The following is a 68,034-nucleotide window of genomic DNA, read 5'->3' on the forward strand; positions in this document are numbered from 1 at the left end:
GAGGAAAGAAAGGAAGTAAGGCGGTTGTAGACAATACGCTCAAGGAGTTTGGAGGCAAAAGGGAGAAGAGAGATGGGTCGGTAGTTGGAGAGAGTGTTTGAACCAAGGGTAGTTTTTTTTAAGAATAGGAGAGATGAGAGCGTGCTTGAAGGCAGAGGGGACAGTGCCTGATGAGAGGGAGAGATTGAGAAGGTGGGAAAGATGGGAACAAGCAGAAGAAGAGATGTGGCAGAGGAGGCGGGAGGGGATAGGGTCAAGTGGGGAGGTGGTGAGGGGACAGGAACGAATGAGGGCCATGACTTCCTCTCCAGATGCATGGGAGAAAGATGACAGAGTTGGTGCGAGGGATGGGGAGGGTTGGTAAGGGATGGGAGAAGGCTGGTTACTGATAGTCTGGTGTGATGTGATGTCCTGACGTATGGAGTCAATTTTGGATGTGAAGTAAGTGGCAAAGTCAAGAGCAGAGAGTGAGGAAGGGAGACGAGGTGGAGGTGGGCAGAGGAGTGAGTTGAGAGTGGCAAAGAGGCGCCGGGGGTTGGAAGACTGGGAGGAGATGAGGTTCTTGAAGTATGACTGTTTAGCAAGAGAAAGGGCAGCACTGAAGGATGAGAGCATAAGTTTGAAATGGAGGAAGTCTGCCTTAGAGCGTGATTTCCTCCAGTGTCGCTCAGCAGTACGTGAGCATTTTTGCAGATATCTGGTGCATTTGGTGTGCCAGGGTTGAGGTGTTAATTTGCGAGGGTGAACAGTGGTTGGTGGAGCAACAGAGTCAAGAGCAGAAGTAAGGGAAGCATTGTATGTGGAAGTGGCTTGTTCAGGGCATGAGAGAGAGAGAGAGAATAGGAGAGAGAAGTGAGTCAAACAGGGAGGAAAGGAATGTGGTGTCAATAGCTTCAATGTTACGCTTAGTGATGGTAGCCTTAGGAGGTTGAGATGGGGAAGTCGAGAGAGATAGGTTGAAGGAGAGCAGGTGGTGGTCAGAGAGGGGAAATGGGGAGTTGGAAAAATCAGAAATATCACAGCGGTGAGTGAAGACCAGATCCAGTGAGCTCCCATTCACATGGGAGGGTGAGGAGGTCCACTGGGAGAGACCAAGTGAAGAGGTGAGGTTAAGGAGTTTAGAGGCAGGGGATTGTGTGGGGATGTCAATAGGGATGTTGAAATCGCCTAGGATAATGGTGGGAATGTCAGAAGAGAGGAAGTGAGGAAGCCAGGAAGCAAAGTTGTCGATGAATTTGGAAGCAGTGCCAGGGGGGCGGTAAATGACAGCTACTCTAAGATGGACTGGTTGGAAGAGACATATGGAGTGGACCTCAAATGTAGATAATATAAGGGATGGTTCTGGTGGTATGAGTTGGTAGGAGTAACTAGAAGGTAAAAGGACCCCAACACCACCCCCATGGCGACCCCCAGGTCGGGGGGTGTGTGTGAATGTAAGGCCCCCAGCAGAGAGAGCAGCAGCAGAAGTAGTGTCAGAGGGCGTAATCCAAGTTTCAGTAATGGCTAGTAGGTGTAGGGAGTTGGAAATGAAAAGGTCATGAGTGGGGACCAGTTTGTTACAAACGGATCTGGCATTCCAGAGGGCACAGGATAGGGGGTATGAGTTTGTGGGAGAGATGTGAATTAGATTTTCAGGGTTGCTGTAGCGATGAGGTGGGATTAACTTTGAGGGCAGGGATGAGAGAGTAGTGATGGTACGGGTGCCTGAGATAGGAGGGGAAACTGCAGGAGGTGGGCAGGGAGGGAGGTCAGTGTGATGTGGATGGGGGTGTGGGGAGGTGACAGGGAAGGGAGAGAGGGAGCAGGGCTGAGTTGTGGGGTAGCAGGACCATGGGGCAGAGGTGAATGAAAGTGGGGTAACAGGAAAGGTGGGGGAAGGAAACAGAGGGATGGAGGGGAGACAGAGGAGGAGGTGGAGGAGACTAGGGGGGGAAGGATAAAGATACATTATTAGGTAGACACTGAGTGATGTGGGGAGTATAAGAAAGCATTCACATAGTGTTAAGAAGGTAAATAGGTTGAGGGAAAGTGGAAGTAGGAGAGGAGACTGTAAGGGAATCCGAGCAGAAGAATTGTAGAAATGCAGGTGAGAAAAGCAGTGTAGGCTCAATTTAGTATGAAATGAGTCAAAAGCGTAGATAAAGTGGGTGCAGAAATGTATTTGGAGTGTAAGAAATGAAAGGATTGTGAGAGGTTTAAGAAGCAATGGTAATTATGTTAGATGTTTTAAGTGTTTGCAGGTAAAATTGCATTGGTGCAGCTGTGCTTAAAAAACAAAATTACAATAATACAGATACAGGCATTTGTAGGTGAAATGGATGGTTTATGAAATGTCCAAGTAAGGTAGTTCTGTGCTATGTAATCAGATGCAACAATCAGGAGGTGAGTGATCTGAGGAGTAAGTGACTCACATTTGTTATTAGTTCTTCAGTTTTCTTTGTTTTGTTAGATTGGTGTGCTTCTGTTTTCCTTCTTTTTCACTTCGATTGAACGCTAATTGAACACTGCTGTTATGTGTCAATTTTATCACGCTTTTATAAAAATGCACGCTTAGATCAATAAATGCACAGCCAAATGGCTTTGCACAGCCTACACCATTGGACTTTAGTAGAAGACTATTACAAGTGAAACCAATAATTGAAATCTGTAACCACACCCCACCCCCTCAAATGCCAGGCAATAAATTACCTTAAAAACAACAACCAGGCATTCCACAAAGATTAAACTGGGTCTATATCATTCAAAACTTTAAAAAAGTACTTCAAAATCACATACTATGCAATAATGTTTCAATTTGCATTACCCAGCAGAATTAGCTTTGCATATATAGATATAGTGCAGCAGAATAGATTGGTGGTTGTAGTCAATTGTAATTACCCAGCAGAATTAGCTTTGCATATATAGATATAGTGCAGCAGAATAGATTGGTGGTTGTAGTCAATTGTAATTACCTGTAGGTGACAAGAAGAGAAGAAACGTCAATTCACAATCGATATCAGCTGAAGATAAATTAACGCTGATTGAACGCTGCGTTATGTGTCAATTTTATCACGCTTTGATAAAAATGCATGCTTAGATCAATAAATGCACAGCCAAACAGCTTTGCACATCCTACACCATTGGACTTAAGTAGAAGTCTGGTGGTCAGCAAAATTTTGCACTGTCCTCCTACTATATATACTGCGCACAACTACTAAAATACACCACAGGTATGGATGGATAGTATACTTGACGACACAGAGGTAGGTAGAGCAGTGGCCTACTGTACCGTATTGCTATATATTATATACTGGTGGTCAGCAAAATTCTGCCCTGTCCTCCTACTATATATACTGCGCACAACTACTAAAATACACCACAGGTATGGATGGATAGTATACTTGACGACACAGAGGTAGGTAGAGCAGTGGCCTACTGTACCGTACTGCTATATATTATATACTGGTGGTCAGCAAAATTCTGCCCTGTCCTCCTACTATATATACTGCGCACAACTACTAAAATACACCACAGGTATGGATGGATAGTATACTTGACGACACAGAGGTAGGTAGAGCAGTGGCCTACTGTACCGTACTGCTATATATTATATACTGGTGGTCAGCAAAATTCTGCCCTGTCCTCATACTATATAATACAATGCAGCACAGATATGGAGCATTTTTCAGGCAGAGAACGTAGATATTTTCAGCACACTGAGCACAGATATTTGCAAGCACACTGAGCACAGATATTTGCAGCACACTGAACACAGAAACTGAGAAAACGCTGCACGTCCTCTCCCTATCATCTCCAATGCACAAGTGAAAATGGCGGCGACTCGTGGCTCCTTATATAGAATAGAATAGCTGCTGACGGGCACGATTGAGGGAGGAAAGGGACATTTGAATCCAGCCCATAGATGCAATGTGAATATGTAATTTGTACCTTCCTATCTTAAAATGTATATACAGTGTATATGTCACAACTGAGGGCCTGAGCTGACTGGAGGCAGCCTCAGTTGTAGGGGCTGAGGTGTAGTGGAACCTGGGAGGTTGTATCAGACCCCTGGACATGTAAGTTAAATGTAGAAGAATTGCCCGAAGGCGTGCCCACGACAACCAGGATAAAAGTCAATGATGTTTATTTTGACAAACTCCATGCATCACAGCAGTAATAAAAGAGAAACATAAAATCAGCAGAGAAATAATACAGTTCCTGGGTACTACAGGAGGACAAGGACCACAGGGCTCTGGTAGTATGAGACAGTTCTTATTATCTTCTAGTTGGAAAGTCCTTACCAGGCCCGACTGTAGCAATGGAGATAGCCCAGGATCATACTAGCTGGTGTTCCAGGAAAAGCTGGGCTGCTGTGGATAAAATGGCTGCTGTGGGTACTGGCTGAAACCAGACTGATGTAAGCACGGAGTGGATTGCTGGATGGAACCAGCCAAATAATAAATGAAGCTTGAGAGCGATGAAATATGATTGATATATGGAGTTTGAGAGCGGTGAAATAATAGTGCCGGTGGTGAGTGGTAATCTGCGGAAATGATACCGGCACTTTAAGAAGAGCTGATCTCTGCTGGAAGCTAGGCTGGAAGCAGGTAAATCTGTAACTGGAAACAGATGAGTCCCAGAGGACTGGAGAGTCAGGCTGCACCGCAGGTGGTAGACTAGAGCGGGTCTCTTTAGTGGAGGTTTGGAGATGGTAACTGGAACCTGGAAAACAACCACGGGAGAGAGACAAATTGGAACTAGGTTTGACAACCAAATCACTGACGCCTTCCTTGCTCAGGCACAGAATACTTATACCTGCAGCAAGGAAGGGATTGGCTAGGCAATTATGCAGATTACAATGGAAACAGCGGATTGGTGGAAATGAACAGGTGACAGAATCCAACATGGCTGCGCCCATACAGACACTTGGAGGGAAGATTGGTTTGATAATCCATGTGGGAACTTTAACAGCAATGGCGGCGCCGGCCACAGTAAACAGGAGACGCCAGACTGATGAGTGCACATTTGAACCACGCGGGCAACAGCGGAGGCCGCGGCTGACATAAGCGCCACTCTGACATCCTGCATGCAGAAACTCAGGGACGGCGGCGGAGGCCGTGGGAGATGCCATTCAAGATGTAACATGGCGCCGCTGTGACAGCGTCTCAGAGTGACAGGAGAGGAGGCAGGAATGGGGACATCAGAATAACAGATGGGATCCGGTCCTGTAGCGCTGAGCCAGCCTTAGGAGGCATCTGAAAGGTAAGTTATGGAGTCCAGATACCCGGATCGTGACAGTATACACTAGAGGTCTTTCCGAACCCCCTAATCCTAAGATTGTAATTTGCTTTAGGGCGCACCTCCAATTAGTCTAGTGTTTCTTGCTGCCTTTCCAATGAAGCAAGTTTAATTTAGTAATAGGTGAAAAACCATCCCTACAAAGGTGTTAATCAGAGACTTGGCTTTGTGGACACTTTTCAGAGAACAACTTTGTTAGCATAAAAGTAAAGCCAGAAAATGAAGAGCTGTTTAATCACTCAATTGGATTTTTTTGCCAGCATATTTCTTTTTCTCTGCAACCCACTGCTAAATTGTGCTTCCTAGCTGTTTTTATAAAATCACTGAATCAAATCTAACTCTGATTACATCAGAGAAGGCCAGGTACCCTACACCATAACAGGGGGTTTGAAATTTTGACTTGTCTACTTAAAGATCACCAAAATCTGATCACAAGGTCAATTACGTCCCTGGGTGGGATTGAACCACCAACCTTTTGGTTAATAGCCGAACACACTAACCGATTGCGCCACAGAGACACTTTGCAAAACGTACATACTGACAAAGGCTAATAAGCATTTATCTAGAACGTTTCCTAGAAAAACTTTAAAAAGTCAATAATCTGGAGAGTTTTTGTAAGATGTTTCTTCCATCAACCAACGAAGAAACACATTGGTACTTTTCCATGATGAGTGAGTGCTTCAGGTTCTCTTGCACTTACATGTGCAGCAGAGTACTGCAATGGAAGCATGCTGGGCCCATAACCCAGAGGTAGGCAGATTGAAACTATCCTCTGCTATATGCATTTTTTTTTTGTTAATTAAAGTAATCCAAAACTGGGATTGATATTTTGGTTCTTTTATTTTTACTTAAAGTACAATAACTTTTACCATTTTAATTTGTTTTAATAGTATATTGACAGTATTGTTTTCTTTCAAAAATCCACTTAATTTTCTTTACCCTATTATTAAAATGGTAATTGACAAAAACAAACTACATTGTCACCAGAAGAGCAATACAAAATGTACAAGTGATATATTAAAATCATCTTTCCAGCTTGAATTTCAATGATGCATTGGGGCAACGATTTTGTTAGCAACATCTTCACCCTTAAATAAAGATTTTCTTAATTCCTTACCTGTGTGCTAATTAGATATCACCTTGTTTTCACATTAAACAGACTTCCACATGAGAAAGCAGCAAGGATGCAGTGGCGTTAATGTTTCCTGGTGTTAACCCGTATTATTTCAGTAGACATTGAAATGAGGATGCATCTTGCTGCCTTTCCAATGAAGCAAATTTAATTTAGTAATAGGTGAAAAACCATCCCTACAAAGGTGTTAATCAGAGACTTGGCTTTGTGGACACTTTTCAGAGAACAAATTTGTTAGCATAAAAATAAAGCCAGAAAATTAAGAGCTGTTTAATCACTCAATTGGATTTTTTTGCCAGCATATTTCTTTTTCTCTGCAACCCACTGCTAAATTGTGCTTCCTAGCTGTTTTTATAAAATCACTGAATCAAATCTAACTCTGATTACATCAGAGAAGGCCAGGTACCCTACACCATAAGAGGGGGTTTGAAATTTTGACTTGTCTACTTAAAGATCACCAAAATCTGATAACAAGGTCAATTACGTCCCTGGGTGGGATTGAACCACCAACCTTTTGGTTTATAGCCGTACACACTAACCGATTGCGCCACAGAGACACTTTGCAAAAGTCGATACTGACAAAGGCTAATAAGCATTCATCTAAAACGTTTCCTAGAAAAACTTTAAAAAGTCAATAATCTGGAGAGTTTTTGTAAGATGTTTCTTCCATCAACCAACGAAGAAACACATTGGTACTTTCCCATGATGAGTGAGTGCTTCAGGATCTATTGCACTTACATGTGCAGCATAGTACAGCAATGGAAGCATGCTGGGCCCATAACCCAGCGGTAGGCAGATTGAAACTATCCTCTGCTATATGCATTTTTTTTTTGTTAATTAAAGTAATCCAAAACTGGGATTGATATTTTGGCTCTTTTATTTTTACTTAAAGTTCAAATACTTTTACCATTTTAATTTGTTTTAATAGTATATTGACAGTATTGTTTTCTTTCAAAAATCCACTTAATTTTCTTTACCCTATTATTAAAATGGTAATTGACAAAAACAAACTACATTGTCACCAGAAGAGCAATACAAAATGTACAAGTGATATATTAAAATCATCTTTCCAGCTTGAATTTCAATGATGCATTGGGGCAACGATTTTGTGAGAAACATCTTCACCCTTAAATAAAGATTTTCTTAATTCCTTACCTGTGTGCTAATTAGATATCACCTTTTTTTCACATTAAACAGACTTCCACATGAGAAAGCAGCAAGGATACAGTGGCGTTAATGTTTCCTGGTGTCAACCTGTATTATTTCAGTAGACATTGAAATGAGGATGCATCTTGCTGCCTTTCCAATGAAGCAAGTTTAATTTAGTAATAGGTGAAAAACCATCCCTACAAAGGTGTTAATCAGAGACTTGGCTTTGTGGACACTTTTCAAAGAACAAATTTGTTAGCATAAAAATAAAGCCAGAAAATGAAGAGCTGTTTAAATCACTCAATTGGATTTTTTTTGCCAGCATATTTCTTTTTCTCTGCAACCCACTGCTAAATTGTGCTTCCTAGCTGTTTTTATAAAATCACTGAATCAAATCTAACTCTGATTACATCAGAGAAGGCAAGGTACCCTACACCATAACAGGGGGTTTGAAATTTTGACTTGTCTACTTAAAGATCACCAAAAACTGATAACAAGGTCAATTACGTCCCTGGTTGGGATTGAACCACCAACCTTTTGGTTAGTAGCCGGACACACTAACCGATTGCGCCACAGAGACACTTTGCAAAAAGTACATACTGACAAAGTCTAATAAGCATACATCTAGAACGTTTCCTAGAAAAACTTTAAAAAGTCAATAATCTGGAGAGTTTTTGTAAGATGTTTCTTCCATCAACCAATGAAGAAACACATTGGTACTTTCCCATGATGAGTGAGTGCTTCAGGATCTCTTGCACTTACATGTGCAGCAGAGTACTGCAATGGAAGCATGCTGAGCCCATAACCCAGAGGTAGGCAGATTGAAACTATCCTTTGCTATATGCATTTTTTTTGTTAATTTAAGTAATCAAAACTGGGATTGATATTTTTGCTCTTTTATTTTTACTTAAAGTACAATAACTTTTACCATTTTAATTTGTTTTAATAGTATATTGACAGTATAGTTTTCTTTAAAAAATCCACTTAATTTTCTTTACCCTATTATTAAAAGGGTAATTGACAAAAACAAACTACATTGTCACCAGAAGAGCAATACAAAATGTACAAGTGATATATTAAAATCATCTTTCCAGCTTGAATTTCAATGATGCATTGGGGCAACGATTTTGTGAGAAACATCTTCACCCTTAAATAAAGATTTTCTTAATTCCTTACCTGTGTGCTAATTAGATATCACCTTGTTTTCACATTAAACAGACTTCCACATGAGAAAGCAGCAAGGATGCAGTGGCGTTAATGTTTCCTGGTGTCAACCTGTATTATTTCAGTAGAAATTGAAATGAGGATGCATCTTGCTGCCTTTCCAATGAAGCAAGTTTAATTTAATAATAGGTGAAAAACCATCCCTACAAAGGTGTTAATCAGAGACTTGGCTTTGTGGACACTTTTCAGAGAACAAATTTGTTAGCATAAAAATAAAGCCAGAAAATGAAGAGCTGTTTAATCACTCAATTGGATTTTTTTTGCCAGCATATTTCTTTTTCTCTGCAACCCACTGCTAAATTGTGCTTCCTATCTGTTTTTATAAAATCACTGAATCAAATCTAACTCTGATTACATCAGAGAAGGCCAGGTACCCTACACCATAACAGGGGGTTTGAAATTTTGACTTGTCTACTTAAAGATCACCAAAATCTGATAACAAGGTCAATTACGTCCCTGGGTGGAATTGAACCACCAACCTTTCGGTTAGTAGCCAGACACACTAACCGATTGCGCCACAGAGACACTTTGTAAAAAGTACATACTGACAAAGGCTAATAAGCATACATCTAGAACGTTTCCTAGAAAAACTTTAAAAAGTCAATAATCTGGAGAGTTTTTGTAAGATGTTTCTTCCATCAACCAACGAAGAAACATATTGGTACTTTCCCATGATGAGTGAGTGCTTCAGGATCTCTTGCACTTACATGTGCAGCAGAGTACTGCAATGGAAGCATGCTGGGCCCATAACCCAGAGGTAGGCAGATTGAAACTATCCTTTGCTATATGCATTTTTTTTTGTTGATTTAAGTAATCAAAACTTGGATTGATATTTTGGCTCTTTTATTTTTACTTAAAGTACAATAACTTTTACCATTTTAATTTGTTTTAATAGTATATTGAAAGTATTGTTTTCTTCTAAAAATCCACTTAATTTTCTTTACCCTATTATTAAAATGGTAATTGACAAAAACAAACTACATTGTCACCAGAAGAGCAATACAAAATGTACAAGTGATATATTAAAATCATCTTTCCAGCTTGAATTTCAATGATGCATTGGGGCAACGATTTTGTGAGAAACATTTTCACCCTTAAATAAAGATTTTCTTAATTCCTTACCTGTGTGCTAATTAGATATCACCTTGTTTTCACATTAAACAGACTTCCACATGAGAAAGCAGCAAGGATGCAGTGGCGTTAATGTTTCCTGGTGTCAACCTGTATTATTTCAGTAGACATTGAAATGAGGATGCATCTTGCTGCCTTTCCAATGAAGCAAGTTTAATTTAGTAATAGGTGAAAAACCATCCTTACAAAGGTGTTAATCAGAGACTTGGCTTTGTGGACACTTTTCAGAGAACAAATTTGTTAGCATAAAAATAAAGCCAGAAAATGAAGAGCTGTTTAATCACTCAATTGGATTTTTTTGCCAGCATATTTCTTTTTCTCTGCAACCCACTGCTAAATTGTGCTTCCTAGCTGTTTTTATAAAATCACTGAATCAAATCTAACTCTGATTACATCAGAGAAGGCCAGGTACCCTACACCATAAGAGGGGGTTTGAAATTTTGACTTGTCTACTTAAAGATCACCAAAATCTGATAACAAGGTCAATTACATCCCTGGGTGGGATTGAACCACCAACCTTTTGGTTAATAGCCATACACACTAACTGATTGCGCCACAGAGACACTTTGCAAAAGTACATACTGACAAAGGCTAATAAGCATTCATCTAAAACGTTTCCTAGAAAAACTTTAAAAAGTCAATAATCTGGAGAGTTTTTGTAAGATGTTTCTTCCATCAACCAACGAAGAAACACATTGGTACTTTCCCATGATGAGTGAGTGCTTCAGGATCTATTGCACTTACATGTGCAGCAGAGTACAGCAATGGAAGCATGCTGGGCACATAACCCAGAGGTAGGCAGATTGAAACTATCCTCTGCTATATGCATTTTTTTTGTTAATTAAAGTAATCCAAAACTGGGATTGATATGTTGGCTCTTTTATTTTTACTTACAGTACAATAACTTTTACCATTTTAATTTGTTTTAATAGTATATTGACAGTATTGTTTTCTTTCAAAAATCCACTTAATTTTCTTTACCCTATTATTAAAATGGTAATTGACAAAAACAAACTACATTGTCACCAGAAGAGCAATACAAAATGTACAAGTGATATATTAAAATCATCTTTCCAGCTTGAATTTCAATGATGCATTGGGGCAACGATTGTGTGAGAAACATTTTCACCCTTAAATAAAGATTTTCTTAATTCCTTACCTGTGTGCTAATTAGATATCACCTTGTTTTCACATTAAACAGACTTCCACATGAGAAAGCAGCAAGGATGCAGTGGCGTTAATGTTTCCTGGTGTCAACCTGTATTATTTCAGTAGACATTGAAATGAGGATGCATCTTGCTGCCTTTCCAATGAAGCAAGTTTAATTTAGTAATAGGTTAAAAACCATCCTTACAAAGGTGTTAATCAGAGACTTGGCTTTGTGGACACTTTTCAGAGAACAAATTTGTTAGCATAAAAATAAAGCCAGAAAATTAAGAGCTGTTTAATCACTCAATTGGATTTTTTTTGCCAGCATATTTCTTTTTCTCTGCAACCCACTGCTAAATTGTGCTTCCTAGCTGTTTTTATAAAATCACTGAATCAAATCTAACTCTGATTACATCAGAGAAGGCCAGGTACCCTACACCAGAACAGGGGGTTTGAAATTTTGACTTGTCTACTTAAAGATCACCAAAATCTGATAACAAGGTCAATTACGTCCCTGGTTTGAATTGAACCACCAACCTTTTGGTTAGTAGCCGGACACACTAACCGATTGCGCCACAGAGACACTTTGCAAAAAGTACATACTGACAAAGTCTAATAAGCATACATCTAGAACGTTTCCTAGAAAAACTTTAAAAAGTCAATAATCTGGAGAGTTTTTGTAAGATGTTTCTTCCATCAACCAATGAAGAAACACATTGGTACTTTCCCATGATGAGTGAGTGCTTCATGATCTCTTACACTTACATGTGCAGCAGAGTACTGCAATGGAAGCATGCTGGGCCCATTACCCAGAGGTAGGCAGATTGAAACTATCCTCTGCTATATGCATTTTTTTTGTTAATTAAAGTAATCAAAACTGGGATTGATATTTTTGCTCTTTTATTTTTACTTAAAGTACAATAACTTTTACCATTTTAATTTGTTTTAATAGTATATTGACAGTATTGTTTTCTTTAAAAAATCCACTTAATTTTCTTTACCCTATTATTAAAATTGTAATTGACAAAAACAAACTACATTGTCACCAGAAGAGCAATACAAAATGTACAAGTGATATATTAAAATCATCTTTCCAGCTTGAATTTCAATGATGCATTGGGGCAACGATTTTGTGAGAAACATCTTCACCCTTAAATAAAGATTTTCTTAATTCCTTACCAGTGTGCTAATTAGATATCACCTTGTTTTCACATTAAACAGACTTCTACATGAGAAAGCAGCAAGGATGCAGTGGCGTTAATGTTTCCTGGTGTCAACCTGTATTATTTCAGTAGACATTGAAATGAGGATGCATCTTGCTGCCTTTCCAATGAAGCAAGTTTAATTTAGTAATAGGTGAAAAACCATCCCTACAAAGGTGTTAATCAGAGACTTGGCTTTGTGGACACTTTTTAGAGAACAAATTTGTTAGCATAAAAATAAAGCCAGAAAATGAAGAGCTGTTTAATCACTCAATTGGATTTTTTTTGCCAGCATATTTCTTTTTCTCTGCAACCCACTGCTAAATTGTGCTTCCTAGCTGTTTTTATAAAATCAATTAATCAAATCTAACTCTGATTACATCAGAGAAGGCCAGGTACCCTACACCATAAGAGGGGATTTGAAATTTTGACTTGTCTACTTAAAGATCACCAAAATCTGATAACAAGGTCAATTACGTCCCTGGGTGGGATTGAACCACCAACCTTTTGGTTTATAGCCGTACAAACTAACTGATTGCGCCACAGAGACACTTTGCAAAAGTATATACTGACAAAGGCTAATAAGCATTCATCTAAAACGTTTCCTAGAAAAACTTTAAAAAGTCAATAATCTGGAGAGTTTTTGTAAGATGTTTCTTCCATCCACCAACGAAGAAACACATTGGTACTTTCCCATGATGAGTGAGTGCTTCAGGATCTCTTGCACTTACATGTGCAGCAGAGTACTGCAATGGAAGCATGCTGGGCCCATAACCCAGAGGTAGGCAGATTGAAACTATCCTCTGCTATATGCATTTTTTTTGTTAATTAAAGTAATCCAAAACTGGGATTGATATTTTTGCTCTTTTATTTTTCATTAAAGTACAATAACTTTTACCATTTTAATTTGTTTTAATAGTATATTGAAAGTATTGTTTTCTTTTAAAAATCCACTTAATTTTCTTTACCCTATTATTAAAATGGTAATTGACAAAAACAAACTACATTGTCACCAGAAGAGCAATACAAAATGTACAAGTGATATATTAAAATCATCTTTCCAGCTTGAATTTCAATGATGCATTGGGGCAACGATTTTGTGAGAAACATTTTCACCCTTAAATAAAGATTTTCTTAATTCCTTACCTGTGTGCTAATTAGATATCACCTTGTTTTCACATTAAACAGACTTCCACATGAGAAAGCAGCAAGGATGCAGTGGCGTTAATGTTTCCTGGTGTCAACCTGTATTATTTCAGTAGACATTGAAATGAGGATGCATCTTGCTGCCTTTCCAATGAAGCAAGTTTAATTTAGTAATAGGTGAAAAACCATCCTTACAAAGGTGTTAATCAGAGACTTGGCTTTGTGGACACTTTTCAGAGAACAAATTTGTTAGCATAAAAATAAAGCCAGAAAATGAAGAGCTGTTTAATCACTCAATTGGATTTTTTTTGCCAGCATATTTCTTTTTCTCTGCAACCCACTGCTAAATTGTGCTTCCTAGCTGTTTTTATAAAATCACTGAATCAAATCTAACTCTGATTACATCAGAGAAGGCCAGGTACCCTACACCATAAGAGGGGGTTTGAAATTTTGACTTGTCTACTTAAAAATCACCAAAATCTGATAACAAGGTCAATTACATCCCTGGGTGGGATTGAACCACCAACCTTTTGGTTAATAGCCATACACACTAACTGATTGCGCCACAGAGCCACTTTGCAAAAGTCCATACTGACAAAGGCTAATAAGCATTCATCTAAAACGTTTCCTAGAAAAACTTTAAAAAGTCAATAATCTGGAGAGTTTTTGTAAGATGTTTCTTCCATCAACCAACGAAGAAACACATTGGTACTTTCCCATGACGAGTGAGTGCTTCAGGATCTATTGCACTTACATGTGCAGCAGAGTACAGCAATGGAAGCATGCTGGGCACATAACCCAGAGGTAGGCAGATTGAAACTATCCTCTGCTATATGCATTTTTTTTTGTTAATTAAAGTAATCCAAAACTGGGATTGATATGTTGGCTCTTTTATTTTTACTTACAGTACAATAACTTTTACCATTTTAATTTGTTTAATAGTATATTGACAGTATTGTTCTCCCAGGGTGAGGTTCATTCATTGCATTCTGGGTATGCTAACCCCTGTGATTTCCCCAAATGTGGGAAACTCGACTGCATTATTTGTGGTAATGGGGGACTGTGTTTGTGCTTTCCTCTGGTCAGCTCTGGTAAAAGTCAGATTTCTTTGTCTCAGATCTTCCTCTAGCCTTGTTCCTCTTTCGAGAGTTCCCTTGTGCTGCCTCAGTTGGATCTCCTTCACTTGACAGGGAAGTGCCCGAGCAGCGACCCTCCCCAGCTCTAGCCCAACTCCTACTTACCTGCCAGGTGAGATACTATGATAAGGAAGGTGCTTCTTCCAGGGCAAGGCTCACCCATTGCACTCTGGGTGTGCTGCCCCTGTGATTTCCCCAAATGTGGGAAACTTGACAGCATAATTTGTATTTCCTCTGGTCGGCTTTCATATAATTCAGATCTCTTTGTCTCAGGTCTCTCTCCAGCCTAGTTTGCTGTCTGTTTCCACTTCTTTTTTTTTTGAGCCCCTCCCTTCTATACCCTTGTGCACTATCCTGACTTCTCCTCCTGTCTGCTTACTTTGTGCCTTCCAACGCACAATGCGAACTACAGGTAGTGCTGCAGGGCCCACACCCTTTTACTTGCCTTACAGAGCAGCTCTGGAGCTGTTACAGTGCCAACCTGCTGCAAGAAATCAGCTTGAATGCTTCAGGGGCTGGGGCATTGCCAACATGAGCCCCACACCGAAGGAGGGTGGGGGTGTTTAATGCGAACTAAGGGTCATCCAAGCACCGCAAAAGGCCGCCATGCCCTGCATACCCCTTTTCTCTTTTCATATGCAGATGAGGGTTCCAGCCAACTTTGGCCCACTGCTTGGATGACATCACTGTATGCAAATACGTCTTCTGCAGACCTTCCCCCAGGAATGCTTGTACTAGTTGTTGCATTTGGTTTGTTGTTTGGGGGTGCTTCAGTATTAGGCAGCCTTCTGCCCTCCCATGTTCATTTGAAAATAAGTGTTCTCCCTGCAGTTGTTGTCCCCAGATGAGAGTTCCCTTGTGCTGCCTCAGTTGAATCTCCTTTACTTGACAGATATATGCCTGAGCAGCGGCCCTCCCCAGCCCTATCCCAAATCATACTTATTTTGCATAGGAGATACCATGGTCATGAAGATTGTTCTCCCAGGGTGAGGTTCATTCATTGCATTCTGGGTATGCTGACCCCTGTGATTTCCCCAAATGTGGGAAACTTGACTGCATTATTTGTGGTAGTGGGGGACTGTGTTTGTGCTTTCCTCTGGTCAGCTCTGGTAAAAGTCAGATTTCTTTGTCTCAGATCTTCCTCTAGCCTTGTTCTTCTTTCGAGAGTTCCCTTGTGCTGCCTCAGTTGGATCTCCTTCACTTGACAGGGGGGTGCCCGAGCAGTGACCCTCCCCAGCTCTAGCCCAACTCCTACTTACCTGCCAGGTGAGATACTATGATCAGGAAGGTACTTCTCCCAGGGCAAGGCTCACACATTGCACTCTGGGTGTGCTGCTTTTGCGATTTCCCCTAATGTGGGACACTTAACTGCATAATTTGTGTTTCCACTGGTCGGCTTTCATATAATTCAGATCTCTTTGTTTCAGGTCTCTCTCCAGCCTAGTTTGCTGTCTGTTTCCACTTCTTTTTTTTTTAGCCCCTCCCTTCTATACCCTTGTGCACTATCCTGATTTCTCCTCCTGTCTGCTTACTTTGTGCCTTCCAACGCATAATGCGAACTACAGGTAGTGCTGCAGGGCCCACACCCTTTTACTTGCCTTACAGAGCAGCTCTGGAGCTGTTACAGTGCCAAGCTGCTGCAAGAAATCAGCTTGAATGCTTCAGGGGCTGGGGCATTGCCAACATGAGCCCCACACCGAAGGAGGGTGGGGGTGTTTAATGTGAACTAAGGGTCATCCAAGCGCCGCAAAAGGCCGCCATGCCCTGCATACCCCTTTTCTCTTTTCATATGCAGACGAGGGTTGAAGCCAACTTTGACCCACTGCTTGAATGACATGACCATATGCAAATCCATCTGCTGCAGGCCTTCCCCCAGGAATGCTTGCACTAGTTGTTGCATTTGGTTTGTTGTTTGAAGGTGCATCAGTATTAGGCAGCCTTCTGCCCTCCCATGTTCATCTGAAAATATGTGTTCTCCCTGCAGTTGTTGTCCCCAGATGAGAGTTCCCTTGTGCTGCCTCAGTTGAATCTCCTTTACTTGACAGAGATATGCCTGAGCAGCGGCCCTCCCCAGCCCTATCCCAAATCATACTTATTTTGCATAGGAGATACCATGGTCAATAATGCAGTCGAGTTTCCCACATTTGGGGAAATCATAGGGGTCAGCATACCCAGAATGCAATGAATGATCCTCACCCTGGGAGATCAATCTTCATGACCATGGTATCTCCTATGAAAAATAAGTATGATTTGGGATAGGGCTGGGGAGGGCCGCTGCTCAGGCACATCTCTGTCAAGTAAAGGAGATTCAACTGAGGCAGCACAAGGGAACTCTCATCTGGGGACAACAACTGCAGGGAGAACACATATTTTCAGATGAACATGGGAGGGCAGAAGGCTGCCTAATACTGAAGCACCCCCAAACAACAAACCAAATGAAACAACTAGTACAAGCATTCCTGGGGGAAGGTCTGCAGAAGACGGATTTGCATACAGTGATGTCATCCAAGCAGTGGGCCAAAGTTGGCTGGAACCCTCATCTGCATATGAAAAGAGAAAAGGGGTATGCAGGGCATGGCGGCCTTTTGCGGTGCTTGGATGACCCTTAGTTCGCATTAAACACCCCCACCCTCCTTCGGTGTGGGGCTCATGTTGGCAATGCCCCAGCCCCTGAAGCATTCAAGCTGATTTCTTGCAGCAGGTTGGCACTGTAACAGCTCCAGAGCTGCTCTGTAAGGTAAATAAAAGGTTGTGGGACCTGCAGCACTACCTGTAGTTCGCATTGTGCGTTGGAAGGCACAAAGTAAGCAGACGGGAGAAGTCAGGATAATGCGCAAGGGCATAGAAGGGAACGGCTCAAGAAAAGAGAAGTGGAAACAGACAGCAAACTAGGCTGGAGAGAGACCTGATACAAAGAGATCTGAATTATACGAGAGCCGACCAGAGGAAACACAAATTATGCAGTCAAGTGTCCCACATTTTGGGAAATCACAGGAGCAGCACACCCAGAGTGCAATGGGTGAGCCTTGCCCTGGGAGAAGCACCTTCCTGATCATAGTATCTCACCTGGCAGGTAAGTAGGAGTTGGGCTAGAGCTGGGGAGGGTCGCTGCTCGGGCACCCCCCTGTCAAGTGAAGGAGATCCAACTGAGGCAGCACAAGGGAACTCTCGAAAGAAGAACAAGGCTAGAGGAAGATCTAAGACAAAGAAATCTGACTTTTACCAGAGCTGACCAGAGGAAAGCACAAACACAGTCCCCCACTACCACAAATAATGCAGTCGAGTTTCCCACATTTGGGGAAATCACAGGGGTCAGCATACCCAGAATGCAATGAATGAACCTCACCCTGGGAGAACAATCTTCATGACCATGGTATCTCCTATGCAAAATATGTATGATTTGGGATAGGGCTGGGGAGGGCCGCTGCTCAGGCACATCTCTGTCAAGTAAAGGAGATTCAACTGAGGCAGCACAAGGGAACTCTCATCTGGGGACAACAACTCCAGGGAGAACACATATTTTCAGATGAACATGGGAGGGCAGAAGGCTGCCTAATACTGAAGCACCCCCAAACAACAAACCAAATGCAACAACTAGTGCAAGCATTCCTGGGGGAAGGCCTGCAGCAGATGGATTTGCATATGGTGATGTCATCCAAGCAGTGGGTCAAAGTTGGCTTCAACCCTCGTCTGCATATGAAAAGAGAAAAGGGGCGTGCAGGGCATGGCAGCCTTTTGCGGCGCTTGGATGACCCCTAGTTCGCATTAAACACCTCCACCCTCCTTCGGTGTGGGGCTCATGTTGGCTATGCCCCAGCCCCTGAAGCATTCAAGCTGATTTCTTGCAGCAGCTGGGCACTGTAACAGCTCCAGAGCTGCTCTGTAAGGCAAATAAAAGGGCGTGGGACCTGCAGCACTACCTGTAGTTCGCATTGTGCGTTGGAAGGCACAAAGTAAGCAGACGGGAGAAGTCAGGATAGTGCGCAAGGGCATAGAAGGGAGCGGCTCAAAAAAAGAGAAGTGGAAACAGACAGCAAACTAGGCTGGAGAGAGACCTGAGACAAAGAGATCTGAATTATACGAGAGCCGACCAGGGGAAACACAAATTATGCAGTCAAGTTTCTCACATTTGGGGAAATCACAGGAGCAGCACACCCAGAGTGCAATGGGTGAGCCTTGCCCTGGGAGAAGCACCTTCATGATCATAGTATCTCACCTGGCAGGTAAGTAGGAGTTGGGCTAGAGCTGGGGAGGGTCGTTGCTCGGGCACCCCCCTGTCAAGTGAAGGAGATCCAACTGAGGCAGCACAAGGAAACTCTCGAAAGAAGAACAAGGCTAGAGGAAGATCTGAGACAAATAAATCTGACTTTTACCAGAGCTGACCAGAGGAAAGAACACACACAGTCCCCCACTACCACAAATAATGCAGTCGAGTTTCCCACATTTGGGGAAATCATACGGGTCAGCATACCCAGAATGCAATGAATGAACCTCACCCTGGGAGAACAATCTTCATGACCATGGTATCTCCTATGCAAAATAAGTATGATTTGGGATAGGGCTGGGGAGGGCTGCTGCTCAGGCACATCTCTGTCAAGTAAAGGAGATTCAACTGAGGCAGCACAAGGGAACTCTCATCTGGGGACAACAACTGCAGGGAGAACACATATTTTCAGATGAACATGGGAGGGCAGAAGGCTACCTAATACTGAAGCACCCCCAAACAACAAACCAAATGCAACAACTAGTGCAAGCATTCCTGGGGGAAGGTCTGCAGCAGATGGATTTGCATATGGTGATGTCATCCAAGCAGTGGGTCAAAGTTGGCTTCAACCCTCGTCTGCATATGAAAAGAGAAAAGGGGCGTGCAGGGCATGGCAGCCTTTTGCGGCGCTTGGATGACCCCTAGTTCGCATTAAACACCTCCACCCTCCTTCGGTGTGGGGCTCATGTTGGCTATGCCCCAGCCCCTGAAGCATTCAAGCTGATTTCTTGCAGCAGCTGGGCACTGTAACAGCTCCAGAGCTGCTCTGTAAGGCAAATAAAAGGGTGTGGGACCTGCAGCACTACCTGTAGTTCGCATTGTGCGTTGGAAGGCACAAAGTAAGCAGACGGGAGAAGTCAGGATAGTGCGCAAGGGCATAGAAGGGAGCGGCTCAAAAAAAGAGAAGTGGAAACAGAAAGCAAACTAGGCTGGAGAGAGACCTGAGACAAAGAGATCTGAATTATACGAGAGCCGACCAGAGGAAACACAAATTTTGCAGTCAAGTTTCCCACATTTGGGCAAATCACAGGAGCAGCACACCCAGAGTGCAATGGGTGAGCCTTGCCCTAGGAGAAGCACCTTCCTGATCATAGTATCTCACCTGGCAGGTAAGTAGGAGTGGAGCTAGAGCTGGGGAGGGTCGCTGCTCAGGCACCCCCCTGTCAAGTGAAGGAGATCCAACTGAGATAGCACAAGGGAAGTCTCGGAAGAAGAACAAGGCTAGAGGAAGATCTGAGACAAAGAAATCTGACTTTTACCAGAGCTGACCAGAGGAAAGCACAAACACAGTCCCCCACTACCACAAATAATGCAGTCGAGTTTCCCACATTTGGGGAAATCACAGGGGTCAGCATACCCAGAAAACAATGACTGAACCTCACCCTGGGAGAACAATCTTCATGACCATGGTATCTCCTATGCAAAATAAGTATGATTTGGGATAGGGCTGGGGAGGGCCGCTGCTCAGGCACATCTCTGACAAGTAAAGGAGATTCAACTGAGGCAGCACAAGGGAACTCTCATCTGGGGACAACAACTCCAGGGAGAACACATATTTTCAGATGAACATGGGAGGGCAGAAGGTTGCCTAATACTGAAGCACCCCCAAACAACAAACCAAATGCAACAACTTGTGCAAGCATTCCTGGGGACAGGCCTGCAGCAGATGGATTTGCATATGGTGATGTCATCCAAGCAGTGGGTCAAAGTTGGCCTCAACCCTCGTCTGCATATGAAAAGAGAAAAGGGGCGTGCAGGGCATGGCAGCCTTTTGCGGCACTTGGATGACCCCTAGTTCGCACTAAACACCTCCACCCTCCTTCGGTGTGTGGGGCTCATGTTGGCTATGCCCCAGCCCCTGAAGCATTCAAGCTGATTTCTTGCAGCAGCTGGGCACTGTAACAGCTCCAGAGCTACTCTGTAAGGCAAGTAAAAGGGCGTGGGCCCTGCAGCACTACCTGTAGTTTGCATTGTGCATTGGAAGGCACAAAGTAAGCAGACGGGAGAAGTCAGGATAGTGCGCAAGGGCATAGAAGGGAGCGGCTCAAGAAAAGAGAAGTGGAAACAGACAGCAAACTAGGCTGGAGAGAGACCTGAGACAAAGAGATCTGAATTATACGAGAGCCGACCAGGGGAAACACAAATTATGCAGTCAAGTTTCCCACATTTGGGGAAATCACAGGAGCAGCACACCCAGAGTGCAATGGGTGAGCCTTGCCCTGGGAGAAGCACCTTCATGATCATAGTATCTCACCTGGCAGGTAAGTAGGAGTTGGGCTAGAGCTGGGGAGGGTCGCTGCTCGGGCACCCCCCTGTCAAGTGAAGGAGATCCAACTGAGGCAGCACAAGAGAACTCTCGAAAGAAGAACAAGGCTAGAGGAAGATCTGAGACAAAGAAATCTGGCTTTTACCAGAGATGACCAGAGGAAAGCACAAACACAGTCCCCCACTACCACAAATAATGCAGTCGAGTTTCCCACATTTGGGGAAATCACAGGGGTCAGCATACCCAGAATGCAATGTATGAACCTCACCCTGGGAGAACAATCTTCATGACCATGGTATCTCCTATGCAAAATAAGTATGATTTGGGATAGGGCTGGGAAGGGCCGCTGCTCAGGCACATCTCTGTCAAGTAAAGGAGATTCAACTGAGGCAGCACAAGGGAACTCTCATCTGGGGACAACAACTGCAGGGAGAACACATATTTTCAGATGAACATGGGAGGGCAGAAGGCTGCCTAATACTGAAGCACCCCCAAACAACAAAACAAATGCAACAACTAGTACAAGCATTCCTGGGGGAAGGCCTGCAGCAGATGGATTTGCATATGGTGATGTCATCCAAGCAGTGGGTCAAAGTTGGCTTCAACCCTCGTCTGCATATGAAAAGAGAAAAGGGGCGTGCAGGGCATGGCGGCCTTTTGCGGCGCTTGGATGACCCCTAGTTCGCATTAAACACCTCCACCCTACTTCGGTGTGGGGCTCATGTTGGCTATGCCCCAGCCCCTGAAGCATTCAAGCTGATTACTTGCAGGAGCTGGGCACTGTAATAGCTCCAGAGCTGCTCTGTAAGGCAAGTAAAAGGGTGTGGGCCCTGCAGCACTACCTGTAGTTCGCATTGTGCGTTGGAAGGCACAAAGTAAGCAGACGGGAGAAGTCAAGATAGTGCGCAAGGGCATAGAAGGGAGCGGCTCAAGAAAAGAGAAGTGGAAACAGACAGCAAACTAGGCTGGAGAGAGACCTGAGACAAAGAGATCTGAATTATACGAGAGCCGACCAGGGGAAACACAAATTATGCAGTCAACTTTCCCACATTTGGGGAAATCGCAGGAGCAGCACACCCAGAGTGCAATGGATGAGCCTTGCCCTGGGAGAAGCACCTTCATTATCATGAAGGTGCTTCTCCCAGGGCAAGGCTCACCCATTGCACTCTGTGTGTGCTGCTCCTGCGATTTCCCCAAATGTGGGAAACTTGACTGCATAATTTGTGTTTCCCCTGGTTGGCTCTCGTATAATTCAGATCTCTTTGTCTCAGGTCTCTCTCCAGCCTAGTTTGCTGTCTTTTTCCACTTCTCTTTTCTTGAGCCGCTCCCTTCTATGCCCTTGCGCACTATCTTGACTTCTCCCGTCTGCGTACTTTGTGCCTTCCAACGCACAATGCGAACTACAGGTAGTGCTGCAGGGCCCACGCCCTTTTACTTGCCTTACAGAGTAGCTCTGGAGCTGTTACAGTGCCCAGCTGCTGCAAGAAATCAGCTTGAATGCTTCAGGGGCTGGGGCATGGCCAACATGATCCCCACAACGAAGGAGGGTGGGGGTGTTTAATGCAAACTAGGGGTCATCCAAGCGCCGCAAAAGGCCGCCATGCCCTGCATACCCCTTTTCTCTTTTCATATGCAGATGAGGGTTCCAGCCAACTTTGGCCCACTGCTTGGCTGACATCACCGTATGCAAATCCATCTTCTGCAGACCTTCCCCAAGGAATGCTTGCACTAGTTGTTGCATTTGGTTTGTTGTTTGGGGGTGCTTCAGTATTAGGCAGCCTTCTGCCCTCCCATGTTCATCTGAAAATATGTGTTCTCCCTGCAGTTGTTGTCCCCAGATGAGAGTACCCTTGTGCTGCCTCAGTTGAATCTCCTTTACTTGACAAGGGAGGCATTTTGGATTTTTTCTTTGGGTACCCTTACACCTGATGGTCTGAATGAGAGCATCGAACTGAACAACATTGGCAGTCTCTGAAGGTTTTATCTTTTGATTTACCTAATATATTATTTATTGAATATCCATTTATTGTATGTTTAATAAATAAACAAAATTATTAGAAGTAGCTATTTTGTGAACAGCTTTCCTCTTAGGATGAAACTGTATAATCCTGTTGTGTGTGTTCCTTTAAAGTTCTTTAGTAAAATCCACTAGTAATGATGAACATCAGATTTCTTCCTCCATCCTCTTTTTACACTTTCTCTTGGTTCTATATATATATATATTTTTATTTTTATTTTATTTTTTTCCCCTCCTTCTCCCAAAAGGTCCCCCTCCCTCCCCTCCCCCTCCCTGTTTTAAATTTTAAAATCTTTAAATCTTTAAATCCTTAAATTGTCTGTTTAATTTTTTATTCAATTCTTTTTGTTGTTTAAGCAGCAATGTAATTATTCCAGGGGTTAAAATAATGAAATATAGAAATAATATTAACAAAAATTAAAGGTAAAAATGAATTGATAGAATGATCCCATTAAAAGTAAATAAATAATATGGATGTTAAGCTGAGCGGGTTGGATTCGAACATGGGACTCGCTGCATAGAGTGCAGGTGATGTTTCCCCTGCGCCACGAGAGCAGCTTTAGTAGTGGCATGGATTTATGTTACCCTAAAAGGTTTTATATAAGTAAATGGGGATCCTTAGTGCTGAGTTTCTGAATTATGTATATGTGATTATAGATATGAGGTATTGATTGAAAGATTAGAGGTTAATCTGTATATAGATTATATATTTTCTGTTATTTTTTAAACCACCTTGTTGCTTATTTTATTATTATTTTTAATCACCATGTTGCTTATTTTTATATTATGAAATGCCTTTATATGTGCAATTGCAATTAGAAAGTTGTTCCATATATGAGTCATTACATGTATGCATCCAATTAGTATATGTATGTATCCAATCAACTAATTAGTAATGCTATTGGTCCGGTGCATTTTAAAAAGAGCCTGCTAGGCTGCTGATGTATCCTCTGACGAAACCGCTCTTGGATAACAGCGGAGAAACGCGTTAGAAGGTGACTACCGGACACTCTGATTGCTGAGATATAAGCCCGTTCATGAACGAGCTACATCACGGCGGACGTCTGATGTAAAGACAGCGGTGAAGGGGAAAAAGCAATTTGAGAGCGAGCAAAAGGAGGTCTCTACCCCACGGCAGGGAGGAATATCCCGACCGCGAGTGCCAATAAGATCCAGCCACGGTTAACGGGGGTCGTAGCATACCGCTGTGTTTCACCAACCATCACAGCGCTCTCCCCCTGTTTTCTTTCATTACTCACGTGAGTTACATATGAACTTTAACTGCAGTAAATAAGAGGCGTTGGTTACAACTGTTGCTGTTCATCCACAAGAAGGAATTTAATGTATCAATTACAATTGGAAAGTAATGATTAAATTACAACAGCTGTATCCAGGAGGATTTTTTGGACACTTTAATAGACATTCCGTTGTCATCAAGGGCAATATGAAATAGATACTGATTACATTTAGATATGGATAGTGGTGCCTATATATGTTGACTCCATTGTATTTTATTGAATGTGGGTTTCTTCTGTCTATATATATTTTTTTAAAATAAAGAGCTTGTATATTTTATTTTTTGCGCTCCCTTGATAACAAGTGTGATTATCTTTAAAATTTGGTTTATTATTGGTAGAACAGTACTACCTATGGGAGCAGCATTTTATAATATATGGTGAAAATTAATAGATGTATAAAGATTAAATAAGCAACAAATTGGTGAAATAGATACGTTTTGATAGGAGCGCTGGGTTCTATATATATATATTGACATTTGGTTATATATATGTATAGACTTTATAAATTCTTGACAGAGATGTGCCTGAGCAGCGGCCCTCCCCAGCCCTATCCCAAATCATACTTATTTTGCATAGGAGATACCATGGTCATGAAGATTGTTCTCCCAGGGTGAGGTTCATTCATTGCATTCTGGGTATGCTGATCCCTGTGATTTCCCCAAATGTGGGAAACTGGACTGCATTATTTGTGGTAGTGAGGGACTGTGTTTGTGCTTTCCTCTGGTCAGCTCTGGTAAAAGTCAGATTTCTTTGTCTCAGATCTTCCTCTAGCCTTGTTCTTCTTTCGAGAGTTCCCTTGTGCTGCCTCAGTTGGATCTCCTTCACTTGACAGGGGGGTGCCCGAGCAGCGACCCTCCCCAGCTCTAGCCCAACTCCTACTTACCTGCCAGGTGAGATACTATGATCATGAAGGTGCTTCTCCCAGGGCAAGGCTCACCCATTGCACTCTGGGTGTGCTGCTCCTGCGGTTTCCCCAAATGTTGGACACTTGACTGCATAATTTGTGTGCAATAGTTGTTGCATTTGTTTTGTTGTTTGGGGGTGCTTCAGTATTAGGCAGCCTTCTGCCCTACCATGTTCATCTGAAAATATGTGTTCTCCCTGCAGTTGTTGTCCCCAGATGAGAGTTCCCTTGTGCTGCCTCAGTTGAATCTCCTTTACTTGACAGAGATGTGCCTGAGCAGCGGCCCTCCCCAGCCCTATCCCAAATCATACTTATTTTGCATAGGAGATACCATTTTCATGAAGATTGTTCTCCCAGGGTGAGGTTCATTCATTGCATTCTGGGTATGCTGACCCCTGTGATTTCCCCAAATGTGGGAAACTCGACTGCATTATTTGTGGTAGTGGGGGACTGTGTTTGTGCTTTCCTCTGGTCAGCTCTGGTAAAAGTCAGATTTATTTGTCTCAGATTTTCCTCTAGCCTTGTTCTTCTTTCGAGAGTTCCCTTGTGCTGCCTCAGTTGGATCTCCTTCACTTGACAGGGGGGTGCCCGAGCAGCGACCCTCCCCAGCTCTAGCCCAACTCCTACTTACCTGCCAGGTGAGATACTATGATCATGAAGGTGCTTCTCCCAGGGCAAGGCTCACCCATTGCACTCTGGGTGTGCTGCTCCTGTGATTTCCCCAAATGTGGGAAACTTGACTGCATAATTTGTGTTTCCCCTGGTCGGCTCTCATATAATTCAGATCTCTTTGTCTCAGGTCTCTCTCCAGCCTAGTTTGCTGTCTGTTTCCACTTCTCTTTTCTTGAGCCGCTCCCTTCTATGCCCTTGCGCACTATCCTGACTTCTCCCGTCTGCTTACTTTGTGCCTTCCAACGCACAATGCAAACTACAGGTAGTGCTGCAGGGCCCACGCCCTTTTACTTGCCTTACAGAGCAGCTCTGGAGCTGTTACAGTGCCCAGCTGCTGCAAGAAATCAGCTTGAATGCTTCAGGGGCTGGGGCATAGCCAACATGAGCCCCACACCGAAGGAGGGTGGAGGTGTTTAATGCGAACTAGGGGTCATCCAAGCGCCGCAAAAGGCCGCCATGCCCTGCACGCCCCTTTTCTCTTTTCATATGCAGACGAGGGTTGAAGCCAACTTTGACCCACTGCTTGGATGACATCACCATATGCAAATCCATCTGCTGCAGGCCTTCCCCCAGGAATGCTTGCACTAGTTGTTGCATTTGGTTTGTTGTTTGGGGGTGCTTCAGTATTAGGCAGCCTTCTGCCCTACCATGTTCATCTGAAAATATGTGTTCTCCCTGCAGTTGTTGTCCCCAGATGAGAGTTCCCTTGTGCTGCCTCAGTTGAATCTCCTTTACTTGACAGAGATGTGCCTGAGCAGCGGCCCTCCCCAGCCCTATCCCAAATCATACTTATTTTGCATAGGAGATACCATGGTCATGAAGATTGTTCTCCCAGGGTGAGGTTAATACATTGCATTCTGGGTATGCTGACTCCTATGATTTCCCCAAATGTGGGAAACTCGACTGCATTATTTGTGGTAGTGGGGGACTGTGTTTGTTCTTTCCTCTGGTCAGCTCTGGTAAAAGTCAGATTTATTTGTCTCAGATCTTCCTCTAGCCTTGTTCTTCTTTTGAGAGTTTCCTTGTGCTGCCTCGGTTGGATCTCCTTCACTTGATAGGGGGGTGCCCGAGCAGCGACCCTCCCCAGCTCTATCCCAAATCTTACTTACCTGCCAGGTGAGATACTATGATCATGAAGGTGCTTCTCCCAGGGCAAGGCTCACCCATTGCACTCTGGGTGTGCTGCTCCTGCGGTTTCCCCAAATGTTGGACACTTGACTGCATAATTTGTGTTTCCCCTGGTCGGCTCTCGTATAATTCAGATCTCTTTGTCTCAGGTTTCTCTCCAGCCTAGTTTGCTGTCTGTTTCCACTTCTCTTTTCTTGAGCCGCTCCCTTCTATGCCCTTGCGCACTATCCTGACTTCTCCCGTCTGCTTACTTTGTGCCTTCCAACGCACAATGCAAACTACAGGTAGTGCTGCAGGGCCCACGCCCTTTTACTTGCCTTACAGAGCAGCTCTGGAGCTGTTACAGTGCCCAGCTGCTGCAAGAAATCAGCTTGAATGCTTCAGGGGCTGGGGCATAGCCAACATGAGCCCCACACCGAAGGAGGGTGGAGGTGTTTAATGCGAACTAGGGGTCATCCAAGCGCCGCAAAAGGCCGCCATGCCCTGCACGCCCCTTTTCTCTTTTCATATGCAGACGAGGGTTGAAGCCAACTTTGACCCACTGCTTGGATGACATCACCATATGCAAATCCATCTGCTGCATGCCTTCCCCCGGGAATGCTTGCACTAGTTGTTGCATTTGGTTTGTTGTTTGGGGATGCTTCAGTATTAGGCAGCCTTCTGCCCTACCATGTTCATCTGAAAATATGTGTTCTCCCTGCAGTTGTTGTCCCCAGATGAGAGTTCCCTTGTGCTGCCTCAGTTGAATCTCCTTTACTTGACAGAGATGTGCCTGAGCAGCGGCCCTCCCCAGCCCTATCCCAAATCATACTTATTTTGCATAGGAGATACCATGGTCATGAAGATTGTTCTCCCAGGGTGAGGTTAATACATTGCATTCTGGGTATGCTGACTCCTATGATTTCCCCAAATGTGGGAAACTCGACTGCATTATTTGTGGTAGTGGGGGACTGTGTTTGTGCTTTCCTCTGGTCAGCTCTGGTAAAAGTCAGATTTATTTGTCTCAGATTTTCCTCTAGCCTTGTTCTTCTTTCGAGAGTTTCCTTGTGCTGCCTCGGTTGGATCTCCTTCACTTGACAGGGGGGTGCCCGAGCAGCGACCCTCCCCAGCTCTATCCCAAATCTTACTTACCTGCCAGGTGAGATACTATGATCATGAAGGTGCTTCTCCCAGGGCAAGGCTCACCCATTGCACTCTGGGTGTGCTGCTCCTGCGATTTCCCCAAATGTGGGAAACTTGACTGCATAATTTGTGTTTCCCCTGGTCGGCTCTCGTATAATTCAGATCTCTTTGTCTCAGGTCTCTCTCCAGCCTAGTTTGCTGTCTGATTCCACTTCTCTTTTCTTGAGCCGCTCCCTTCTATGCCCTTGCGCACTATCCTGACTTCTCCCGTCTGCTTAATTTGTGCCTTCCAACGCACAATGCGAACTACAGGTAGTGCTGCAGGGCCCACACCCTTTTACTTGCCTTACAGATCAGCTCTGGAGCTGTTACAGTGCCCAGCTGCTGCAAGAAATCAGCTTGAATGCTTCAGGGGCTGGGGCATAGCCAACATGAGCCCCACACCGAAGGAGGGTGGAGGTGTTTAATGCGAACTAGGGGTCTTCCAAGCGCCGCAAAAGGCTGCCATGCCCTGCACGCCCCTTTTCTCTTTTCATATGCAGACGAGGGTTGAAGCCATCTTTGACCCACTGCTTGGATGACATCACCATATGCAAATCCATTTGCTGTAGGCCTTCCCCCAGGAATGCTTGCACAAGTTGTTGCATTTGGTTTGTTGTTTGGGGGTGCTTCAGTATTAGGCAACCTTCTGCCCTCCCATGTTCATCTGAAAATATGTGTTCTCCCTGGAGTTGTTGTCCCCAGCTGAGAGTTCCCTTGTGCTGCCTCAGTTGAATCTCCTTTACTTGACAGAGATGTGCCTGAGCAGCGGCCCTCCCCAGCCCTATCCCAAATCATACTTATTTTGCATAGGAGATACCATGGTCATGAAGATTGTTCTCCCAGGGTGAGGTTCAGTCATTGCATTCTGGGTATGCTGACCCCTGTTATTTCCCCAAATGTGGGAAACTCGACTGCATTATTTGTGGTAGTGGGGGACTGTGTTTGTGCTTTCCTCTGGTCAGCTCTGGTAAAAGTCAGATTTCTTTGCCTCAGATCTTCCTCTAGCCTTGTTCTTCTTTCGAGAGTTCCCTTGTGCTGCTTCAGTTGGATCTCCTTCACTTGACAGGGGGGTGCCAGAGCAGCGACCCTCCCCAGCTCTAGCCCCACTTCTACTTACCTGCCAGGTGAGATACTATGATCAGGAAGGTGCTTCTCCCAGGGCAAGGCTCACCCATTGCACTCTGGGTGTGCTGCTCCTGTGATTTCCCCAAATGTGGGAAACTTGACTGCAAAATTTGTGTTTCCTCTGGTCGGCTCTCGTATAATTTAGATCTCTTTGTCTCAGGTCTCTCTCCAGCCTAGTTTGCTGTCTGTTTCCACTTCTCTTTTTTTGAGCCGCTCCCTTCTATGCCCTTGCGCACTATCCTGACTTCTCCCGTCTGCTTACTTTGTGCCTTCCAACGCACAATGCGAACTACAGGTAGTGCTGCAGGTCCCACACCCTTTTATTTGCCTTACAGAGCAGCTCTGGAGCTGTTACAGTGCCCAGCTGCTGCAAGATATCAGCTTGAATGCTTCAGGGAATGGGGCATAGCCAACATGAGCCCCACACAGAAGGAGGGTGGAGGTGTTTAATGCGAACTAGGGGTCATCCAAGCGCCGCAAAAGGCTGCCATGCCCTGTACGCCCCTTTTCTCTTTTCATATGCAGACGAGGGTTGAAGCCAACTTTGACCCATTGCTTGGATGACATCACCATATGCAAATCCATCTGCTTCAGGCCTTCCCCCAGGAATGCTTGCACTAGTTGTTGCATTTGGTTTGTTGTTTGGGGGTGCTTCAGTATTATGTAGCCTTCTGCCCTCCCATGTTCATCTGAAAATATGTGTTCTCCCTGCAGTTGTTGTCCCCAGATGAGAGTTCCCTTGTGCTGCCTCAGTTGAATCTCCTTTACTTGACAGAGATGTGCCTGAGCAGCGGCCCTCCCCAGCCCTATCCCAAATCATACTTATTTTGCATAGGAGATACCATGGTCATGAAGATTGTTCTCCCAGGGTGAGGTTCATTCATTGCATTCTGGGTATGCTGACCCGTATGATTTCCCCAAATGTGGGAAACTCGACTGCATTATTTGTGGTGGTGGGGGACTGTGTTTGTTCTTTCCACTAGTCAGCTCTGGTAAAAGTCAGATTTATTTGTCTCAGATCTTGCTCTAGCCTTGTTCTTCTTTCGAGAGTTTCCTTGTGCTGCCTCAGTTGGATCTCCTTCACTTGACAGGGGGGTGCCCGAGCAGTGACCCTCCCCAGCTCTAGCCCAACTCCTACTTACCTGCCAGGTGAGATACTATGATCATGAAGGTGCTTCTCCCAGGGCAAGGCTCACCCATTGCACTCTGGGTGTGCTGCTCCTGCGATTTCCCCAAATGTGGGACACTTGACTGCATAATTTGTGTTTCCTCTGGTCAGCTCTCGTATAATTCAGATCTCTTTGTATCAGGTCTCTCTCCAGCGTAGTTTGCTGTCTGTTTCCACTTCTCTTTTCTTGAGCCGTTCCCTTCTATGCCCTTGCGCATTATCCTGACTTCTCCCGTCTGCTTAATTTGTGCCTTCCAACGCACAATGCAAACTACAGGTAGTGCTGCAGGGCCCACACCCTTTTACTTGCCTTACAGAGCAGCTCTGGAGCTGTTACAGTGCCCAGCTGCTGCAAGAAATCAGCTTGAATGCTTCAGGGGCTGGGGCATAGCCAACATGAGCCCCACACCGAAGGAGGGTGGAGCTGTTTAATGCGAACTAGTGGTCATCCAAGCGCCGCAAAAGGCCGCCATGCCCTGCATACCCCTTTTCTCTTTTCATATGCAGACGAGTGTTTAAGCCAACTTTGACCCACTGCTTGGATGACATCACCATATGCAAATCCATCTGCTGCAGGCCTTCCCCCAGGAATGCTTACACTAGTTGTTGCATTTGGTTTGTTGTTTGGGGGTGCTTCAGTATTAGGCGGCCTTCTGCCCTCCCATGTTCATCTGAAAATATGTGTTCTCCCTGCAGTTGTTGTCCCCAGATGAGAGTACCCCTGTGCTGCCTCAGTTGAATCTCCTACTCTTGACAGAGATGTGCCTGAGCAGCGGCCCTCCCCAGCCCTATCCCAAATCATACTTATTTTGCATAGGAGATACCATGGTCATGAAGATTGTTCTCCCAGGGTGAGGTTCATTCATTGCATTCTGGGTATGCTGACCCCTATGATTTCCCCAAATGTGGGAAACTCGACTGCATTATTTGTGGTAGTGGGGGACTGTGTTTGTGCTTTCCTCTGGTCAGCTCTGGTAAAAGTTAGATTTCTTTGTCTCAGATCTTCCTCTAGCCTTGTTCTTCTTTCGAGAGTTCCCTTGTGCTGTCTCAGTTGGATCTCCTTCACTTGACAGGGGGGTGCCCGAGCAGCGACCCTCCCCAGCTCTAGCTCAACTCCTGCTTACCTGCCAGGTGAGATACTATGATCATGAAATTGCTTCTCCCAGGGCAAGGCTCACCCATTGCACTCTGGGTGTGCTGCCCATACGATTTCCCCAAATGTGGGAAACTTGACTGCATAATTTGTGTTTCCCCTGGTCGGCTCTCATATAATTCAGATCTCTTTGTCTCAGGTCTCTCTCCAGCCTAGTTTGCTGTCTGTTTCCACTTCTTTTTTTCTTGAGCCCCTTTCTTCAATACCCTTGTGCACTAACCTGACTTCTCCTCCCGTCTGCTTACTTTGTGCCTTACAATGCACAATGCAAACTACAGGTAATGCTGCAGGGCCCACACCCTTTTACTTGCCTTAAAGAGCAGCTCTGGAGCTATTACAGTGCCCAGCTGCTGCAAGAAATCAGCTTGAATGCTTCAGGGGCATGGGCATGGCCAACATGAGTCCTACACCGAAGGAGGGTGGGGATGTTTAATGCGAACTAGGGGTCATCCAAGCGCCGCAAAAGGCCGCCATGCCCTGCATACCCCTTTTCTCTTTTCATATGCAGATGAGGGTTCCAGCCAATTTTGGCCCACTTCTTGGATGACATCACCGTATGCAAATCCGTCTTCTGCAGACCTTCCCCCAGGAATGCTTGTACTAGTTGTTGCATTTGGTTTGTTGTTTGGGGGTGCTTCAGTATTAGGCAGCCTTCTGCCCTCCCATGTTCATCTGAAAATATGTGTTCTCCCTGCAGTTGTTGTCCCCAGATGAGAGTTCCCTTGTGCTGCCTCAGTTGAATCTTCTTTACTTGACAGAGATGTGCCTGAGCAGCGGCCCTCCCCAGCCCTATCCCAAAACATACTTATTTTGTATAGGAGATACCATGGTCATGAAGATTGTTCTCCCAGGGTGAGGTTCATTCATTGCATTCTGGGAATGCTGACCCCTGTGATTTCCCCAAATGTGGGAAACTCGACTGCATTTTATGTGGTAGTGGGGGACTGTGTTTGTGCTTTCCTCTGGTCAGCTCTGGTAAAAGTCAGATTTCTTTGTCTCAGATCTTCCTCTAGCCTTGTTCTTCTTTCGAGAGTTCCCTTGTGCTGCCTCAGTTGGATCTCCTTCACTTGACAGGGGGGTGCCCGAGCAGCGACCCTCCCCAGCTCTAGCCCATCTCTTACTTACCTGCCAGGTGAGATACTATGATCAGGAAGGTGCTTCTCCCAGGGCAAGGCTCACCCATTGCACTCTGGGTGTGCTGCTCCTCTGATTTCCCAAAATGTGGGACACTTGACTGCATAATTTGTGTTTCCTCTGGTCGGCTCTCGTATAATTCAGATCTCTTTGTCTCAGGTCTCTCTCCAGCCTAGTTTGCTGTCTGTTTCCACTTCTCTTTTATTGAGCCGCTCCCTTCTATGCCCTTGCGCACTATCCTGACTTCTCCCGTCTGCTTACTTTGTGCCTTCCAACGCACAATGCGAACTACAGGTAGTGCTGCAGGTCCCACACCCTTTTATTTGCCTTACAGAGCAGCTCTGGAGCTGTTACAGTGCCCAGCTGCTGCAAGAAATCAGCTTGAATGCTTCAGGGGCTGGGGCATAGCCAACATGAGCCCCACACCGAAGGAGGGTGGAGGTGTTTAATGCGAACTAGGGGTCATCCAAGCGCCGCAAAAGGCCGCCATGCCCTGCACTCCCCTTTTCTCTTTTCATATGCAGACGAGGGTTGAAGCCAACTTTGACCCACTGCTTGGATGACATCACCATATGCAAATCCATCTGCTGCAGGCCTTCCCCCAGGAATGCTTGCCTAGTTGTTGCATTTGGTTTGTTGTTTGGGGGTGCTTCAGTATTAGGCAGCCTTCTGCCCTCCCATGTTCATCTGAAAATATGTGTTCTCCCTGCAGTTGTTGTCCCCAGATGAGAGTTCCCTTGTGCTGCCTCAGTTGAATCTCCTTTACTTGACAGAGATGTGCCTGAGCAGCGGCCCTCCCCAGCCCTATCCCAAATCATACTTATTTTGCATAGGAGATGCCATGGTCATGAAGATTGTTCTCCCAGGGTGAGGTTCATTCATTGCATTCTGGGTATGCTGACCCCTATGATTTCCCCAAATGTGGGAAACTCAACTGCATTATTTGTGGTAGTGGGGGACTGTGTTTGTGCTTTCCTCTGGTCAGCTCTGGTAAAAGTCAGATTTCTTTGTCTCAGATCTTCCTCTAGCCTTGTTCTTCTTTCGAGAGTTCCCTTGTGCTGCCTCAGTTGGATCTCCTTTACTTGACAGGGGGGTGCCCGAGCAGCGACCCTCCCCAGCTCTAGCCCAACTCCTACTTACCTGCCAGGTGATATACTATGATCAGGAAGGTGCTTCTCCCAGAGCAAGGCTCACCCATTGCACTCTGGGTGTGCTGATCCTGCGATTTCCCCAAATGTGGGAAACTTGACTGCATAATTTGTGTTTCCCCTGGTCGGCTCTCGTATAATTCAGATCTCTTTGTCTCAGGTCTCTCTCCAGCCTAGTTTGCTGTCTGTTTCCACTTCTCTTTTCTTGAGCCGCTCCCTTCTATGCCCTTGCGCACTATCCTGACTTCTCCCGTCTGCTTATTTTGTGCCTTCCAACGCACAATGCGAACTACAGGTAGTGCTGCAAGGCCCACACCCTTTTACTTGCCTTACAGACCAGCTCTGGAGCTGTTACAGTGCCCAACTGCTGCAAGAAATCAGCTTGAATGCTTCAGGGGCTGGGGCATAGCCAACATGAGCCTCACACCGAAGGAGGGTGGAGGTGTTTAATGCGAACTAGGGGTCATCCAATTGCCGCAAAAGGCCGCCATGCCCTGCACGCCCCTTTTCTCTTTTCATATGCAGACGAGTGTTGAAGCCAACTTTGACCCACTGCTTGGATGACATCACCATATGCAAATCCATCTGCTGCAGGCCTTCCCCCAGGAATGCTTGCACTAGTTGTTGCATTTGGTTTGTTGTTTGGGGGTGCTTCAGTATTAGGCAGCCTTCTGCCCTCCCATGTTCATCTGAAAATATGTGTTCTCTCTGCAGTTGTTGTCCCCAGATGAGAGTTCCCTTGTGCTGCCTCAGTTGAATCTCCTTTACTTGACAGAGATGTGCCTGAGCAGCGGCCCTCCCCAGCCCTATCCCAAATCATACTTATTTTGCATAGGAGATACCATGGTCATGAAGATTGTTCTCCCAGGGTGAGGTTCATTCATTGTATTCTGGGTATGCTGACCCCTGTGATTTCCCAAAATGTGGGAAACTCGACTGCATTATTTGTGGTAGTGGGGGACTGTGTTTGTGCTTTCTTCTGGTCAGCTCTTGTAAAAGTCAGATTTCTTTGTATCAGATCTTCCTCTAGCCTTGTTCTTCTTCGAGAGTTCCCTTGTGCTGCCTCAGTTGGATCTCCTTCACTTGACAGGGGGGTGCCCGAGCAGCGACCCTCCCCAGCTCTAGCCCAACTCCTACTTACCTGCCAGGTGAGATACTATTAAGTTGATTTTTGAAAGAAAACAATACTGTCAATATACTATTAAAACAAATTTAAATGGTAAAAGTTATTGTACTTTAAGTAAAAATAAAAGAGCTAAAATATCAATCCCAGTTTTGGATTACTTTAATTAACAAAAAAAATGCATATAGCAGAGGATAGTTTCAATCTGCCTACCTCTTGGTTATGGGCCCAGCATGCTTCCATTGCAGTACTCTGCTGCACATGTAAGTGCAAGAGATCCTGAAGCACTCACTCATCATGGGAAAGTACCAATGTGTTTCTTCGTTGGTTGATCTAAGAAACATCTTACAAAAACTCTCCAGATTATTGACTTTCTAAAGTTTTTCTAGGAAACGTTCTAGATGAATACTTATTAGCCTTTGTCAGTAAGTACTTTTCGTAAAGTGTCTCTGTGGCGCAATCGGTTAGTGTGTCCGGCTACTAACCAAAAGGTTGGTGGTTCAATCCTACCCAGGGACGTAACTGACCTTGTTATCAGATTTTGGTGATCTTTAAGTAGACAAGTCAAAATTTCAAAACCCTTTTTATGATGTAGGGTACCTGGCCTTCTCTGATGTAATCAGAGTTAGATTTGATTCAGTGATTTTATAAAAACAGCTAGGAAGCACAATTTAGCAGTGGGTTGCAGAGAAAAAGAAATATGCTGGCAAAAAAATCCAATTGAGTGATTAAACAGCTCTTCATTTTCTGGCTTTATTTTTATGCTAACAAATTTGTTCTCTGAAAAGTGTCCACAAAGCCAAGTCTCTGATTAACACCTTTGAAAGGATGGTTTTTCACCTATTACTAAATTAAACTTGCTTCATTGGAAAGGCAGCAAGATGCATCCTCATTTCAATGTCTACTGAAATAATACAAGTTGACACCAGGAAACATTAACGCCACTGCATCCTTGCTGCTTTCTCATGTGGAAGTCTGTTTAATGTGAAAACAAGGTGATATCTAATTAGCACACAGGTAAGGAATTAAGAAAATCTTTATTTAAGGATGAAGATGTTTCTCACAAAATCGTTGCCCCAATGCATCATTGAAATTCAAAATGGAAAGATGATTTTAATATATCACTTGTACATTTTGTATTGCTCTTCTGGTGACAATGTAGTTTGTTTTTGTCAATTACCATTTTAATAATAGGGTAAAGAAAATTAAGTGGATTTTTGAAAGAAAACAATACTTTCAATATACTATTAAAACAAATTAAAATGGTAAAAGTTATTGTACTTTAAGTAAAAATAAAAGAGCCAAAATATCAATCCCAGTTTTGGATTACTTTAATTAACAAAAAAAAAATGCATATAGCAGAGGATAGTTTCAATCTGCATACCGCTGGGTTATGGGCCCAGCATGCTTCCATTGCTGTACTCTGCTGCACATGTAAGTGCAAGAGATCCTAAAGCACTCACTCATCATGGGAAAGTACCAATGTGTTTCTTCGTTGGTTGATGGAAGAAACATCTTAAAAAAACTCTCCAGATTATTGACTTTTTAAAGTTTTTCTAGGAAACGTTTTAGATGAATGATTATTAGCCTTTGTCAGTATATACTTTTGCAAAGTGTCTCTGTGGCGCAATCAGTTAGTGTGTACAGCTATTAACCAAAAGGTTGGTGGTTCAAACCCACCCAGGGACGTAATTGACCTTGTTATCAGATTTTGGTGATCTTTAAGTAGACAAGTCAAAATTTCAAACCCCCTGTTATGGTGTAGGGTACCTGGCCTTCTCTGATGTAATCAGAGTTAGATTTGATTCAGTGATTTTATAAAAACAGCTAGGAAGCACAATTTAGCAGTGGGTTGCAGAGAAAAAGAAATATGCTGGCAAAAAAATCCAATTGAGTGATTAAACAGCTCTTCATTTTCTGGCTTTATTTTTATGCTAACAAATTTGTTCTCTGAAAAGTGTCCACAAAGCCAAGTCTCTGATTAACACCTTTGTAAGGATGGTTTTTCACCTATTACTAAATTAAACTTGCTTCATTGGGAAGGCAGCAAGATGCATCCTCATTTCAATGTCTACTGAAATAATACAGGTTGACACCAGGAAACATTAACGCCACTGCATCCTTGCTGCTTTCTCATGTGGAAGTCTGTTTAATGTGAAAACAAGGTGATATCTAATTAGCACACAGGTAAGGAATTAAGAAATTCTTTATTTAAGGGTGAAAATGTTTCTCACAAAATCGTTGCCCCAATGCATCATTGAAATTCAAGCTGGAAAGATGATTTTAATATATCACTTGTACATTTTGTATTGCTCTTCTGGTGACAATGTAGTTTGTTTTTGTCAATTACCATTTTAATAATAGGGTAAAGAAAATTAAGTGGATTTTTAAAAGAAAACAATACTTTCAATATACTATTAAAACAAATTAAAATGGTAAAAGTTATTGTACTTTAATGAAAAATAAAAGAGCAAAAATATCAATCCCAGTTTTGGATTACTTTAATTAACAAAAAAAAATGCATATAGCAGAGGATAGTTTTAATCTGCCTACCTCTGGGTTATGGGCCCAGCATGCTTCCATTGCAGTACTCTGCTGCACATGTAAGTGCAAGAGATCCTGAAGCACTCACTCATCATGGGAAAGTACCAATGTGTTTCTTCGTTGGTTGATGGAAGAAACATCTTACAAAAACTCTCCAGATTATTGACTTTTTAAAGTTTTTCTAGGAAACGTTTTAGATGAATGCTTATTAGCCTTTGTCAGTATGTACTTTTGCAAAGTGTCTCTGTGGCGCAATCAGTTAGTGTGTACAGCTATAAACCAAAAGGTTGGTGGTTCAATCCCACCCAGGGACGTAATTGACCTTGTTATCAGATTTTGGTGATCTTTAAGTAGACAAGTCAAAATTTCAAACCCCCTGTTATGGTGTAGGGTACCTGGCCTTCTCTGATGTAATCAGAGTTAGATTTGATTCAGTGATTTTATAAAAACAGCTAGGAAGCACAATTTAGCAGTGGGTTGCAGAGAAAAAGAAATATGCTGGCAAAAAAATCCAATTGAGTGATTAAACAGCTCTTCATTTTCTGGCTTTATTTTTATGCTAACAAATTTGTTCTCTGAAAAGTGTCCACAAAGCCAAGTCTCTGATTAACACCTTTGTAAGGATGGTTTTTCACCTATTACTAAATTAAACTTGCTTCATTGGAAAGGCAGCAAGATGCATCCTCATTTCAATGTCTACTGAAATAATACAGGTTGACACCAGGAAACATTAACGCCACTGCATCCTTGCTGCTTTCTCATGTGGAAGTCTGTTTAATGTGAAAACAAGGTGATATCTAATTAGCACACAGGTAAGGAATTAAGAAAATCTTTATTTAAGGGTGAAAATGTTTCTCACAAAATCGTTGCCCCAATGCATCATTGAAATTCAAGCTGGAAAGATGATTTTAATATATCACTTGTACATTTTGTATTGCTCTTCTGGTGACAATGTAGTTTGTTTTTGTTAATTACCATTTTAATAATAGGGTAAAGAAAATTAAGTGGATTTTTAAAAGAAAACAATACTTTCAATATACTATTAAAACAAATTAAAATGGTAAAAGTTATTGTACTTTAATGAAAAATAAAAGAGCAAAAATATCAATCCCAGTTTTGGATTACTTTAATTAACAAAAAAAAATGCATATAGCAGAGGATAGTTTTAATCTGCCTACCTCTGGGTTATGGGCCCAGCATGCTTCCATTGCAGTACTCTGCTGCACATGTAAGTGCAAGAGATCCTGAAGCACTCACTCATCATGGGAAAGTACCAATGTGTTTCTTCGTTGGTTGATGGAAGAAACATCTTACAAAAACTCTCCAGATTATGGACTTTTTAAAGTTTTTCTAGGAAACGTTTTAGATGAATGCTTATTAGCCTTTGTCAGTACCTATTTTTGCAAAGTGTCTCTGTGGCGCAATCAGTTAGTGTGTACGGCTATTAACCAAAAGGTTGGTGGTTCAATCCCACCAAGGGACGTAATTGACCTTGTTATCAGATTTTGGTGATCTTTAAGTAGACAAGTCAAAATTTCAAACCCCCTCTTATGGTGTAGGGTACCTGGCCTTCTCTGATGTAATCAGAGTTAGATTTGATTCAGTGATTTTATAAAAACAGCTAGGAAGCACAATTTAGCAGTGGGTTGCAGAGAAAAAGAAATATGCTGGCAAAAAAATCCAATTGAGCGATTAAACAGCTCTTCATTTTCTGGCTTTATTTTTATGCTAACAAATTTGTTCTCTGAAAAGTGTCCACAAAGCCAAGTCTCTGATTAACACCTTTGTAAGGATGGTTTTTCACCTATTACTAAATTAAACTTGCTTCATTGGAAAGGCAGCAAGATGCATCCTCATTTCAATGTCTACTGAAATAATACATGTTGACACCAGGAAACATTAACGCCACTGCATCCTTGCTGCTTTCTCATGTGGAAGTCTGTTTAATGTGAAAACAAGGTGATATCTAATTAGCACACAGGTAAGGAATTAAGAAAATCTTTATTTAAGGGTGAAAATGTTTCTCACAAAATCGTTGCCCCAATGCATCATTGAAATTCAAGCTGGAAAGATGATTTTAATATATCACTTGTACATTTTGTATTGCTCTTCTGGTGACAATGTAGTTTGTTTTTGTCAATTACCATTTTAAAAATAGGGTAAAGAAAATTAAGTGGATTTATAAAAGAAAACAATACTTTCAATATACTATTAAAAAAAATTAAAATGGTAAAAGTTATTGTACTTTAATAAAAAATAAAAGAGCAAAAATATCAATCCCAGTTTTGGATTACTTTAATTAACAAAAAAAAAATGCATATAGCAGAGGATAGTTTTAATCTGCCTACCTCTGGGTTAGGGGCCCAGCATGCTTCCATTGCAGTACTCTGCTGCACATGTAAGTGCAAGAGATCCTGGAGCACTCACTCATCATGGGAAAGTACCAATGTGTTTCTTCGTTGGTTGATGGAAGAAACATCTTACAAAAACTCTCCAGATTATTGACTTTTTAAAGTTTTTCTAGGAAACGTTTTAGATGAATGCTTATTAGCCTTTGTCAGTACGTACTTTTGCAAAGTGTCTCTGTGGCGCAATCAGTTAGTGTGTATGTCTATTAACCAAAAGGTTGGTGGTTCAATCCCACCAAGGGACGTAATTGACCTTGTGATCAGATTTTAGTGATATTTAAATAGACAAGTCAAAATTTCAAACCTTCTCTTATGGTGTAGGGTACCTGGCCTTCTCTGATGTAATCAGAGTTAGATTTGATTCATTGATTTTATAAAAACAGCTAGGAAGCACAATTTAGCAGTGGGTTGCAGAGAAAAAGAAATATGCTGGCAAAAAAATCCAATTGAGTGATTAAACAGCTCTTCATTTTCTGGCTTTATTTTTATGCTAACAAATTTGTTCTCTGAAAAGTGTCCACAAAGCCAAGTCTCTGATTAACACCTTTGTAGGGATGGTTTTTCACCTATTACTAAATTAAACTTGCTTCATTGGAAAGGCAGCAAGATGCATCCTCATTTCAATGTCTACTGAAATAATACAGGTTGACACCAGGAAACATTAACGCCACTGCATCCTTGCTGCTTTCTCATGTAGAAGTCTGTTTAATGTGAAAACAAGGTGATATCTAATTAGCACACAGGTAAGGAATTAAGAAAATCTTAATTTAAGGGTGAAGATGTTTCTCACAAAATCGTTGCCCCAATGCATCATTGAAATTCAAGCTGGAAAGATGATTTTAATATATCACTTGTACATTTTGTATTGCTCTTCTGGTGACAATGTAGTTTGTTTTTGTCAATTACCCTTTTAATAATAGGGTAAAGAAAATTAAGTGGATTTTTTAAAGAAAACTATACTGTCAATATACTATTAAAACTAATTAAAATGGTAAAGGTTATTGTACTTTAAGTAAAAATAAAAGAGCAAAAATATCAATCCCAGTTTTGATTACTTAAATTAACAAAAAAAAAATGCATATAGCAAAGGATAGTTTCAATCTGCCTACCTCTGGGTTATGGGCCCAGCATGCTTCCATTGCAGTACTCTGCTGCACATGTAAGTGCAAGAGATCCTGAAGCACTCACTCATCATGGGAAAGTACCAATGTGTTTCTTCGTTGGTTGATGGAAGAAACATCTTACAAAAACTCTCCAGATTATTGACTTTTTAAAGTTTTTCTAGGAAACGTTCTAGATGTATGCTTATTAGCCTTTGTCAGTACATACTTTTTACAAAGTGTCTCTGTGGCGCAATCGGTTAGTGTGTCTGGCTACTAACCAAAAGGTTGGTGGTTCAATCCCACCCAGGGACGTAATTGACCTTGTTATCAGATTTTGGTGATCTTTAAGTAGACAAGTCAAAATTTCAAACCCCCTGTTATGGTGTAGGGTACCTGGCCTTTTCTGATGTAATCAGAGTTAGATTTGATTCAGTGATTTAATAAAAACAGCTAGGAAGCACAATTTAGCAGTGGGTTGCAGAGAAAAAGAAATATGCTGGCAAAAAAAATCAAATTGAGTGATTAAACAGCTCTTCATTTTCTGGCTTTATTTTTATGCTAACAAATTTGTTCTCTGAAAAGTGTCCACAAAGCCAAGTCTCTGATTAACACCTTTGTAGGGATGGTTTTTCACCTATTACTAAATTAAACTTGCTTCATTGGAAAGGCAGCAAGATGCATCCTCATTTCAATGTCTACTGAAATAATACAGGTTGACACCAGGAAACATTAACGCCACTGCATCCTTTGCTGCTTTCTCATGTAGAAGTCTGCTTAATGTGAAAACAAGGTGATATCTAATTAGCACACAGGTAAGGAATTAAGAAAATCTTTATTTAAGGGTGAAGATGTTTCTCACAAAATCGTTGCCCCAATGCATCATTGAAATTCAAGCTGGAAAGATGATTTTAATATATCACTTGTACATTTTGTATTGCTCTTCTGGTGACAATGTAGTTTGTTTTTGTCAATTACCCTTTTAATAATAGGGTAAAGAAAATTAAGTGGATTTTTTAAAGAAAACTATACTGTCAATATACTATTAAAACAAATTAAAATGGTAAAAGTTATTGTACTTTAAGTAAAAATAAAAGAGCAAAAATATCAATCCCAGTTTTGATTACTTAAATTAACAAAAAAAAAATGCATATAGCAAAGGATAGTTTCAATCTACCTACCTCTGGGTTATGGGCCCAGCATGCTTCCATTGCAGTACTCTGCTGCACATGTAAGTGCAAGAGATCCTGAAGCACTCACTCATCATGGGAAAGTACCAATGTGTTTCTTCGTTGGTTGATGGAAGAAACATCTTACAAAAACTCTCCAGATTATTGACTTTTTAAAGTTTTTCTAGGAAACGTTCTAGATGTATGCTTATTAGCCTTTGTCAGTATGTACTTTTTACAAAGTGTCTCTGTGGCGCAATCGGTTAGTGTGTCTGGCTACTAACCAAAAGGTTGGTGGTTCAATCCCACCCAGGGACGTAATTGACCTTGTTATCAGATTTTGGTGATCTTTAAGTAGACAAGTCAAAATTTCAAACCCCCTGTTATGGTGTAGGGTACCTGGCCTTTTCTGATGTAATCAGAGTTAGATTTGATTCAGTGATTTAATAAAAACAGCTAGGAAGCACAATTTAGCAGTGGGTTGCAGAGAAAAAGAAATATGCTGGCAAAAAAAATCCAATTGAGTGATTAAACAGCTCTTCATTTTCTGGCTTTATTTTTATGCTAACAAATTTGTTCTCTGAAAAGTGTCCACAAAGCCAAGTCTCTGATTAACACCTTTGTAGGGATGGTTTTTCACCTATTACTAAATTAAACTTGCTTCATTGGAAAGGCAGCAAGAAACACTAGACTAATTGGAGGTGCGCCCTAAAGCAAATTACAATGTTAGGATTAGGGGGTTCGGAAAGACCTCTAGTGTATACTGTCACGATCCGGGTATCTGGACGCCATAACTTACCTTTCAGATGCCTCCTAAGGCTGGCTCAGCGCTCCAGGACCGGATCCCATCTGTTATTCTGATGTCCCCATTCCTGCCTCCTCTCCTGTCACTCTGAGACGCTGTCACAGCGGCGCCATGTTACATCTTGAATGGCATCTCCCGCGGCCTCCGCCGCCGTCCCTGAGTTTCTGCATGCAGGATGTCAGAGTGGCGCTTATGTCAGCCGCGGCCTCCGCTGTTGCCCGCGTGGTTCAAATGTGCACTCATCAGTCTGGCGTCTCCTGTTTACTGTGGCCGGCGCCGCCATTGCTGTTAAAGTTCCCACATGGATTATCAAACCAATCTTCCCTCCAAGTGTCTGCATGGGCGCAGCCATGTTGGATTCTGTCACCTGTTCATTTCCACCAATCCGCTGTTTCCATTGTAATCTGCAAAATTGCCTAGCCAATCCCTTCCTTGCTGCAGGTATAAGTATTCTGTGCCTGAGCAAGGAAGGCGTCAGTGATTTGGTTGTCAAACCTAGTTCCAGTTTGTCTCTCTCCCGTGGTTGTTTTCCAGGTTCCAGTTACCATCTCCAAACCTCCACTAAAGAGACCCGCTCTAGTCTACCACCTGCGGTGCAGCCTGACTCTCCAGTCCTCTGGGACTCATCTGTTTCCAGTTACAGATTTACCTGCTTCCAGCAGAGATCAGCTCTTCTTAAAGTGCCGGTATCATTTCCGCAGATTACCACTCACCACCGGCACTATTATTTCACCGCTCTCAAACTCCATATATCAATCATATTTCATCGCTCTCAAGCTTCATTTATTATTTGGCTGGTTCCATCCAGCAATCCACTCCGTGCTTACATCAGTCTGGTTTCAGCCAGTACCCACAGCAGCCATTTTATCCACAGCAGCCCAGCTTTTCCTGGAACACCAGCTAGTATGATCCTGGGCTATCTCCATTGCAACAGTCGGGCCTGGTAAGGACTTTCCAACTAGAAGATAATAAGAACTGTCTCATACTACCAGAGCCCTGTGGTCCTTGCCCTCCTGTAGTACTCAGGAACTGTATTATTTCTCTGCTGATTTTATGTTTCTCTTTTATTACTGCTGTGATGCATGGAGTTTGTCAAAATAAACATCATTGACTTTTATCCTGGTTGTCGTGGGCACGCCTTCGGGCAATTCTTCTACATTTAACTTACATGTCCAGGGGTCTGATACAACCTCCCAGGTTCCACTACACCTCAGCCCCTACAACTGAGGCTGCCTCCAGTCAGCTCAGGCCCTCAGTTGTGACATATACACTGTATATACATTTTAAGATAGGAAGGTACAAATTACATATTCACATTGCATCTATGGGCTGGATTCAAATGTCCCTTTCCTCCCTCAATCGTGCCCGTCAGCAGCTATTCTATTCTATATAAGGAGCCACGCGTCGCCGCCATTTTCACTTGTGCATTGGAGATGATAGGGAGAGGACGTGCAGCGTTTTCTCAGTTTCTGTGTTCAGTGTGCTGCAAATATCTGTGCTCAGTGTGCTTGCAAATATCTGTGCTCAGTGTGCTGAAAATATCTACGTTCTCTGCCTGAAAAATGCTCCATATCTGTGCTGCATTGTATTATATAGTATGAGGACAGGGCAGAATTTTGCTGACCACCAGTATATAATATATAGCAGTACGGTACAGTAGGCCACTGCTCTACCTACCTCTGTGTCGTCAAGTATACTATCCATCCATACCTGTGGTGTATTTTAGTAGTTGTGCGCAGTATATATAGTAGGAGGACAGGGCAGAATTTTGCTGACCACCAGTATATAATATATAGCAATACGGTACAGTAGGCCACTGTTCTACCTACCTCTGTGTCGTCAAGTATACTATCCATCCATACCTGTGGTGTATTTTAGTAGTTGTGCGCACTATATATAGTAGGAGGACAGTGCAAAATTTTGCTGGCCACCAGACTTCTACTTAAGTCCAATGGTGTAGGATGTGCAAAGCTGTTTGGCTGTGCATTTATTGATCTAAGCATGCATTTTTATCAAAGCGTGATAAAATTGACACATAACGCAGCGTTCAATCAGCGTTAATTTATCTTCAGCTGATATCGATTGTGAATTGACGTTTCTTCTCTTCTTGTCACCTACAGGTAATTACAATTGACTACAACCACCAATCTATTCTGCTGCACTATATCTATATATGCAAAGCTAATTCTGCTGGGTAATTACAATTGACTACAACCACCAATCTATTCTGCTGCACTATATCTATATATGCAAAGCTAATTCTGCTGGGTAATGCAAATTGAAACATTATTGCATAGTATGTGATTTTGAAGTACTTTTTTAAAGTTTTGAATGATATAGACCCAGTTTAATCTTTGTGGAATGCCTGGTTGTTGTTTTTAAGGTAATTTATTGCCTGGCATTTGAGGGGGTGGGGTGTGGTTACAGATTTCAATTATTGGTTTCACGTGTAATAGTCTTCTACTAAAGTCCAATGGTGTAGGCTGTGCAAAGCCATTTGGCTGTGCATTTATTGATCTAAGCGTGCATTTTTATAAAAGCGTGATAAAATTGACACATAACAGCAGTGTTCAATTAGCGTTCAATCGAAGTGAAAAAGAAGGAAAACAGAAGCACACCAATCTAACAAAACAAAGAAAACTGAAGAACTAATAACAAATGTGAGTCACTTACTCCTCAGATCACTCACCTCCTGATTGTTGCATCTGATTACATAGCACAGAACTACCTTACTTGGACATTTCATAAACCATCCATTTCACCTACAAATGCCTGTATCTGTATTATTGTAATTTTGTTTTTTAAGCACAGCTGCACCAATGCAATTTTACCTGCAAACACTTAAAACATCTAACATAATTACCATTGCTTCTTAAACCTCTCACAATCCTTTCATTTCTTACACTCCAAATACATTTCTGCACCCACTTTATCTACGCTTTTGACTCATTTCATACTAAATCTACACCCCTTGAGCCTACACTGCTTTTCTCACCTGCATTTCTACAATTCTTCTGCTCGGATTCCCTTACAGTCTCCTCTCCTACTTCCACTTTCCCTCAACCTATTTACCTACTTAACACTATGTGAATGCTTTCTTATACTCCCCACATCACTCAGTGTCTACCTAATAATGTATCTTTATCCTCCCCCCTAGTCTCCTCCACCTCCTCCTCTGTCTCCCCTCCATCCCTCTGTTTCCTTCCCCCACCTTTCCTGTTACCCCACTTTCATTCACCTCTGCCCCATGGTCCTGCTACCCCACAACTCAGCCCAGCTCCCTCTCTTCCTTCCCTGTCACCTCCCCACACCCCCATCCACATCACACTGACCTCCCTCCCTGCCCACCTCCTGCAGTTTCCCCTCCTATCTCAGGCACCCGTACCATCACTACTCTCTCATCCCTGCCCTCAAAGTTAATCCCACCTCATCGCTACAGCAACCCTGAAAATCTAATTCACATCTCTCCCACAAACTCATACCCCCTATCCTGTGCCCTCTGGAATGCCAGATCCGTTTGTAACAAACTGGTCCCCACTCATGACCTTTTCATTTCCAACTCCCTACACCTACTAGCCATTACTGAAACTTGGATTACGCCCTCTGACACTACTTCTGCTGCTGCTCTCTCTGCTGGGGGCCTTACATTCACACACACCCCCCGACCTGGGGGTCGCCATGGGGGTGGTGTTGGGGTCCTTTTACCTTCTAGTTACTCCTACCAACTCATACCACCAGAACCATCCCTTATATTATCTACATTTGAGGTCCACTCCATATGTCTCTTCCAACCAGTCCATCTTAGAGTAGCTGTCATTTACCGCCCCCCTGGCACTGCTTCCAAATTCATCGACAACTTTGCTTCCTGGCTTCCTCACTTCCTCTCTTCTGACATTCCCACCATTATCCTAGGCGATTTCAACATCCCTATTGACATCCCCACACAATCCCCTGCCTCTAAACTCCTTAACCTCACCTCTTCACTTGGTCTCTCCCAGTGGACCTCCTCACCCTCCCATGTGAATGGGAGCTCACTGGATCTGGTCTTCACTCACCGCTGTGATATTTCTGATTTTTCCAACTCCCCATTTCCCCTCTCTGACCACCACCTGCTCTCCTTCAACCTATCTCTCTCGACTTCCCCATCTCAACCTCCTAAGGCTACCATCACTAAGCGTAACATTGAAGCTATTGACACCACATTCCTTTCCTCCCTGTTTGACTCACTTCTCTCTCCTATTCTCTCTCTCTCTCTCATGCCCTGAACAAGCCACTTCCACATACAATGCTTCCCTTACTTCTGCTCTTGACTCTGTTGCTCCACCAACCACTGTTCACCCTCGCAAATTAACACCTCAACCCTGGCACACCAAATGCACCAGATATCTGCAAAAATGCTCACGTACTGCTGAGCGACACTGGAGGAAATCACGCTCTAAGGCAGACTTCCTCCATTTCAAACTTATGCTCTCATCCTTCAGTGCTGCCCTTTCTCTTGCTAAACAGTCATACTTCAAGAACCTCATCTCCTCCCAGTCTCCAACCCCCGGCGCCTCTTTGCCACTCTCAACTCACTCCTCTGCCCACCTCCACCTCGTCTCCCTTCCTCACTCTCTGCTCTTGACTTTGCCACTTACTTCACATCCAAAATTGACTCCATACGTCAGGACATCACATCACACCAGACTATCAGTAACCAGCCTTCTCCCATCCCTTACCAACCCTCCCCATCCCTCGCACAAACTCTGTCATCTTTCTCCCATGCATCTGGAGAGGAAGTCATGGCCCTCATTCGTTCCTGTCCCCTCACCACCTCCCCACTTGACCCTATCCCCTCCCGCCTCCTCTGCCACATCTCTTCTTCTGCTTGTTCCCATCTTTCCCACCTTCTCAATCTCTCCCTCTCATCAGGCACTGTCCCCTCTGCCTTCAAGCACGCTCTCATCTCTCCTATTCTTAAAAAACCTACCCTTGATCCAAACACTCTCTCCAACTACCGACCCTTCTCTCTTCTCCCTTTTGCCTCCAAACTCCTTGAGCGTATTGTCTACAACCGCCTTACTTCCTTTCTTTCCTCACACTCACTGCTTGACCCATTCCAGTCTGGCTTCCGTCCTCTCCACTCCACTGAAACTGCCCTTACAAAAGTATGCAATGACCTCCATGCTGCTAAATCTAAGGGACACTACTCTCTACTTATTCTACTTGATCTCTCTGCTGCTTTTGACACTGTGGACCATCCTCTCCTACTGCAAATCCTTCACTCCATTGGTCTGCGTAACACTGCCCTCTCTTGGTTGTCGTCCTACCTTTCTGACCGTTCATTCTCTGTCTCCTCTCATGACTCCACCTCCCCCTCACTTCCACTAACTGTAGGGGTACCCCAAGGTTCTGTCCTTGGTCCTCTTCTCTCTCTATACGTCCTCACTAGGTAAGCTCATTTAGTTCTTTTGGTTTCCAATATCATCTCTATGCTGATGACACTCAAATCTATCTTTCCTCTCCAGACCTCTCCCCTACTCTCCTCACTCGTATCTCCAACTGTCTCTCTGCTATCTCTTCCTGGATGTCCCAGCGCTTTCTTAAACTTAACATGTCTAAGACTGAGCTGATCATCTTCCCTCCCTCCCGCATAACCTCACCTCCTACAATCTCATTATCTATTGATGGCACTACTATCTCCTCTACCCCCCAAGTGCGCTGTCTTGGAGTAATCCTTGACTCCTCCCTCTCCTTCAAACCACACATTCAGCACCTCTCACAAACCTGCCGTTTTCATCTAAAAAATATTTCCAGGATCAGACCCTTTCTGACCCAGGATGCTACTAAGACTCTTATCCACTCACTGGTCATCTCCAGACTGGACTACTGTAATCTCCTCCTGACTGGCATTCCTGACAAATACCTCTCTCCACTCCAATCTATCCTCAATGCTGCTGCCCGGCTCATTTTCCTCACCAAATGCACTACGTCCACCTCTCCTCTCTTACTATTCCTTCACTGGCTCCCCTTCCCTTTCAGAATCCATTTCAAGCTTCTCACACTTGCTTACAAAACCTTCACCCACTCCTCTCCCATCTACATCTCTGATCTTATCTCGCTTTACACTCCCACCCGTCCTCTTCGCTCTGCTAATGCACGCCGACTCTCCTGCCTACGGATTACTTCCTCCCACTCCTACCTCCAAGATTTTTCACGTGCTGCACCCCTTCTCTGGAATTCCCTACCTCTCCCCCTCAGACTCTCCACCTCTCTACAAAACTTCAAATGGGCTCTCAAGACCCACTTCTTCACCAAACCCAGCCAAATCTCATCCTAAACCTCTGTTCCACGCTCTCTATGTACCCCATCTGTCTCACCCCTGTCTGTCTACCCCTCCCCTTTAGAATGTAAGCTCTCATGAGCAGGGCCCTCTTCCCTCATGTGCTTACTCTTTTCTTACTTTAATAATCTTCAGCTGCACCAAATCCAGCAGTCTTCTGCCACCTGATACTTATTCCAGTGTCATCTGCTGATGTAGCTATGTTTATTTACCCTGTACTTGACCTATATTGTCATCAACTGTAAGTTGCTGTTTTCCTGTTTGATTATTTGTTTATGTACTCTGTAATTTGGTGCTGCGGAACCCTTGTGGCGCCATATAAATAAAGGATAATAATAATAAATAATATAATATATAGCAGTACGGTACAGTAGGCCACTGCTCTACCTACCTCTGTGTCGTCAAGTATACTATCCATCCATACCTGTGGTGCATTTTAGAAAAAAAACATATCTCGGCAGAGCAATCTATAAATCCATCATTTTTCAGACAGCAACAGTGGGTATTGTAATAGTCACCCAATCCATCACTTTTATAGGGTTACATGCATCCACATGCTACAGCCTGTCTCAATAATTTTACTGTCACGGTGTGTGTGTTTGTGTTTTTATTTGGGTATTTTTTGTTGTTGTAGAACTACAGGTACCAGCGAGCCCGTTATTTCCCCGCCTGCTGGTACTTGAGGTTCTCCAAGTACCAGCAAGTGGGGGAGGCTTGCTGGGCCTTGTAGTTCCACAACAAAAAAACAATATTCTTTTTTTACACATATGGCTATCAGCCCGGCACCCACCACCCAGGGGTGCTGGGGACAGCCTCGGGCTTCACCCCTGGCCCTTGGGTGCCTCGAGGGGAGGAACCTCTTGATTTAAGGGGTCCCCACTTCTCCAGGGAACCCCGGCCAGGGGTGACTAGTTGGAGGGGTAATGCCAGGGCCGCAGGGACCTACATAAAAGTGTCCCCTGGCTGTGGCATTATCTCTCTGGCTAGTGGAGCCCGGTGCTGGTTTTAAAAATATGGGGGACCCCTACATCTTTTGTCCCACGTATTTTTGGAACCAGGACCCGTCTAAGAGCCCGGTGCTGGTTGTCTAAATACGGGGAACCTCTGTCCAATTTTCCCCCCAGTATTTAAATAACCAGGACCGGCTCAAAGAGGCTGGTTATACTAAGGAGGGGGGACTTCACACATTTTTTTTAACCCATTCAGACCCTTCTCCTTTAAGTTAATGGAAGCCCTGGACAACAAAATTGCATTCATGTCCTCCTCCCTCACCCTTCCCAGTCCCAAACACTCATTTTTTTTCTTTAAAAATTTATAATATATCACAAGAACAATGAGCAGGCAGGCAGCGGCCATTGGCGGCATCGGACTGAGATAGAAATTAGTGGTGGAGGGCTGGGTCAGTTGATTGTGGGAGAGTTTGTAAGCCATTGGCGGTGGCAGTGGGTATCGGCTCAGAGGCAGTAGCGGGCATTGGCTAAGGGTCATCGGCAGGATTCGGCGGACATTATGGCTGTAGTGCCTCACTAGCCACTGACCTCACCGCACGCCACTGTGGGACAGATGTAACATGCAAAAAGAGGTAGATTTTGGGAGAAGGAATGTCCTAGCATAACTGTTAATTGCAGTGTAATACTGTAATTCAACTGTGCAGCATTTGTGGCTAAATGTCAAAGAAGCCAGTATTTACCCTGCATGCAAAACAATAAATGTATTTGCACATACCTCCCAACTAACCCAATTTTTGCAGGACAGTCACTTTTTTTGGGAATGTCCAGCTAACCCAAACAACCCCCCCCCCCCCAGTGTCCCATAGTCATGGGGAAGGGGGGGGGGGGTGGAAGGCTCCCTGTAGCTTGTTGCTCTGCAAATATGCACATTGTGGGTAATTCAGACCTGATCGCTAGGGTGTGTTTTTTGCATCCCTGTGATCAGGTGGTTGCCGCCTACAGCGGAAGGGAAAATTTGCTGTGCAGGTGTGTGATCACATGTGCACAAGAGCTGCACAGCTCAGCACTTACTCAGCCATTGAGGTGACGTCACAAATCCTCCCACAAAACGCCGGGTCCCTCCAGTGTTTTTCCGGACACTCCCTAGAAACATTCAGTTGCCATCCACACAAACACCCTCTTCTTGTCAATCTTCTTGTGATCTCCGGACCGTCGCACCTACGCATTGTGGCGCATACGCATGTGCAGTGCAGACCTGATTGCCCGCTGGGTGAAAATAAATTGAAGCGATCTGGTCTGTATAAGCCCCAATGTCTATTCACGGGAGACAGAGGGGCTGGGGCATGGTCAGCAGCTCACAGAGCACCTATAATGACAAAAATGGGAGACATGGCTCATGATCGCGATATACCTGCGAAGGTACGCCCTCTACTGATTGACAGGCAGAGGCATTCGCATTTTCTGCAGGGCACCCGGAGAAAATGTAGGCACATGCACAGGATGGACCCTGCGTATATGCCCCCATCCTCTTCATAGTTTTTGGGGTTGGAACGAGCAGTGTGAAAACATCAATCGATGGGGGTAATTCCAAGTTGATCGCAGCAGGAATTTTGTTAGCAGTTGGGCAAAACCATGTGCACTGCATTTACGAACAGATGATTTTTTATATAAATTTTAAAATGTTAGTAAATGTGTGTTTTTTTCAACCTGGAAGCCCAACATCGATTAAGATCGATCTTAAATAGACCCCTGGGTTTTAAGGATAACCATGGTTGAGTCCAATGGTTAATTCACATTGACCGAAGTTCTAATTAAGTAGTGATGTGCACCGGAAATTTTTCGGGTTTTGGTTTTGGGTTCGGTTCCGCGGCTGTGTTTTGGGTTCGGACGCGTTTTGGCAAAACCTCACCGAAATTTTTTTGTTGGATTCGGGTGTGTTTTGGATTCGGGTGTTTTTTTCAAAAAACCCTAAAAAACAGCTTAAATCATAGAATTTGTGGGTCATTTTGATCCCATAGTATTATTAACCTCAATAACCATAATTTCCACTCATTTTCAGTCTTTTTTGAACACCTCACACCTCACAATATTATTTTAATTGGTATTTGGTACCGGGGACACAGTACCTCAATCAAGTCTATAGTTGGCTCTGAAATCAGCATTAAACTGGATCCACACTTAGATTATCTGTCCAATTTTTTTTTCTAGTTGAAACAAAATTATGCTAATATGTGGCAGCAAATGACAATTGACCATTTGCTCCCAAACACTGGAAAACATCCAAAAATGGTCATTTAGATAAATTGGTTAAATCCATTTCATTTAGCTAATTTATCCAAACTACCTTTATTGTATCTTTGTGGGTGAATGATGTGTGGGTCAGTGTTGAGGGTGGTGGAGGAGATGGGTAATAGGCACAGCAGGGTGTGGACAGTCAAATAGTGTGCTTAGAGGTGCAGATAAATAGGGATATCTAATAATTCACCCACTATTCTATAGAATTATTAGATATCCCTATTTATCTGCATTACTCACCTAACACTCAGCATTTATCTACATGCTGATGCTATTCATAGCACTTAGCTTGCAAGTATTTTACCCATAAGGAGACACATTAGATGTTCCCTCTCTTTTCATTAAAGACGTCCCCAGCAACCATACTGTACTATACTACAACAGGAATAATTACTGTGGGGGATTATACCATTTGATCTGGAATAAAGGGAAAATATTGTGGAAAGAGTGCTGTAAGTGTATGATATGTAGAACTATTGCCAGGTTCTGACATTTGTCAAGTGAATTACTAATATACATTCAACTAATATTACATAGTGTCCAGTAATTCAGTATCAGACTAATTGATATAGTCAATTTGGATCAATAATAAAGACACAACACAGGTAGCGAACCTTGATATTAATAAATGTATTTCCATTTATTATATATGGTAATTACATTATACAAACTTATTGTACTTTATTTCGTGTTTAGACAATTTTAACAAATTTATTAAAAGTTAATTTTTAAATCATCATTTGTGCGCCAGCAAAAGAGACATTCTTTTCTCTTCTCCTTTCCTGCATAACATTACTTGTCTCTGGTAGCACCCCCGAACGTCCTACAATTAATATTTAATATAACTGATGGACATTTATTGGGGCCTCTTCATACAAATATTTAGAATTTAATAGCTGGTGCAGAACACATCCCCTTCCCCCCATTCCCTGTATATCTGGATTCACCAAGGAAATGCTGATACTGACTCCAAGAAGAAAGGGAGTCTCTTCCCTATGAAGGTGAAGCCTTGTTTGGCGACGGCCTAGTTAATTTGATCTCGGCAGCTCCCGCAGGTAAGTCAACCTTCTTGCACTATGTTCAATCTCAACGGATAAAGACGCATCATTATCTGATGCAGTCATTTCGGCCCAATAGATATGCAAGAAGAGGTGGACGTAGTGCGTTTGGTGAGGAAAATGAGCCGGGAAGCAGCATTGAAGATAGATTGGAGTGGAGAGAGGTATTTGTCAGGAATGCCAGTCAGGAAGAGATTACAGCAGTCCAGTCTGGAGATGACCAGTGAGTGGATAAGAGTCTTAGTAGCATCCTGGGTCAGAAAGGGTCTGATCCTGGAAATATTTTTTAGATGAAAACGGCAGGTTTGTGAGAGGTGCTGAATGTGTGGTTTGAAGGAGAGGGAGGAGTCAAGGATTACTCCAAGACAGCGCACTTGGGGGGTAGAGGAGATAGTAGTGCCATCAATAGATAATGAGATTGTAGGAGGTGAGGTTATGCGGGAGGGAGGGAAGATGATCAGCTCGGTCTTAGACATGTTAAGTTTAAGAAAGAGCTGGGACATCCAGGAAGAGATAGCAGAGAGACAGTTGGAGATACGAGTGAGGAGAGTAGGGGAGAGGTCTGGAGAGGAAAGATAGATTTGAGTGTCATCAGCATAGAGATGATATTGGAAACCAAAAGAACTAATGAGCTTACTTAGTGAGGACGTATAGAGAGAGAAGAGAAGAGGACCAAGGACAGAACCTTGGGGTACCCCTACAGTTAGTGGAAGTGAGGGGGAGGTGGAGTCATGAGAGGAGACAGAGAATGAACGGTCAGAAAGGTAGGACGACAACCAAGAGAGGGCTGTGTTACGCAGACCAATGGAGTGAAGGATTTGCAGTAGGAGAGGATGGTCCACAGTGTCAAAAGCAGCAGAGAGATCAAGTAGAATAAGTAGAGAGTAGTGTCCCTTAGATTTAGCAGCATGGAGGTCATTGCATACTTTTGTAAGGGCAGTTTCAGTGGAGTGGAGAGGACGGAAGCCAGACTGGAATGGGTCAAGCAGTGAGTGTGAGGAAAGAAAGGAAGTAAGGCGGTTGTAGACAATAAGCTCAAGGAGTTTGGAGGCAAAAGGGACACTTTAAGTTTACCAAAACCATGAAATCTCCTTCCTCCGGACTGGAGATCACTACCGTGAGAGATTCCATCTTGAAATTGAATTTCTTTAGGTAGAAATTGAGGGATTTCAGATTTCAGATTGGTCTGACTGAGCAGTCCGGCTTCGGGACCACGAAGCGGCTTGAATAAAAATCTTCTCCCTGCTGACTAAGGCTGATTTGAACAATCGGTGAGGGGGAACGTCTTGAAACCCCAGTTTGTACCCTTGGGACACTATTTATAAAACCCACGAGTCCAGGTCCGAATAAATCCAGAACTGACTGAAGAGTTTTAGACGTGCCCCCACTGGTGCGGGCTCCTGCAAGAAAGCCCTAGCGTCATGCAGTGGATTTGGCAGAAGCTCATGCAATCTTGAAGAGGCTACAGACCTCTTCCCTCTTCTCCTTCCTCTACGTGCAAAGAAAGGGGAATCTTAACTTCTTGCATATCTATTGGGCCGAAATGACTGCATCAGATAATGATGCGTCTTTATCCGTTGAGATTGAACATAGTGCAAGAAGGTTGACTTACCTGCGGGAGCTGCCGAGATCAAATTAACTAGGCCGTCGCCAAACAAGGCTTCACCTTCATAGGGAAGAGACTCCCTTTCTTCTTGGAGTCAGTATCAGCATTTCCTTGGTGAATCCAGATATACAGGGAATGGGGGGAAGGGGATGTGTTCTGCACCAGCTATTAAATTCTAAATATTTGTATGAAGAGGCCCCAATAAATGTCCATCAGTTATATTAAATATTAATTGTAGGACGTTCGGGGGTGCTACCAGAGACAAGTAATGTTATGCAGGAAAGGAGAAGAGAAAAGAATGTCTCTTTTGCTGGCGCACAAATGATGATTTAAAAATTAACTTTTAATAAATTTGTTAAAATTGTCTAAACACGAAATAAAGTACAATAAGTTTGTATAATGTAATTACCATATATAATAAATGGAAATACATTTATTAATATCAAGGTTCGCTACCTGTGTTGTGTCTTTATTATTGATCCAAATTGACTATATCAATTAGTCTGATACTGAATTACTGGACACTATGTAATATTAGTTGAATGTATATTAGTAATTCACTTGACAAATGTCAGAACCTGGCAATAGTTCTACATATCATACACTTACAGCACTCTTTCCACAATATTTTCCCTTTATTCCAGATCAAATGGTATAATCCCCCACAGTAATTATTCCTGTTGTAGTATAGTACAGTATGGTTGCTGGGGACGTCTTTAATGAAAAGAGAGGGAACATCTAATGTGTCTCCTTATGGGTAAAATACTTGCAAGCTAAGTGCTATGAATAGCATCAGCATGTAGATAAATGCTGAGTGTTAGGTGAGTAATGCAGATAAATAGGGATATCTAATAATTCTATAGAATAGTGGGTGAATTATTAGATATCCCTATTTATCTGCACCTCTAAGCACACTATTTGACTGTCCACACCCTGCTGTGCCTATTACCCATCTCCTCCACCACCCTCAACACTGACCCACACATCATTCACCCACAAAGATACAATAAAGGTAGTTTGGATAAATTAGCTAAATGAAATGTGTCACGATCTAGGTAATTCCTTATCAGTATTTACCTTCCAAATGTCTCCTGAGACTGTCCCAGTGTTCCAAGCCTGGATTCCATCTGCACTGTCTGTGTGCAGCACGCTGCATCTCATTGTTTCTAATCTCTTTACTGTGATTCTGGCAGCATCAGGGTTAAGTTTCACATGCAAGTTACAAACAGTCTTTCCCTCCAAGTTCAAACATGGGCGCAGCCATGTTTGTTTTCATCACATGTTACTTTTCAGCCTATCAGCTGTACTCTGCTCTCGGCCTGATTACCCAGCAGCTGCACTCTGGACTCTGCTTAATCAGCCAGCCAATCCCTGTTTCCCAGCTGGTATAAATATCTTGTTCCTGGGCTGGAAAGGGTTGTCAGTGCTTCAATTGTCTTCAGTGATTCCAGTGTGCAGTTCTTCCATGGACTTTCTCTGCTGTACATCCTGACTCTGCAGTGTCTACATTGCTCCCTGTGACTGGCAGTTACCTGAGACCGGCTTCCAGCTTCTAGCTTCCAGCGGTGCTCTGCCCTCCCAGTAACCATCGGTGCTCTGCCATCGATCCCAAGTCTCCATCGGTGCTCCGCCATCGATCCCAAGTCTCCATCGGTGCTCCGCCATCGATCCCAAGTCTCCATCGGTGCTCCGCCATCGATCCCAAGTATTTCTCTGAACTGTGATTCCTGTTACCTGTACCAAGTCATCCGTATTCCTCTGAACTGTGTTTAATAAACCTTTGAACTTTCCTTCGTTGTCTTGGTCACGCCTTCGGGCATTTGTTCTAAAGGTTCCCTGCTTGTCTAAGAACCCTGTACTGCCCCCCAGGTACACATATACCTCAGCCCCTACAACTGAGGCTCCCCTGGTCAGCACCAGCCCTCAGTTTGTGACAGTAAGCACTGACCCCATGGATCCGGCCGGAGACCAGGTCCAAGCGACCAGGCCGATGCAAGAACTTGCAGCCTGCCTTGAACGTCAGGAGACTGCACAGGGCCATGTGATCCGCTGTCTCCAGGACCTCTCCTCTCGGCTGGATGGAATACAAGTAACCCTCCGTGGTTCAGGGGCGTCCAGTGTGCCGACTGCAGTACCTTTGGTGGTATCCCCACCCACCATTCCTGTTTCTGCTCCTTGTCTCCATTTACCGACACCTGCCAAGTTTGATGGTTCCCCAAAAGCCTGTCGGGGTTTCCTAAATCAGTGTGAGATATATTTCGAGTTACAGCCTGGCAGTTTCCCAACTGACCGCACCAAGGTTGCTTACATCATCTCCCTCCTCAGTGGCTCCGCCCTCGATTGGGCATCACCTCTATGGGAGAAGTCTGATGTCCTGCTCTCTTCATACACAGATTTTGTGGCAACCTTCAGGCGCATGTTTGATGAACCAGGTCGTGTGACCTCTGCCTCCTCTGATATCCTCCAGCTACGTCAGGGGACACAAACAGTCGGTAAATATCTGGTACTGTACCAGATCCTAGTGTCCGAACTTTCCTCAGCCCTAGAAGGGGCGTCTGTGTCTACAGCCCAAGAAGGGGCGTCTGTGTCTACAGCCCAAGAAGGGGCGTCTGTGTCTACAGCCCAAGAAGGGGCGTCTGTGTCTACAGCCCAAGTTGGGGCGTTCGTTTCTGCAACCCCAGGAGGGGTATCCAATGTTCAAGCTCTAGTTGGGGCATATGAGTCTTCTCAAAAAGGAGTTTCTGATCTGTCAGCCCCAGGAGGGGTGCTGGAGAAAACAACCCTGAGAGAGGTGTCTGATTCGTCAACCCCAGGAGGGGTCACCAAAGTTTCAGCCCCAAGGGAAGTATCCAGAGCCAAGTTCCCAGATGGAAATTTTTGTGCTACAGATGCAGTTATGAACTCCTGTTTGCCGTCTTCAGAGAGCACCACCCTGTTGGCATCCAGCATGGACCATGTCCAGGATGGTCTAACTGAACACTCAGATACCACTTATTCCGGTTCTAACCGGATTCAGACTCCTTCAGTTCCAGCTGATTCGAATGTCAATCCAAAGACTCCTCCGGTCCCAGCCGGTTCAAGCTTTTCTGGACCCAATCCGGTTCCATCCGTAGGTCCAAAGACTACTTCAGTTCCAGCTGATTCAACGGTCTCCAAACTCAATCCTGTCCTATCCGTCGGCCCAAAGTCTCCGCCGGTCTCAGCCGGTTCAAGTTTGTCTGGACTCAATCTGGTCTCGTCCATAGGTCCAGTACAGTCTCATCTGGTTCCAGCCAGTTCAAGTTCATCAGGATTCAATCTAGATCCTTCCGTTTGTTCAGGTAAAGAATTTATAAGAAGTGTCCTGGGGCCACTCCTAAAGGAGGGGGTGCTGTCACGATCTAGGTAATTCCTTATCAGTATTTACCTTCCAAATGTCTCCTGAGACTGTCCCAGTGTTCCAAGCCTGGATTCCATCTGCACTGTCTGTGTGCAGCACGCTGCATCTCATTGTTTCTAATCTCTTTACTGTGATTCTGGCAGCATCAGGGTTAAGTTTCACATGCAAGTTACAAACAGTCTTTCCCTCCAAGTTCAAACATGGGCGCAGCCATGTTTGTTTTCATCACATGTTACTTTTCAGCCTATCAGCTGTACTCTGCTCTCGGCCTGATTACCCAGCAGCTGCACTCTGGACTCTGCTTAATCAGCCAGCCAATCCCTGTTTCCCAGCTGGTATAAATATCTTGTTCCTGGGCTGGAAAGGGTTGTCAGTGCTTCAATTGTCTTCAGTGATTCCAGTGTGCAGTTCTTCCATGGACTTTCTCTGCTGTACATCCTGACTCTGCAGTGTCTACATTGCTCCCTGTGACTGGCAGTTACCTGAGACCGGCTTCCAGCTTCTAGCTTCCAGCGGTGCTCTGCCCTCCCAGTAACCATCGGTGCTCCGCCATCGATCCCAAGTCTCCATCGGTGCTCCGCCATCGATCCCAAGTCTCCATCGGTGCTCCGCCATCGATCCCAAGTCTCCATCGGTGCTCCGCCATCGATCCCAAGTATTTCTCTGAACTGTGATTCCTGTTACCTGTACCAAGTCATCCGTATTCCTCTGAACTGTGTTTAATAAACCTTTGAACTTTCCTTCGTTGTCTTGGTCACGCCTTCGGGCATTTGTTCTAAAGGTTCCCTGCTTGTCTAAGAACCCTGTACTGCCCCCCAGGTACACATATACCTCAGCCCCTACAACTGAGGCTCCCCTGGTCAGCACCAGCCCTCAGTTTGTGACAAAATGGATTTAACCAATTTATCTAAATGACCATTTTTGGATGTTTTCCAGTGTTTGGGAGCAAATGGTCTATTGTCATTTGCTTCCACATATTAGCATAATTTTGTTTCAACTAGAAAAAAAAATTGGACAGATAATCTAAGTGTGGATCCAGTTTAATGCTGATTTCAGAGCCAACTATAGACTTGATTGAGGTACTGTGTCCCCGGTACCAAATACCAATTAAAATAATATTGTGAGGTGTGAGGTGTTCAAAAAAGACTGAAAATGAGTGGAAATTATGGTTATTGAGGTTAATAATACTATGGGATCAAAATGACCCACAAATTCTATGATTTAAGCTGTTTTTTAGGGTTTTTTGAAAAAAAACACCCGAATCCAAAACACACCCGAATCCGACAAAAAAATTTCGGTGAGGTTTTGCCAAAACGCGTTCGAACCCAAAACACGGCCGCGGAACCGAACCCAAAACCAAAACCCGAAAAATTTCCGGTGCACATCACTACTTAATTAGAACTTCGGTCAATGTGAATTAACCATTGGACTCAACCATGGTTATCCTTAAAACCCAGGGGTCTATTTAAGATCGATCTTAATCGATGTTGGGCTTCCAGGTTGAAAAAAACACACATTTACTAACATTTTAAAATTTATATAAAAAATCATCTGTTCGTAAATGCAGTGCACATGGTTTTGCCCAACTGCTAACAAAATTCCTGCTGCGATCAACTTGGAATTACCCCCATCGATTGATGTTTTCACACTGCTCGTTCCAACCCCAAAAACTATGAAGAGGATGGGGGCATATACGCAGGGTCCATCCTGTGCATGTGCCTACATTTTCTCCGGGTGCCCCGCAGAAAATGCGAATGCCTCTGCCTGTCAATCAGTAGAGGGCGTACCTTCGCAGGTATATCGCGATCATGAGCCATGTCTCCCATTTTTGTCATTATAGGTGCTCTGTGAGCTGCTGACCATGCCCCAGCCCCTCTGTCTCCCGTGAATAGACATTGGGGCTTATTCAGACCAGATCGCTTCAATTTATTTTCACCCAGCGGGCAATCAGGTCTGCACTGGTGAGTGCTGGTGAGTGCTGAGGGAGAAGCCCCGCCCCCTCGGCGGCGGGCTTCTGTCCTGCTTAAACTGTACAATTGGCGGGGGCTCATACATATATACAGTGCCCAGCTGTATATATGTTATATTTCTGCCAAAAAGAGGTTTATATTGCAGCCCAGGGCGCCCCCCCTGCGCCCTGCACCCTTACAGTGACCGGAGTATGTGAGGTGTATGGGAGCAATGGCGCACAGCTGCAGTGCTGTGCGTTACCTCAATGAAGATCATGAAGTCCTCTGCCGCCTCTGAAGTCTTCTTTTCTTCTCATACTCACCCGGCTTCTATCTTCCGGCTCTGCGAGGGGGACGGCGGCGCGGCTCTGGGACGGACGGCGAGGGTGAGATCCTGCGTACCAATCCCTTTGGAGCTAATCCCTTTGGAGCTAATGGTGTCCAGTAGCTTAAGAAGCAGGACCTTGCAACTCGGAGAGTAGGGCTGCTTCTCTCCCCTCAGTCCCTCGATGCAGGGAGTCTGTTGCCAGCAGTGCTCCCTGAAAATTAAAAACCTAACAAAATACTTTCTGTCAGAAAGCTCAGGAGAGCTCCTGAAAAGCACCCAGTCTCCACTGGGCACAGTATCAAACTGAGGTATGGAGGAGGGGCATAGAGGGAGGAGCCAGTGCACACCCAGAACTAAAGTCTTTCTTAAAGTGCCCATGTCTCCTGCGGAGCGGTCTATCCCCATGGTCCTTACGGAGTCCCCAGCATCCTCTAGGACGTTAGAGAAAATAGGATTTTAATACCTACAGGTAAATCCTTTTCTCTTATTCCGTAGAGGATGCTGGGCACCCGTCCCAGTGCGTACTGTGTCTGCAGTTATTAAATGGCCCTTAACTCCAGAACATTTATGTGGAGACAACTTTCCCGACTTGACCATCTTCCTTGGACGTTTTCCCCCTGTGTGACTGCTCCCCAGCCTCGGAGGGTTGCATCCATGGTCCCTAGGATCCAGTCCTGGATCCCGAACCTTCGCCCCTCTAGGAGGTGAGAACTGTGCAGCCACCAATGGAGTGAGATTCTGGTCTTGGAAGACAGGATTATCCTCCGGTGCGTGTGTAGGTGGGATCCGGACCACTTGTCCAACAGGTCCCACTGGAACACTCTGGCATGGAACCAGCCAAACTGAATGGGCTCGTAGGCCGCAACCATCTTACCCAGCAACCAAATGCATTGATGGATTAACACTCTTGCTGGTTTCAGAATTTGTTTGACCAGACTCTGGATCTCCAGAGCCTTTCCACTGGAAGAAAACCTCTTCTGTGTCCAGTATCACTCCCAAAAACAACAACCGCGTCATTGGGACCAACTTCGATTTTGGCAAGTTTAGGAGCCAACTATGTTGTTGAAGAACTGTCAGGGAGAGTGCAATGTTTTGCACTAACTGGTCCCTGGATTTCGCCTTTATCAAAAGATCATCCAAGTACGGGATAATTGTTACTCCTTGCTTGCGATCACCCTGGTGAAAATCCTCGGAGCCGTGGACAGACCAAACGGCAATGTCTGAAATTGGTAATGACAATACTGAATTGCAAACCTCAGGTAGCTTGATGCAGAGGCTAAATGGGAACATGTAAGTAGGCATCCTTTATGTCTACCAAAACCATGAAATCTCCTTCCTCCGGACTGGAGATCACTGCACTGAGAGATTCCATCTTGAAATTTAATTTCCTTAGGTAGAAATTGAGGGATTTCAGATTTCAGATTGGTCTGACTGAGCTGTCCGGCTTAGGGACCACGAAGAGGCTTGAATAAAAACCTTCTCCCTGCTGACTGAAGCCGATTTGAACAATCGGTGAGGGGGAACGTCTTGAAACCCCAGTTTGTACCCTTGGGACACTATTTGTAAAACACACGAGTCCATGTCCGAATGAATCCAGAACTGACTGAAGAGTTTTAGACGTGCCCCCACTGGTGCGGGCTCCTGCAAGAGAGCCCCAGCGTCATGCGGTGGATTTGGCAGAAGCAGAGGATGATCTCTGCTCCTGCGATCTTGAAGAGGATGCAGACCTCTTCCCTCTTCTCCTTCCTCTACCTGCAAAGAAAGGGGAATCTTAACTTCTTGCATATCTATTGGGCCGAAATGACTGCATCAGATAATGATGTGTCTTCATCCGTTGGGAGGGAACATAGGGCAAGAAGGTTGACTTACCTGCGGGAGCTGCCGAGATCAAATTAACTAGGCAGTCACCAAACAACGCTTCACCTTCATAGGGAAGAGACTCCCTTTCTTCTTGGAGTCAGCATCAGCATTCTCTTGGTGAATCCACAATGCCCTCCTATCCGAGACTGCCATGAAATTGGCCCGTGAACTCAAGAGTCCTATATCCCTTGCAGTCTCATGTAAGTATGCTGCAGTGTCCTTGATATGATACAACGTAAGGAGTATCCCATCTCTCCAAGGTATCTATATCGGATGACAAGGTATTCGACCAATTCTTGAATACTACTACTCACCCATGCACATGTAATGGCAGGTCTAAGTAATGTACCCTTGGTTACATAACTAGAAATAATGTAGCTTCCTGCATACGATCCGCTGGATTTGTGACAGGGCCCCGTGCAGAACAGGGGGTGACTCCCACTTTATTCTGTCCGCGGCGGGAAATGAATAAACAACCAGAATCCTTTTGGGGATTTGAAACCATCTTGTCGAGCTGGCCCAGACTTTCTCAAACAGAGATGGAGGAACGTTACATCAGCTTTCATTATATATCTATATATACATACATATAGACCCCTTTGTCAGGAACAGCAGGGTCTTCAGTGATTTTAATATGTCCTTAATATCCACAATCATGTACTGAATGCTCCTTGCCAATATTGGATCTAATCAGGAAACATTATGGTCGACATAGGAATCAGTATCCGTGTCAGTATCAGTGTGTAGTAACTGGGCAAAATAACATTTTTGCGACCCCGCGGGGCCTGAGGGAAAAGAAACATAGCCATGAACATCACATCTATTCTCTACGTCTGTGTCTGGGACACAGATTTATCCAACCTTACTCTGATATTACTGAAACTTTTACCCAGTCAGTTATTGGTGGTGCCAACAGGGCCACCATCATATGTCTGCATTCCTAATATAGTTTCCTCTTGGGAAAAACATTCAGCCATCGACATGTTGACACACATGTACCAAGTACCCACAGACACATCGGCTTATGGGGGACAGACCGTCAGTAAATCTGTCAGAGGGACACAGAGGATTTTTCAGCTCACAATCCAGCGCCAAAAGTACACAGTCTGGGAAATAATAAACTCTATAGTGATAGACTTGTAATGCTCTAAAGATGTTCTGGTGAGGTGAGGAAGAAGCCCCGCTACTGTAATGGCGCGTATCTGTCCTGCTCAGAAATAATTAATTACGCTAGCGGGGTAAGGACAGTGCCCAGGCACTAATGTCCACTTTTTCCAGCCTTTTGTGAGGAATTTATGCTGCCCAGGGTGCCCTTCCCCCCGTGCCCTGCACCCTGCAGTGCCTGTGTTTGTGTGGGAGCATGGCGCGCAGCGTTCCGCTCGCTGCTCGGTACCTCAGAATGCCATCACTGGAGAAGAAGTCTTCTGTTCTTCTGCTACTCACCTGTCTTCTGGTTCTGTAAGGGGGTGACGGCAGGCTGCGGGAGTGTGCATCTAGGCGTACCCAGCGATCAGCACCCTCAGGAGCTAATGGTGTCCTGTCAGCCTGAAGCAGAGCTATTGAACTCACTAGAAGTTGGTCATACTTCTCTCCCCTAAGTCCCACGAAGCAGGGAGACTGTTGCCAGCAGCCTCCCTGAAAATAAAAAAAACTAACAAGTCTTTTCAGAGAAACTCAGTAGAGCTCCCCTGTAGTGCATCCAGTATCACTGCGCACAATACTAAAACTGGAGTCTGGAGGAGGGGCATAGAGGGAGGAGACAGTTCACACCCTTTGAAAGTCTTAAAGTGCCCATGTCTCCTGCGGATCCAGTCTATACCCCAAGGTTCTTAATGTGACCCCAGCATCATCTAGGATGTATGAGAAAACAAATAACGCACACATGAGGAGGAGAGAACTAAGGAAGCTATAAGGAGAAGAGGGGAGGGGGGGTTGAAAGGTAAGGTAGTAAAGGCATATTGGATAAACTACAACCTTATACATATTCATTAATGTACCAGTAGTTAGAAGTAGAAGAGCTCTAACAGAAACCACAAAGCTTATCTAAAGCCACACCACACTGGATATGCCCAATCTCATTTGATTTTTGAAGCAAAGCAGTATTGGACTTTGTTAATACATGGATGGGAGACTGCTTGGTAGTATCAGATTCTTTAGGTGTTTTTAAACTACCAACACCATTTTCTTGGTACATTTAATTTTTACATGTATTCTTTTATGTACCAGAAGTTAGAATTAGAAGAGCTGTAATAAAAACCACCAGCTCATCTACAGCCACAGCACACTGGATTTGCCCAATCTCTCCTGATCATGGAAGCTGAGCAGTGTTGGTCCTGGTTTTAGTACTTGGATGGGAGACCACCAGGAAATACCAGGAGCTGTGTGTATTTTTACAATACTAACACCGTTCTCTTGATGCATTCCATTTTGAAACATTGGGGCAGATCTATTAAGCCTGGTGAACTGATAAAGTGCAAGGTGATAAAGTACCAGCCAGTCAGCTCCTAACTGTCATTTTTCAAACCCAGCCTGTGACATGGCAATTAGGAGCTGATTGGCTGGTACTTTATCACCATGCAAATTATCATTTCACCAGGTTTAATAAATCGTCCGCTTACTCATTTATGTACGAGTAGTTAGAAGTAGAAGAACTCTAACAGAAACCACTAAGCTCATCTACAGCCACACCACACTGTATATGCCCAATATCACCTGATTTTAGGCCTGGTTTGTTCTTGGATGTGAGACCACCTGGGAATACCAGGTGCTGTAGGTAGTTTTATACTACCAACACCGTTCTCTTGATGCATTCTATTTTAAAACTTATTCATTGCGCACTATCCTGACTTCTCCCGTCTGCTTACTTTGTGCCTTCCAACGCACAATGCGAACTACATGTGGTGTTGCAGGGCCCACACCCTTTTATTTGCCTTACAGAGCAGCTCTGGAGCTGTTACAGTGCCCAGCTGCTGCAAGAAATCAGCTTGAATGCTTCAGGGGCTGGGGCATGGCCAACATGAGCCCCACACCAAAGGAGGGTGGGGGGTGTTCAATGCGAACTAGGGGTCATCCAAGCGCCCCTTTTCTCTTTTCATATGCAGATGAGGGTTCCAGCCAACTTTGGCCCACTGCTTGGATGACATCACCGTATGCAAATCCGTCTGCTGCAGACCTTTCCCCAGGAATGCTTGTACTAGTTGTTGCATATGGTTTGATGTTTGAGGGTGCTTCAGTATTAGGCAGCCTTCCGCCCTCTCATTTTCATCTGAAAAGATGTGGTCTCCCTGCAGTTGTTGTCCCCAGACAAGAGTTCCCTTGTGCTTCCTCAGTTGAATCTCCTTAACTTGACGGGGGTGTGCTCGAGCAGCCGCCCTCCACAGCCCTATCCCAACACATGCTTTTCTTGCGTATGAGATCTCTTGATCATGAAGATAGTTCTCACAGGGTGAGGTTCATCCATTACATTTTAAAGTAGGAAGGTACAAATTACATATTCAAATTACATATATGTGCTGGATTCAAATGTTTTCCCCCCTTCCTTTCTCAATTGTGCCCATCAGCAGCTATTCTAATGTTGCTGCCAATGGGTGTGACACATTAATTTCTTCTGTGGGGTACACTGGACTCCACAAGGATTCACATTGGGGTGTAGAGTAGGATCTTGATCTGAGGCACCAACAGGCTCAAAGCTTTTGACTGTTCCCAAGATGCTCAGCGCCCCCTGCTCTATAACCTCGCTTCCATGAACAGGGAGCTCAGTTTGTAGTTGGTGCCTTCAGTAGCAGGCCACTTAACAGGGGGCTGCCTCACGCAGCCTATTCTTAGCTATTAATTTTGACAAGAAAAGGAGAACTTTTTTTTAAAAGAATCTACAAGGGCTGCAGCAGGTTAGGTCTAATAGACATCTTTACTGCAGCTCCATCACTCCCAGCGGCGCAGTATACTCCCGTGCCCTGGTTGCTGGGTCACTGCAGCGGAGGCTCCGGTTTCTTCCTAAGGTCAGTCACACACACACCGCCCTCCGGGATCACGAGGCCGCTGATGAAAGGGAGGTAAGGGACTTCTGTGCCCACACTATACCGTGATCCAGCGTGGCTGTAGGGGGTGGGCCATGTGCGCACTGGCGTGGACACTGATTACTGGGCAGCCACTCCACTAGCCACCAGGGACAGTTAAGGAGCACAGCTCTGGGGGGGTTTTCTCTTATATTAACCCCATTTTGTACTACCCGCAGTGCATTGTGATAGGTAATAGAGCCTGATTCAGGTTGGATTGCAATCGCAATAAGCAATCCAACTGCAAAAATTGCCAAGAGCATACGCATGCGCCTGCATTTTCTGCGGCACCCAGCAGATAATGCGATCGCTTCTGACTGTCAATCGGTGCTGGGGGGAGGGGGGGCAGCAATAATCCATTTCCAAGTCAGAGAAGGAGCGGTGCATGGGCAGGGCTACAAAATGGGGTCGGCAACGGAGAAACAGGAGGCGTGGTCAGAGCTGCTGCATGACATCACATGCAGCAGCTGCGATCACAAAAATGGTGGCGGCTTCCTGCGCACACATACAGTCTGCACCAACAGGAGGCTAACCCATTTTTTATGATCACGCTGAACTGCACTGAGACTGCAATTTCAGCGTGGTCAAGAAGGGAGGCGGCATGCTGGGTGGCCCCAGCATGCGAACCAAAGGATTGCAAATTCTGTTACTTAGCAGAATTTGCAATCCTTACTGAATTAGGCCCATTGATTACAAAATGTATTTGTAAATATTTGAAGTTTTTCTTCAGGGACTAACACAAAAGATGCTTGGGGCTACTAACACATGTGTAAGCCACGTAAAGCTTCACATGGGTCAGTGGCATCACAACTGGGTTGCTGCCCACACCCGAGTGTCACCCGCCAAGGGGGGTGACACCAAAGTGCCGGCTCCTCTTCAGTGACAGAATATGGGTGTTTCACTGTAACATTACGTGCAACACCCAGTTTCTGTCACTGTGCAGGAGCCAGCACCACTCACACACTAGTCCCCGGGTGCAGCACTCAACCCCCGGGATACCCGGAGCAACAAAATGGAGATTCAGGAAAACAGGCCACACCCCTACCTATGAGACCATGCCTCCTTTTTACCATTGCGCTGCTTATCTGCGCGCACT

General features: G+C 44.1%; 33 non-coding genes and 4 pseudogenes across 33 annotated transcripts; 25 read left to right on the plus strand and 12 right to left on the minus strand.

Annotated features, from left to right (window-relative positions):
• Window positions 1-6,892: 6,892 nt before the first annotated feature.
• TRNAY-AUA (transfer RNA tyrosine (anticodon AUA)) lies at window positions 6,893-6,966 on the minus strand. The gene has a single exon. It is a non-coding gene; the product is annotated as a tRNA-Tyr (tRNA).
• A 2,267-nt stretch (window positions 6,967-9,233) lies between these two features.
• On the minus strand, window positions 9,234-9,307 carry TRNAS-ACU (transfer RNA serine (anticodon ACU)). The gene has a single exon. It is a non-coding gene; the product is annotated as a tRNA-Ser (tRNA).
• Window positions 9,308-14,348: 5,041 nt separating this feature from the next.
• On the plus strand, window positions 14,349-14,491 carry LOC134953627 (U1 spliceosomal RNA; annotated as a pseudogene).
• A 152-nt stretch (window positions 14,492-14,643) lies between these two features.
• On the plus strand, window positions 14,644-14,806 carry LOC134953373 (U1 spliceosomal RNA). The gene has a single exon (XR_010185546.1). It is a non-coding gene; the product is annotated as a U1 spliceosomal RNA (small nuclear RNA).
• Window positions 14,807-15,481: 675 nt separating this feature from the next.
• LOC134950523 (U1 spliceosomal RNA) lies at window positions 15,482-15,645 on the plus strand. The gene has a single exon (XR_010183427.1). It is a non-coding gene; the product is annotated as a U1 spliceosomal RNA (small nuclear RNA).
• A 152-nt stretch (window positions 15,646-15,797) lies between these two features.
• On the plus strand, window positions 15,798-15,960 carry LOC134953459 (U1 spliceosomal RNA). Its single transcript, XR_010185595.1, has one exon. It is a non-coding gene; the product is annotated as a U1 spliceosomal RNA (small nuclear RNA).
• Window positions 15,961-16,662: 702 nt separating this feature from the next.
• Window positions 16,663-16,793, minus strand: LOC134953666 (U1 spliceosomal RNA; annotated as a pseudogene).
• A 671-nt stretch (window positions 16,794-17,464) lies between these two features.
• On the minus strand, window positions 17,465-17,627 carry LOC134952634 (U1 spliceosomal RNA). The gene has a single exon (XR_010185117.1). It is a non-coding gene; the product is annotated as a U1 spliceosomal RNA (small nuclear RNA).
• A 152-nt stretch (window positions 17,628-17,779) lies between these two features.
• On the minus strand, window positions 17,780-17,943 carry LOC134950589 (U1 spliceosomal RNA). Its single transcript, XR_010183482.1, has one exon. It is a non-coding gene; the product is annotated as a U1 spliceosomal RNA (small nuclear RNA).
• A 671-nt stretch (window positions 17,944-18,614) lies between these two features.
• Window positions 18,615-18,777, minus strand: LOC134952688 (U1 spliceosomal RNA). The gene has a single exon (XR_010185158.1). It is a non-coding gene; the product is annotated as a U1 spliceosomal RNA (small nuclear RNA).
• A 152-nt stretch (window positions 18,778-18,929) lies between these two features.
• On the minus strand, window positions 18,930-19,093 carry LOC134951756 (U1 spliceosomal RNA). The gene has a single exon (XR_010184437.1). It is a non-coding gene; the product is annotated as a U1 spliceosomal RNA (small nuclear RNA).
• Window positions 19,094-19,764: 671 nt separating this feature from the next.
• LOC134952409 (U1 spliceosomal RNA) lies at window positions 19,765-19,927 on the minus strand. Its single transcript, XR_010184936.1, has one exon. It is a non-coding gene; the product is annotated as a U1 spliceosomal RNA (small nuclear RNA).
• Window positions 19,928-20,079: 152 nt separating this feature from the next.
• LOC134951020 (U1 spliceosomal RNA) lies at window positions 20,080-20,243 on the minus strand. Its single transcript, XR_010183835.1, has one exon. It is a non-coding gene; the product is annotated as a U1 spliceosomal RNA (small nuclear RNA).
• Window positions 20,244-20,916: 673 nt separating this feature from the next.
• Window positions 20,917-21,079, minus strand: LOC134952177 (U1 spliceosomal RNA). The gene has a single exon (XR_010184756.1). It is a non-coding gene; the product is annotated as a U1 spliceosomal RNA (small nuclear RNA).
• Window positions 21,080-21,231: 152 nt separating this feature from the next.
• On the minus strand, window positions 21,232-21,395 carry LOC134950388 (U1 spliceosomal RNA). The gene has a single exon (XR_010183316.1). It is a non-coding gene; the product is annotated as a U1 spliceosomal RNA (small nuclear RNA).
• A 671-nt stretch (window positions 21,396-22,066) lies between these two features.
• LOC134953676 (U1 spliceosomal RNA) lies at window positions 22,067-22,230 on the minus strand. The gene has a single exon (XR_010185703.1). It is a non-coding gene; the product is annotated as a U1 spliceosomal RNA (small nuclear RNA).
• Window positions 22,231-24,950: 2,720 nt separating this feature from the next.
• Window positions 24,951-25,114, plus strand: LOC134951575 (U1 spliceosomal RNA). The gene has a single exon (XR_010184290.1). It is a non-coding gene; the product is annotated as a U1 spliceosomal RNA (small nuclear RNA).
• Window positions 25,115-25,266: 152 nt separating this feature from the next.
• On the plus strand, window positions 25,267-25,427 carry LOC134952815 (U1 spliceosomal RNA). The gene has a single exon (XR_010185213.1). It is a non-coding gene; the product is annotated as a U1 spliceosomal RNA (small nuclear RNA).
• A 175-nt stretch (window positions 25,428-25,602) lies between these two features.
• LOC134950620 (U1 spliceosomal RNA) lies at window positions 25,603-25,766 on the plus strand. The gene has a single exon (XR_010183508.1). It is a non-coding gene; the product is annotated as a U1 spliceosomal RNA (small nuclear RNA).
• Window positions 25,767-25,918: 152 nt separating this feature from the next.
• LOC134952404 (U1 spliceosomal RNA) lies at window positions 25,919-26,060 on the plus strand (annotated as a pseudogene).
• Window positions 26,061-26,752: 692 nt separating this feature from the next.
• LOC134951034 (U1 spliceosomal RNA) lies at window positions 26,753-26,916 on the plus strand. The gene has a single exon (XR_010183846.1). It is a non-coding gene; the product is annotated as a U1 spliceosomal RNA (small nuclear RNA).
• Window positions 26,917-27,068: 152 nt separating this feature from the next.
• Window positions 27,069-27,231, plus strand: LOC134952820 (U1 spliceosomal RNA). The gene has a single exon (XR_010185216.1). It is a non-coding gene; the product is annotated as a U1 spliceosomal RNA (small nuclear RNA).
• A 671-nt stretch (window positions 27,232-27,902) lies between these two features.
• On the plus strand, window positions 27,903-28,066 carry LOC134950850 (U1 spliceosomal RNA). Its single transcript, XR_010183696.1, has one exon. It is a non-coding gene; the product is annotated as a U1 spliceosomal RNA (small nuclear RNA).
• Window positions 28,067-28,218: 152 nt separating this feature from the next.
• LOC134951959 (U1 spliceosomal RNA) lies at window positions 28,219-28,381 on the plus strand. Its single transcript, XR_010184594.1, has one exon. It is a non-coding gene; the product is annotated as a U1 spliceosomal RNA (small nuclear RNA).
• A 671-nt stretch (window positions 28,382-29,052) lies between these two features.
• LOC134951024 (U1 spliceosomal RNA) lies at window positions 29,053-29,216 on the plus strand. The gene has a single exon (XR_010183838.1). It is a non-coding gene; the product is annotated as a U1 spliceosomal RNA (small nuclear RNA).
• A 152-nt stretch (window positions 29,217-29,368) lies between these two features.
• Window positions 29,369-29,531, plus strand: LOC134952639 (U1 spliceosomal RNA). The gene has a single exon (XR_010185121.1). It is a non-coding gene; the product is annotated as a U1 spliceosomal RNA (small nuclear RNA).
• A 671-nt stretch (window positions 29,532-30,202) lies between these two features.
• On the plus strand, window positions 30,203-30,366 carry LOC134951833 (U1 spliceosomal RNA). The gene has a single exon (XR_010184499.1). It is a non-coding gene; the product is annotated as a U1 spliceosomal RNA (small nuclear RNA).
• Window positions 30,367-30,518: 152 nt separating this feature from the next.
• LOC134951971 (U1 spliceosomal RNA) lies at window positions 30,519-30,681 on the plus strand. The gene has a single exon (XR_010184604.1). It is a non-coding gene; the product is annotated as a U1 spliceosomal RNA (small nuclear RNA).
• A 671-nt stretch (window positions 30,682-31,352) lies between these two features.
• On the plus strand, window positions 31,353-31,516 carry LOC134950405 (U1 spliceosomal RNA). Its single transcript, XR_010183329.1, has one exon. It is a non-coding gene; the product is annotated as a U1 spliceosomal RNA (small nuclear RNA).
• Window positions 31,517-31,668: 152 nt separating this feature from the next.
• LOC134953496 (U1 spliceosomal RNA) lies at window positions 31,669-31,810 on the plus strand (annotated as a pseudogene).
• A 696-nt stretch (window positions 31,811-32,506) lies between these two features.
• Window positions 32,507-32,670, plus strand: LOC134951705 (U1 spliceosomal RNA). Its single transcript, XR_010184396.1, has one exon. It is a non-coding gene; the product is annotated as a U1 spliceosomal RNA (small nuclear RNA).
• Window positions 32,671-32,822: 152 nt separating this feature from the next.
• On the plus strand, window positions 32,823-32,985 carry LOC134952610 (U1 spliceosomal RNA). The gene has a single exon (XR_010185098.1). It is a non-coding gene; the product is annotated as a U1 spliceosomal RNA (small nuclear RNA).
• A 670-nt stretch (window positions 32,986-33,655) lies between these two features.
• On the plus strand, window positions 33,656-33,819 carry LOC134950423 (U1 spliceosomal RNA). Its single transcript, XR_010183344.1, has one exon. It is a non-coding gene; the product is annotated as a U1 spliceosomal RNA (small nuclear RNA).
• Window positions 33,820-33,971: 152 nt separating this feature from the next.
• Window positions 33,972-34,134, plus strand: LOC134952691 (U1 spliceosomal RNA). The gene has a single exon (XR_010185160.1). It is a non-coding gene; the product is annotated as a U1 spliceosomal RNA (small nuclear RNA).
• Window positions 34,135-34,805: 671 nt separating this feature from the next.
• LOC134951009 (U1 spliceosomal RNA) lies at window positions 34,806-34,969 on the plus strand. Its single transcript, XR_010183826.1, has one exon. It is a non-coding gene; the product is annotated as a U1 spliceosomal RNA (small nuclear RNA).
• Window positions 34,970-41,403: 6,434 nt separating this feature from the next.
• TRNAS-ACU (transfer RNA serine (anticodon ACU)) lies at window positions 41,404-41,477 on the plus strand. Its single transcript has one exon. It is a non-coding gene; the product is annotated as a tRNA-Ser (tRNA).
• Window positions 41,478-42,575: 1,098 nt separating this feature from the next.
• Window positions 42,576-42,649, plus strand: TRNAS-ACU (transfer RNA serine (anticodon ACU)). The gene has a single exon. It is a non-coding gene; the product is annotated as a tRNA-Ser (tRNA).
• The last annotated feature ends 25,385 nt before the right edge of the window (window positions 42,650-68,034 follow it).

The sequence above is a fragment of the Pseudophryne corroboree genome, chromosome 8 (genome assembly GCF_028390025.1).
Source record: "Pseudophryne corroboree isolate aPseCor3 chromosome 8, aPseCor3.hap2, whole genome shotgun sequence".
Taxonomy (NCBI): domain Eukaryota; kingdom Metazoa; phylum Chordata; class Amphibia; order Anura; family Myobatrachidae; genus Pseudophryne; species Pseudophryne corroboree.